We start from the raw sequence: 72,089 nt of genomic DNA, 5'->3' as shown, positions 1-72,089 counted from the left end.
TCGACGAAGTGATGATGCCGAAAAAGTGCATCAAGAGTATGATAAATAAGAACACCAGTCTCACCAACGTGATTCAGGTGATGCTCTTCCGCCCGATCCTCCCATGGCCTCTCCGCATGTGGGTGTTTAATCCAGAGGGCCCCCGGACCCTACAGCGCTTCTTCGGCACAACGCACATAGAGATCTGGAAACTTCTTTTCAAGGCCCATAAGATGTGGCTGGAGAAGACCGAAGACATCGGTCTCGACAGCGTGAATCTGGCTACTAAGGTAAGCATTTTAATTCCAAACATAATTTCGGTCCATAAGTCAAAGGGTATACTGAGCTACCCATTCCTCATTCAGGGCTAGACAGCAAAGGCGAAGCGGATCAGGTGTCCGGTGCCGCTACCAGGAAACCCAGCCACTCCTCTGTTAATGAGGATGCTGATCCCGACGCCTTATTAGGCGCCGGAGAAAAAGGCCAAGAAGAAGGGCAAGGAGTCCAAAGGTAGCCTCCACCGTGAAGGCGCTTCAGACGCTGTGTCCGGAGATACCGAAGCTCTCTCCTCCCACGAGGGAGATGAAGACGAAGAGGAGGAACAAGAGGGAAATTATCCCCTTAAGGGGAGGAGGAAGAAAAGGGCGACCTCCGTAGACCCAGAGGCAGAGTCGTCCAAGAGGGGGAAGATATCCCTCTCGGATGGCTCGGATTCGGATGCCAAAGCCATCCCCGAGTGGCGCCCCAGGACGAAGCCCCTGGCCGATTCGTAAGTATCCAAAGATGCCTTACATTTATCCGGTATTTACGATTGTAATTCTAACACATTATATTGTGTGCTTTAGTGCGGCCTGCGATCTCCCCCAACTATCATCATCTTCGGGGAACTCGCTGGAGCCAGGCATGGTGGAGAGCGAGACGCCTCCGCAGGCCTCTCCGCCAGCCGCCATAGAAGACACCAAAGTGTTGTCCTAAAGGGCCTCTTCAGGCCACGGAGAGGTGTGGGAGGCCGCCAAGACGGCACCAGAGGGTAATGCCTCGGCTGCCGAGAACATGGGGGAAGCAATCCCCATGGAGATGGATGATGGGGGTCATGACCAATCCGGCCCCCAGCCGAACATCATTACAGAGAACCACACAGCTCCGGAATCGAGCGAGCAACCCCCTTTAAAGGAGGGTGGAGCATCGACTCCACCGGCGACCTCTATCAATCCATAGGCGTGGGACACTTTGGTGGAAGCACTTCGACGTGCTTCCATCATGGAGGATCGCCGTACCATAATGGGTACGGCGGTTGAGAAGGTTCAGTCTGCCAAAAGCGGGCTAAACGAAGCCTTCACCAGCCTATTAACAAGCTTTGAGGTATGTGATGTAATACTCTTAGCCGTTTTGCATATGCAAAAAATATGCCTGTGTATAGATAGTAGCCCCTGAGACTCTTGTTCTTTTTTTGGAAAAGAAGGCCGAACAGAGGATCAAGTAATATTCGCAGGAGATAACATACTTTGTCTATTTTGATAAACATGCTTAACTGTTAGCGGCGACTGCCCAGGCCGGTGAAATATCCGAACTCAAGCGAAAGCTGGGGCTGATGGATGAGGAGCTCGTCCGTATCAACAAATGGCTTGATGAGGCGCAGGGTATGGTTTGAAAAAGTGTTTACACACATGAAGCGATATGCCAATGTGGAGTCTACTCTCCTATGTTGTCCTGATCATATTTGCAGGTAGTGCGGCCGCGATCGAGACCCTAAAGACCGCCCTAGCCCAAGCCAAGGACCCGGTACGGGTGAGCTAAATGGCCGCTGACAAAGTGGCTGCGAATTTAAAGGCCGAGCAGGTCACCCGCCGCAAGTATGAGGAGCAAGTGACTGAAGTGGAGCAGGAGCTGAAGGATGCCTCCAGCAAGTGTGAGGCCATGGAGGAGAAGAATAACACCCAAGTGGTCAATCTCACCAAGGCTCTTCAGGAGGCCAAGGAGGCGTGGACCGAGTCCCGAGCGGCTCGCGAGGAAATCAAGCAGGCCGAACAGATAGCGGCCGGTAAGCCCTTTCTTTTACAGAGTATATTTGGCGGTCGGTGATATGCCTTGCTTAATTGATTATGGAGTCCTCCAGATGCCTTTGCGGATCTTCCAAGGAGTGCGGCTGACGCCACGTAATTCTTTCAGGCCCATGAGGGAAACACCACAAAGAAGCTCTTCTGGTGGTAGTACCTGGCGCCAAAAAGGCCAGCGCTGCTGAACAACCAAATGACATAGCTGGCGGTGCTGCATAGGATGTCTAGTTTAGCCATGAAGGACATCATAGTCCGGCTGTTGCCAGTCGGACCCATTCCTAGCAGCTACTTCAGCCTGGTCAAGCGACTCAGCGACGCCCTGCCCCGAGTTAAAGCTGTGAAGTGATCAGCATGCATACAGGGTGCATGGATGGCCTTTGCCCATGTCAAGATGCACTGGGCGAAGATGAAGGCCCTGTCGTGGCAGTAGAGGGCCCGCCCGAAGGCAAGGACCACCGCAAGCTGAGCGATATTTTGAAGACATCCTGGAAGGTGCCCATTTAATAGTGAGTCAGTGCTCGAAGATGTCATGTTCGAATGAATGTATCCAGGCTGCCTAGACTTTGTTTAATGAACCAAGGCTTTTGTAATATATTTGTGCCTTTATCTGGAATTATGTTCCTCCTTTGCGGTCGTTTTTATTTCTGAAAGTTTGCTAGTCGTCGTCTTCAGCCCCCGTGTAGATACTATGAGGGTGCTCTGAATACCACATGACCACACTTGACACAACATCTTGGCCCGTAAAGGAGGTGTCTGTGCCGCGAACCACACAAGCAGATTATGTGGCTTTATCACTCTCACTTAGCCATAGGAGTTTGACAATGGGACTATAAGTTATCCCCTAGTGCGTATGCGGCTATCTGAGCTTGTATGCCTTAGGCGCATGACTGGGTGGAGGCCAGTCCTTCATACAATACGGAAAGAAAATCGCAAATGATTTAGTAAGTCGCTGAACCACTGACTAGCTCTCGCTATGTCATGACAGTCAGTTTTCGGCTTTCTCTACTGAGGTGTTTGACCGGACGAACCAGAAACACAATTGCACTTGTTCTCCCGTTACTACCTTGGCTGAACAAGCGAAACAGAAGTTGGTAACCACAGGAGCCGGGCAACCCAACTGTTGACCAAAGACATGATCCGGAGCCGACACAATAATGTAGTATCCGGGACGCTGAAGTGTACTATAAAAGTGTTCAGATTTTTTTTGTTTTTGAAAAATCTATGTGGTCGAATAGAGCCCCTCACAACTTATGCCGAGGTGTATTATGTCAATCTGACGTGAAGAGGGAATACAAATTATGAAATAAGCCAATACTGAATAGGGTTGGACAAAACTATTTCCACTATAGTCTGATTGATACGTCAAAACGTGCTCTTATAGAGAATGCCATAAGCGTCAAGGTTATTTACATGCCAAGAATTTGTCAGCAAGGGAAATCTGTATACTGGTCCTAAAAAAAGGTGGTCTTGAAGATCCTTTGGACACCCTGCCGCACGTCTGCACCGCTTTTCACCTTGGTGAAGGATCCTTTGAGAGGATCAACGATCGTATATATAGAGGGGCCTCGGAAAGGGCCCTTGTGCCACCAAAAAGTGATCTAGGTTTTTAAAGAACCTGAAATAAGAGAGAAAGGAGAAAAATGGAGAATAAGAAGATTAAGGTCCGAATAGGGTCGAGCCGTATTGTGGACCTTGTCCTTAGTATGCCTCCATCCCTGCCCATGGTATTTTTAGTGCATAGTTATGCACGCGCGGGACGTATGCCGCGATTCTGTGGGGGTTTTGACGGAGGCCGAATTGCTAGTCCAGCTCTTGATGAACCAAACTGTCGTTTTGTAAGGTAGACCGGATTCGTTTGACAGTGTCTGGGGGGCTTGATAGCCGATGAAGTATTTGGCTTGATAAGGCCACCCTGTACCTCAGCTGCGAGGGTCGCGGTATGCTCCTCAGTATGGAGGGAGCGCTCCATATTTCCATTGACTATTATAACACCGCGTGGTCCGGGCATCTTGAGATTTAGATAAGCATAGTGCGGGACTGCATTAAAATAGACAAAAGAGGTTGGTCCGAGTAGTGCATGATAACACTACGGAAGGGGACAATGTCGAAGATCAAATCTTCGCTTCAGAAATTATCCGGAGAGCCGAAGACTACTTCCAGCATTACTGACCCTGTGTAGCAGGCCTCCACGCCAGGTATTACTCCTTTAAAGGTTGTTTTAGTAGGCTTGATCCTTGACGGATCGATTCCCATATTACGGACAGTGTCCTGATAAAGCAGGTTAAGACTGATGCCGCCGTCCATGAGGTCTTGCATGAGATGGAATCTGTCGATGATAGGATCGAGGACCAATGCTGCCGAACCTCCATGATGGATACTGGTCGGATGGTCCTTGCAATCAAAAGTGATTAGACAGGCCGGCCATGGGTTGACTTTTGGGGCGACTGGCTCTATCGCATAGACGTCCCTTACTGCGCGCTTGCACTCCTGCTTAGGGATATGAGTGACATAGATTATATTCACTGTTTTTACCATGGGGGGAAATTTCTTTTGCCCCCCTTTCTTCGGTGGGCGAGGCTCATCGTCATCCTTGCTAGGCGGCTCCTTCCCCTTATGTTTGGTGTTTAACTTATTGGCTTGTTTAAAGACCCAACAATTTATGTTGGTATGATTGGCAGGCTTGTTAGAGGTGCCATGAATCTTGCAAGGCCGATCAAGTTTTTTGTCAAAACTAGATGCACCATCTTTGTTTCCTTTGAATGGCTTCTTCCACTTACCGGGTTTAGAGCCACTGAATCTGGCGTTGACTGCCGTGTCTTCAATATCTTCATTGTTCCTTTGATGCTTGTGTTTGTTGCGTCATGGCCTACCGTTGCCATCTCTAGCTTCGGAGGTGCCAGGGTCGCTGGTGTTGTTGCTTCTACGAGCTAGCCAGCTATCTTCTCCCCCGCAAAAGCGGGTCATGAGTGCGGTAAGAGCTGCCATGGACTTCGGTTTTTCCTGGCCGAGGTGTCGGGCGAGCCATTCGTCATGGAAGCTGTGTTTAAAGGCCGCGAGGGCTTCGGCGTCCGGACAATTGAACATGTGGTTCTTTTTAATTAAGAACCTAGTCCAGAGTTTTCGGGTTGACTCTGCGGGTTGCTAGACTATATGAGTAAGGTCATCAGCATCTGGAGGCCGGACATACGTACCTTGGAAGTTGTCTCTAAAGGCATATTCGAAATCTTCCCAGCTACCAATGGAGTTCTTTGGGAGGCTGTTTAACCAGTGCCGCGCTGGCCCTTTCAGTTCTAAGGGGGGATATTTGATGTTATGGAGATCGTCACCGCGATCCTTGTGGATGTGGAGAAGGAAATCTTCAATCCATATCGCGGGATCCGTCGTGCCATCGTATGATTCGATATTTATGGGTTTAAACCCCTTTGGGAACTGGTGCTCCATTACCTTGGTGGCGCCTCTGTATCAGGCAACGTCACGACGGAGTTCAGATGATGTCCATATGTGGTTTTCGGCCCGAGTGAGGTTGTGCCTATCGCGCCAGGCCTGATGGCCATCTTCTCATGTTGGGGCACATCCCCATGATCCATAGATTGATCTGGCTTGGTCTTCTCTATTGTCCAGGTCCTGCCGTATGTCGCAGGTGTATCCTGGACCTGCTGTTTCTCTGCCTCTACGGCGAGGTCGTGCGGGTTAGTGTTCGGCATAGGTGGCTGCTATGTCGCCCACGTGGTGGCCGGTCTGGTTCATCGACGTGGTCAAGTATTGACGATATTGGCTCGAGGGCCTCCATGTCCTCGTTCCTGACCGGATCGTTGGGGTTAACTTGCCCCTCCTCCCAATCATCCTGTTTGGATGCGGGCTCGACAGGGGCTTCAGGGTCTTCTGCGTTCTCTAGAGTGATATTGTCTCCGGTGCTAGTATGACTGTCATTTTGACGACACGATTTTGAGTGGCATCGCTGGCGTCGATGCTTGAGCTTCATCAGGCTTGTCCTCAACTGGATTCTTCCTGTCTTCGCCATCATCCTCTTTGGGTTTATCGACCATGTACATGTCGTATGTGGATGTGGTCATCCAATATCCAACAAATGGCGGGTCTTTGCTTTGTTTATCTCCGGCATCGTCGTCCATGCCGTTCATGTCTTCTAAGGCGTAATATAGCATGTCAGTTAAGTCTTCGATGGTGGCTATCAAGTGGGTGGTGGGTGGGACGTAAAATTCCTTGCTCTCAGCCCCTAATCTGTGCTGGGCGTGGTTCGGAGGGAATCCCTCTGTAATGGCGAGGGATCGTATTAAGTCCAGAGCCTTGTTTAAGAGCAAGGTTTGGATGGGGAAATGAGAGTCCGTGGAGCTAGGAAGGGTAAAATCCTCCTGGCCATGGTCACTTGGCGTGGACTTCGAGAGTTTGGAGCTAGAGTCTCGGGGCGAGTATGACCTTCCAATGAAAGGGGGAACCCAGTCTGACTCTGGGCTTGCCGAGGACACAATCCCCTCCGGATATCCGGTAGTGAGCTTCATAGCAGAGAGTCTGGCGGGCTCCAAACTCCCTTCTTCAGACCCGACAGTTTGCTCTAGATCTAAGGCTAGAGTGGTGGTCGAGGCCGCGAACCCTTCGAAGATCATGTCTCCTCGGATATCAGTGACATAATTCAGTTTCCCAAAACTGATCTGGTGACCGGGGGTGTAGCTGTCGATCTGTTCGAGGTGGCCAATTGAATTGGCACGCAGAGCGAAGCGGTAGAACACAAAAATTTGACCAGGGGGGATTATCTCCAGAAACATCATCATTGTTGATGATCGAGCGATCCATCGAACCTTCTCTTGACGGCATAGTGGAACTCTCAATGACAGCACCAATGTCGGTGTCAAAACCGGCCGATCTCGGGTAGGGGGTCCCGAACTGTGTGTTTGATTATCGAAGGTAACAAGAGACAAGGGGGCACGATGTTTACCCAGGTTCGGGCCCTCTTGATGGAGGTAATACACTACTTCCTGCTTGATTGACTTTGATGAGTATTGGGGTTACAAGAGTTGATCTACCTCTTGATTGTAATGGCTAAAGCCTGGCCGTCTAGCCTATGTAAATTCTGATAGCCTCTACAGACCAAACCCTCCGGTTTATATAGACACTGGAGGGTCCTAGGGTTGTACATAGTCGGTTTACAGAGAAAGGAAACTAGACATCCGGACGTCAAGCTTGCCATCCACGCAAAGGAGAGACCCATTCGGATACGGGGGAAGACCTCCTGCCTTTTATCTTCACGGCCCCCCAGTCCGGTTCATGTTACATAGATCGAACACTCTTAATCTAGGACTCCCTCAGTGATGTCGGTGCAACACACCCTGGGTCTGTTGCCCAAACTTTGCACATGCACGGGAGCAAGAGTACAACACCAACCCAAGTTAGAGTGCAAGAGACTAAGGGCTTCGAGAAGCCAACATGCAAATCAAGAGGACCAAGATCAAACCAAAGAAGCAAGATGCCATTAGGAGAAAAGCCTCCCTTGTCGGGCGGGTGAGCTCGGCAAGGATGGGGCCAGCACCGGAAGAAGATGTCCCGGCAGGTCCTCCCAGGACTCGCGAAGGCTGAACCTCCCCACCCAACCACTCCTCCACGACCGACATCTTCCATCAGTGCGGTGTCAAGCTGCAAGGTGACTAAATGGCAGCCATTCGCCACACGGCAGCCTCTTTCTACCGGGAATACTTACAGATGACACCCGTCGTGCGACGTGTCAAGCAAGCAGGTGTGGAGCTGGCGAGATAGCCCGCCAAGGCTTGCGGCGCACCCAATGACGTGACATTGAGCGGTGCATTAAATGTGCCCTGTCAGCCAGCAGGGTTAGGTATGGTAGCACTGTTTGCTATCTTATCAGTTCATAATGACTACTTTGCCATTGTGGTGACCCCTTAATCTATAAAAGGAGGCCCATGGAAACCATAGAAATGGCTAAAGAGGGTTGGATAACTCACAACCCCATACGCACGTATCCAGTGTCGCCCCTGCCGGGCAAGCGTACTACGCTCCACCACCACCATTCCACCATCAATCCACCAAAGCAGGAGTATGGTTTTATGCCTCACGGCGGCCTGAGCCTGGGTAAATTGCATGTGTGATCCCCGCGGTGCTGCCCCACGCTCGTCTGCTCTTTGTGCAATGCGACGTCCTCCTACCGAACCAGCAAGGGGCCCTCTGGTCCCATAGGTGGCTGTGGTTTCCCATGACATCTTTGGCACGCCACGCAGGGGTACCGCCTACGCGAACCTGAAGGAGTGAGCAACACGTCATCTTTATCACCGTCTTCATATTCAACGGCGCCATCAACTATGGCGCCCAAGAAGAAACCCGGTGCTTCGGATCATCCATCCACCTCGAAGGCTCTGCCGCCCACGGCCTTTATTGCTGCGGCGGATGCGGAGGCGCACGAGGACACGGATGTTGCTGGGGACGTGGTCGGTGCAGGAGGCATCGTCAAAACTTCCTCCTCGGCCAAGGAAGGAGCAGGAGACATTGGAGGAGAGCAGCATCAGCGATGCCCCGACGGCCACGCTACACAAGGTACATGTGAGGGGGTTACTCTGTCCGCACCCCCTCCTCTCACTGACGGGCACAGCCGCAGCAATGGCACTCGGTCCAGGGGGAATAGCCACCCTCCGGCCGCCGCCTCCACGGGAGTGGCTGTGGCACGCATGCCTCCCCCGGGACGGGTCGACCAAGCTGTTGTGCCTGACGGAACCGCTGGCCCTCGGGCGCCTTCACCGCACTCCCACGCCATCTGAATGCCCGCTCCACAATAGTTAGGCTGCGGTGCCGCCGCCCCTAGCACCGTCAGGGGCCGAGCGACAGTGCGATCTACTTCATCATCACCCATGCCCAGCATAGCCACAGAGGCCATGGCGCGGGCTCAGTTGCTGCCGAGATTCCCGCCACCGGCTGAGTAGATGGACGAATGGTGTGCCACCATCCGAAGTCATCTTTGTTTCGCCAAAGCTGGGGGCTCGCAGCGAGCTAGCCCGCCACGGCCTGGCCGTATGGAAGGAGCCACCCCATGGTGCAGTCCCCGCCACAGCAGCCAGCGCGAGCGCAACAGATCAAGCCCCTGATGACATCTCAACGGCCTCTTCTGACCCTCGGGCACGTCCAGACCAACGACGAGCTCCGAAGGATGGGCAGAGGGAAGACACGCGCGTCGTTGTTGAACAATGCCGTGATGACCCCCGCCGGACCGATGGGTGCGACGTCCCCGATGTCGACGAGCTAGCGCTCTATGTCGGTGGGTGCCGACCTTTGGCCGTCCGTTCGCACGTTCAAACTCGAGATACCCGAGAAGTACGACGGGAGGCTGAACTCAGCAGAGTTTCCGAGCCTCTACACCATCGCTTTTCAGGCTGCCGGGGGAAGATATGAGAAGGTGTTTGCCAACTACTTCCCTTTGGCTCTCAAGTCCAATGTGAGGTCTTGGCTGATTCACCTGTCGGAGAATTCCATTTCGTCGTGGGCTGACCTCTGCCATAAGTTCATTAGTGCCTTCACCGGCAGCAACCAAGAACCAGACAGGCCCAGCAATTTGCAGCTTCTACAATAGAAGGAAGGAGAAACCCTCCATAAGTATTTAAAGAGATTCAACAAAGTTCGTAGAAACATCCCAAATATCCATCTGGCAGCTGTGATAGCCTCCTTCTAAGACAATGTGCGCAACCACCGGATTCGTTCTAAGATGAACGTGCGGTTGCCCATGACTGTGAAGGAGCTTTACACACTGGTGGATAAGTGTGCTCAGATGGAGGAGGGAAGAAAGTTTCCTGGAGAGGAAGATTGCACCAATGTTAATGCAGAGGATGATGATGAATCAACCAGGGAGAAGAAGAGCAAGAAGCGGAGCAAGAAGTGGAAGGACAAGGCAGTGATGACCGTTGAAGGATTGGGTACACCTAGTACCGGTAGGAAGGTTAAAGCTGAGGCCCCGACAAGGAAGCAGCCGTGTGCCTTAACTGCCAAGAAGCCGCGGCTTCCGAGAAACTAGGAAAGGTGATGGGCCATACTGCAAGATCCATCGGACCAAATGCCGTGACCTTCAAGAGTGTTATCAAGTTGAACAACTTATCAAGAGGCTTTTCGATTCAGGGTTCCGTAGACCCTTGAGAGGTTCAAACACTTGGGTGCGTGCGAAGAATTCACCCTTCCCAGTCTGCGTGCTCAACGATTCCACTGCCTAGCCCGACGAACCCAAGGGACAAGGGACGCAACAGTTTATCCTGGTTCGGGCCACCTTGCGGTGTAATTCCCTACTCCAGCTTTGTGGTGGATTGCCTCGAGGGACTGAGGATGAACTAGTATAGTGGTTGAACAGCCTTAGGAGGTGAGGTGTTCTTGAGCTTGATGAGCTAGTCGGTGAGAGGATGACCTAGATGATCCGTCCCCCTTCTATGGTGGTGGAGTAGTCCTATTTATAGTGGCTTTCGTCCTCTTCCCAAATGTAGGTGGGAAGGGATCCCACAACGGCCAAATTTGCAGGGGGACAACTAGTACTAGTTATCTTGACAAAAGTAGTCATCGCCTGTGAAAACCTCTAGTGGTGATGCCAAGGTGGGCTCCGCGATGACCTCCATTCTGCCGTCCTGGCGGTCTTGGTCTTGTCGCACTGATATGGAAACTTGTTCTTGATTCCTCGGGACTACGCACCTACGCTTGCCCCGTTGGCACCAAAGGGGGAAACTGGTACACTGCGCCTGCTGGCACCCGCCAGACCTTGGTCATCACGGCTCATGTCATGTGAACCTCACGAGGTGCACCTTGCCTTGATATCTCTGCTCCTTAGGAGCCAGCCTAGTGAGGCCACCGCCAGGGAGGTCTTGGTGTCGTCCGCCTCGCGGGTCTTGGGTTGTTGTTGCTGAAGCTGGGCCTTACCGGTCCGTCGGTGGAGCCACGTCGCGGGACGTAGGCAGGCAAGCCTGGGTACCCCCGCTCCCAGGACACGGACAGTACCCACTGGGCCCATGGCACACTCTTACTTGGCTTCGAGGCGAAGCCAAATGGCAAGTGCGGAGCACTGCGAGGCCCAACCGCATGCATCCTGGATTGACGCATGGCAATTGATGGGTCGTGGGCGCCCCCACTTCCCCACGGTACTCCGCGATGTTGTTGGAGACCTTCTCGCCATGCGGGAAGCAGAGCTGCACGGTGTAGTAGAGCTTGTCCTGGGTGGGCGAGATGAGCACAACGCCAGCCCCCATGCCCCGACGAGCGAAGGCATCATCGAAGTACATGTCCCAGTCGTCTGGTGCCTCGCTCCCTGGTGAGAGGGATCGGTCCTTTCCTACTTCGGGGCCGGGGATGTCGGTCCATTCCGCCACGAAGTCGGCGAGTGTGGCGCCCTTGATGACTCTAGTGGTGCTGAACTCCAACTGGAATGCCTGCAATTCGATGTTCCATTCTTCCACCCTTCCTGCCGCATTAGGGCTCCTGAGCACCCTCTCCAATGGGTAAGCTGAGATGAACTTGATGGGGTGGCATTGAAAGTAGTGGCGCAACTTGCGTGAGGCAACGAGAAGCGTAAGCAAGAGATTTTGCGGCATGCGGCAGCGCACCCGCTCATCGTGCAGCACCGTGCTGACGAAGTAAACTGGGTGCTCGACGAGGCCGGAAGTGTGGGTGACACCATGTGCTCCTTCCCACCCTTCTTGGGGACGACAACCGGATTCGCCAGCCATTCCGGGTACCACACCTCCCGAATGACACCGATGTTTTGTAGTTTGCGAGTTCCTAGATGATGAACGACTGCTTTTCTATGGACTACCGTCGCGCCTTTTGCTTGACTGGGCGCACATTAGGGCATATCCTTAGGTGATGCTCGATTATCCCCCTCGGAATCCCGACCAGATCCTTAGGCTCCCATGCGAACACAACCTTGTTCTTGCGCAAGAATCTAACCAACGCCCCCTCTTGATCTGAAGGGAGGCCGGCACCTATGGTGAAGGCAGTGCCCAATGCCCCGTCCTCATCAACTGATACTTGCTTCGTCTCGGCACGATCTTGGGAGAACAGCTGCTTCTTCTTTGCTGGCGCAGACCTCGGAGCCTCCGGGGCTCCTTCCTCACCTGGTCGCGCAGCAGCCGTGGCCCTGAAGGCGAGCTTGAGGGCCGACAAGGCTTCCTTGGTGTCCCCGGCCATAGTGAGGATGCCGCTGCTCCCCGGCATCTTCATGAGATTGTAGGCGGAGTGGGTCACTTCCATGAAGTGGGCCAAGGCCGTGCACCCGAGGATGGTGTTGTAAGGGAGCCCAATGCGGGCGATGTCGAAGTCGATGAGCTCGGTGCGGTATTTGTCGCGGGTGTCGAAGGTGACGGGGAGGCGGATCTGCCCAGGGGGCTGGTGGAGCTGTCGACGACCCTGGAGAAGGGTTTGGTGGGACGGAGCCGGCCATGAGGTACATGAAGCAAGCTGAATGCCTCCATAGAGGACCACACTGAGGTCGGATCCACTGTCAATGAGGTTCTTGGTGACCGCCACATTGCAGATGGTGGGGGTGCAGAGCATCGGGAGCGTGCCGACTCCCGTGGTGCTCGCGGGATGGTCCCTCGAGTCGAAGGTGAAGTCTGCCTTGGGTGCTGCCTAGCCCGGCGAAGGCCCCCATCGCTCGCGGGCGGCACCCACTTGGCGAAGGAACTGCTTGACGTGGCGGTCCAAGGGCGGTACCCGCGAACCATCAAGGAGGGCCGCGACTGCGTGGGGTGCCGGAGCCGCGAAGCGCGCGGCGAAGAGGCTGCACATTTCTTCCCAGGAGGCCAAAAAGACCCCGGTAGGTTGAGCAGCCAGTCGCATGGCGCGCTTGCGCGGGCCATATGAAGCCAATTGGCCATGGGCTTGTCATTGCCACACCATCGAGGGTGACTCCATAGCAGCAATATAGTCGGTCAAATCGTCGGACATTTTCGGTCTCTGGAAACAGTTGTCAGGCTGCACTCCTTCCCTCTCATCACAGCCCAACCTCCTCTGCATAGCCCACTAGCCCCACCTAGGCCGAACTACCCTCCTCCTCTGCCCGGAGCCGTCCGATTCGATCGGAGGGTCCAAAATCACCCCCTAGACCCAAACCCTAGTCTCCCTGCTATATAAGGAAGGCCTAAACCACCAGATTTGGAAATCTCCCTCTCCTTCCTCGTTCTCAGCGCCGATCAAACACACCTCCACCACTTGGCGCACCACCACTCACCAGCGCCGCCATCCTCCACCTCGCCCCTGCCACTTGGCAGCGAACCAGTGGTTGGCCGCTTCCCGCGCACCCGCTCCAACCAACCGCGTTGTGCCACATGCCCCTCCCCATCTCCCCAGCGTCGAGGCCTGCCGGGCCCGACCGTCGCCCGCCCGAGGACGATCTGGCCCCGACCAAGACTAAGCTCCTCCCGAGCGCCCCTTCCCGCAAGCGCCTCGCGCCGCTGCACCCTTGCCTCCGCTGCGTCGCCGCCTGCCTCTGCCTGCGCTAGTAGCGCGCCCCGCCGGCAACCCCTCCGCTGCTAGAGCTCTCTCTCGCTCGCGTCGCCCTGCAGAAGACCCGCCAGCCCCGCCAGGTCCCACCGTCGCCGACCTTGCCGGCCCCGCCAGGCCCCACCGTTGGCATCCATCTTCGCCGGATGCCACCGCACCCATCGCCACGCCGGATCCCTCGATCCCTTTGGATCGAGTACGACGAGGACCAGCACCTCGTCCCTCTGCTTTCATTGACCACGACATGTCCACGCGCATGGGCAACATCCCCTTCGCCCGTTGACCGTGGCCCAGTTCCCACCTCCACAGACCTGGGCCGAGCCCAGCTAGGTGAGCAGCCCAGCTGCCCAGTGCACTATTCAGATTCGGCCCATGTCATATTTTTTCGGCTATGTGATTTTTAGCAATTTTTACAGGATTTACCAGTTTTGCAGAACCCCCCCCCTAAGATTCATGCATTTAATAACTCACAAACCGTGCATCATATGTAACAACTCTATATATGTAACTTGCTTAGAATTTCATCTAATTTCATAATCTGCATCATTCGTCCATGTTAAAAATGTTGTTTGATTAAATTTGCTCATATGTCATGTTAAAATGTTTTATTTCTTAACTAAGTAACCATAGCTCCAAACTTAATAAACTTTATATGTAAATGGGGTAGAAACATGCATAAATTAACATGGTGTACTTACTTTGCATGTTTAGCAAATCTAAAATTATGTTTAGGGCAGAACAATACCAAATTCATAATATGCACATGAGGATTTTCCAGACTTGTTGCTTGTTGTTCCAGCCTCATGTAAACTTGCCTAGATAGGTAGTTTTATTATGTTTCACCTCTTTCCTTGTTTAACAACATTTAATATTGATGAGTACATAACCGAGAGAGAACAAAATAAGTCATGTGGTGTTTCGTCAATATGCAACTCATTGCATATTGAGCTTCGCTTAACTTGTAGTGTTGTTTGTGCACTTTGCCATGCCATGCATATTTAAACCGGACAAGCATCATGCTTGATTGTGCATTATGCCATCTTTATGCTTTTCGGTTTACTATGTTGTTTGCTCCTTTTTGGTGTTGCTTCTTCTTGTTAGTTCCGGTAATGTTGCGTTTGTGAGGATCCGTTTGACTACGTCTGTTTGTCTACTTCATGGACTCGTTCTTCTTCCTTGCGGGATTTCAGGCAAGATGACCATACCCTCAAAATCACTTCTATCTTTGCTTGCTAGTTGTTCGTTCTATCGCTATGTCGCATTACCTACCACTTGTTATATCATGCCTCCCATATTGCCATGTCAAGCCTCTAACCCACCTTCCTAGCAAACCGTTGTTTGGCTATGTTACCACTTTTGCTCAGCCCCTCTTATAGCGTTGCTAGTTGCAGGTGAAGTTGAAGTTTGTTCCATGTTGGAACATGGATATGTTGGGATATCACAATATCTCTTATTTAATTAATGTATCTATATACTTGGTAAAGGGTGGAAGGCTCGGCCTTATGCATGGTGTTTTGTTCCACTCTTGGCGTCCTAGTTTCTGTCATACCGGTGTTATGTTCCTTGATTTTGTTGTCCTTATGCGGTTGGGGTTATGGCACCCCCTCGACAGTTTGCTTTGGATAAAACTCCTCCAGCAAGGCCCAACCTTGGTTTTACATTTGACAACGTAAGCCTTTTCCCTTGGGTTCCGTGGACCCGAGGGTCTTCTTTATTTTACCCACCCCACCCCCGGGCCAGTGCTCCTCTAAGTGTTGGTCCAAACTAGAGCCCTTTGGAGCGCCACCTCGGGGAAACTTGATGGCTGGTTCTAGTTGTACGGATTGCTCATCCGGTGTACCCTGAGAACGAGATATGTGCAGCTCCTATCGGGCTCGGCACATTCGGGCGGCTTTGCTGGTCTTGATTTACCATTGTCGAAATGTCTTGTAACCGGGATTCCAAGACTGACCAGGTCTTTCTGGGATAAGGAATATCCTTCGTTGATCGTGAGAGCTTGTGTTGGGCTAAGTTGGGACACCCCTGCATGGTTTAAACTTTCGGGAGCCGTGCCCGTGGTTATGTGGCAGATGGGAATTTGTTAATATCTGATTGTAGATAATTTGACACTTGATTTAATTAAAATGCATCAAATGCGTGTGTAGCCGTGATGATCTCTTTTCAGCAGAGTCCGGGAAGCGAACACAGCCTTGTGTTATGCTTGAACATAAGTAGTTTCGGGATCACTTCTTGATCACTTCTAGCTTCTCGACCGTTGTGTTGCTTCTCTTCTCGCTCTTATTTACGTATGTTAGCCACCATATATGCTTAGTGCCTGCTGCAGCTCCACCTCATTACCTTACCCTACCCATAAGCTTATATAGTCTTGATCTCGCGGGTGTGAGATTGCTGAGTCCTTGTGACTCACGGATACTTCCAAACAGTTCCAGGTGCCGATGATACTAGTGCAGGTGATGCTACAGAACTCAAGTGGGAGTTCGACGAGGATCTGGGTCGCTACTATGTTTCGTTTCCTGATGATCAGTAGTGGAGCCTAGTTGGGAAGATCGGGGATCTAGCATTTGGGGTTTATCTTCCTTTTTGTTGGATTTGATCGTATTCGGTCTTTGAGTGTATTTGGATGATGTATGCATTATTTATGTATTGTGTGAAGTGGAGATTGTAAGCCAACTCTTTATCCCTTTCTTATTTAGTACATGGGATTGTGAGAAGATTACCCCGCTTGCGACTAAACCACCATGCGGTTATGCCTCTAAGTCGTGCCTCGACACCTGGGAGATATAGCTGCATCGTGGGTGTTACAAGTTGGTAACCAGAGCCATCCCCGACATAGGAGCCCCCCTGCTTGATCAAATCGCTGCGTTGTTGAGTCTAGATCTAAAATGTTTTGAGTCCTAGGATTATATATATCGGAGAGTAGGATTCTTTTTACTCCTCAGTCCCTTCGTCGCTCTGGTGAGGCCTCCTGATGTAGAAGTTTTGACTTTCCTCTCTTCCATTTTCACTAAATAATTTTAGGGTCACACGGGTATCTTGGGATCATTCTGATATTCTTGTGACGAGAACATTGTTCTTGGTTCCTCCTGACATTTAGGGGTTGTGGCAGTGTCCCGGGGAGTTGAGCTCCGAGGTGTTGTCATCACAATTTTATCATTGCAGTTCTAGAATACCTGAGTTTGCCGACATCGAAAATCTCTTTTATGCAATTGTTGGTGAATAACCTCGACGCCACCTAGTACTGGGGCGGGAGTTCGGGAGTATTGCCATAACTCGTATAACAGATGCTGTTTGAAGGTTGAGGTACATGATTTCCGAAGGTTTCTTGGTTATGTGTTGACGGATGGATACAACTGGATGTAGGGATTGTCAGTTTGGGTGAGATATTATGCTTCCCCTGTATCCCCAATACCAGATTGCATAACCAGAAAGTTTTGGGAGTTTATAGGTGAGAATTTAAGTATCACATAGGAATTCTTTCCAACAGACACATGATACGATATGGGATCTATCATATGTTTGTTTTCGTCTTATTCTACAAGCCAAATCCATGTTTTGTTTTTGTTGTGGTATTTGAGTTGCTTCAATGTCAATTGTTGATTCCATACCTTTTCCAAGCGGTGTTCTCATATTCCTATGTGAATACTAATCCTTTTTGATCATCGAGGTTGTCATATTAATTCTTTTCTAACCAGTGTGCTTCTCTTCATGTGGATCCGACCATTTCAACTTTCGCCAGTCAATTCTAAGTTTTCTCAAAGGTGTTTGTTTCATCCGTCCCAAGTTGTCTTTGTTTTTCCTGCCCTCCCACCCTTTTTATTCAAGGACTCAGATTTCTTAATCAAGTATCCATTTTATTGATGGGAAGTCTCTCCATTTTTTTCCGTCAATGTTCTTATCCGGTGATTCTTAGGGAGATAGTAATGGAGCTTCAAGTTTATTATTCTTTGTTCTTTTTTTCTTCTCCGGTGGATTCAACCCAAGCTTTGTCGATCATATCCTTTCCTCATTTCAAATGCTTTCTCATCCCGGTGCACCAATTAATCGTTCACCTCTCGCTATTCTTTTGTTCCAGAATGTTGAAGATATCTTAGAAGATTCGCGTTTCCATTCTTGATCCATTCAATTTATTTCGAGGTTGTTATCTCATGCAAGCAACTTAATTCAACCGGGGCAATCTTCCTTTCCAGTAATCATTCCAACGGTGTTTATCTAGAGTGGGCCCTAACCCACAGGTCTTTTCCCATAATCTTACCTGACTCTTCTATTTTCCCCAGAGTTCCTCTCAAATTCTTCTCCATGTTTGACGTAAGAATGAATTATCATCAGCCATATGTATTTCTCCAAGATCTTTCAATTTCTTCCCATCGTTGGCTCAACCTCTTTGCTTTTGATTCTCTCATAGTTGTTTTCCATTGTGAGAATTCTTTTCACCCATACAGAGCAATTCATGAGTCTTTTCAGTTTGATTCTCTGAAGGCCATCATTTCAGGATTACTCATTCTAGCTTTCAGCTCTCGTTCTCCAAATCTTACCAGCGCATCGTTCAAATATCCTATAATTAGCTCATGATCTATTCGGTCTCATGTATTTATATTCTCTCAAGTATCTTTGTTTTTTTATAATTCTTCCTAGTGTTTCTTTATTTTTTCTTCGTTCATTTTCAATTCTTATGGTGGTTTGTTCAAGATTCCTCTTCCTATATTCTCATACTAATTTATTCATTGTTTCAATCCTACCGGTGGTTCGTTGAAGACCTTCCAAAGTTGAGCAATATCTCTCTTCAATCCTTTTTCAACGAGAATAAGTAGTATGTCAAATCCGTTGCTTGTCATCAATTTAAATTGGTGAAGGATACGCATAATGTAATTCTTATTCTTCTTTAACCCAAGTGATTAATTCCTTCCTTCGGAGTTTGTTCCTAATGAATAAATTCTCGGTTCAAGTGCTTCATACTTTTCCCGGAGTAACAAGCTCTCTCAATTATATCGTCTCGAAGCTCCATCTGAATCATTGCAAGGCTTCACCTTGTGTTTTCAACTTCTCTTCCTTTTATCATCCTTTTATTACCGGAGTTCTTCATGGAGGCTCTACATGGTGGTTCTTGAAGGATTCTTTTAATTCGTCATTTGTTCTTCAAGATTTCTCTCAAAGTTATGATCCGACAAGCTGTACTCAAAAGATAACATGCTGCTCAACACATGTTTTGTTTTGAGGAGTTCAAGTATTCTTCTTGCATTTCGAAGCGCAATTCTTTTAACTTATCAATTGAGGTGGCGTTATGTCATTCTTGGAAATTTGAGTTCGTGTTTCATGATTCACAAGATGTTAAGAATGAGATATTTAAACCCATCATTTTCAATTCATTCATGACAGCCTTTGCAACCCATCAATCTCTTCGTTGGAGTTATCTTGGGTTATATTTCACCTAAAGTTTTCCCTAAGGATTGTTGCTATTCATAGTGCTTATAAATGACCCAAGTTCTTCATTTATCCTCCTAGTGATATAAGTTTCTAGTCTTCTTGTTGATATCAATCCAATCTATTGTTTCCATTAGTGGCAGAATTTCACCTCATAATTTTGAGAAGTTTTCCATCACCCCACTACAAGCTAATTCGTTTCATTGTTGGTCTTCCAACAATTCCGTTATAACCTTCTCGGAAGGGTGCTTTCCAAGCTCATTTGTGGCAGAAGTTGGCATTTTCTTTTCTTATATTCTTTCTTCCGGCGTCATTGTGTTGTTTCTCTCTTCACTCATCATCTCGAATTGTGAGGATACATTTAACCTGGGTGTCGTGCCCTCTTTTCAAGTTCTTCCCATTTTGTCAAGTTTTACCTCCATTCTCAACCGGAGTGCTGTCTGAAATCTTTCTTACCCACCGTGCCATTCTTTCAATAGTTCTGGAGGCAGTGTGTTGTTGATTTCGTCAAGTGTCATCCAATCTTCCCAAGTACATGTTAAATTCCTTCCATTTATAGTCGGAGTGTTGTCCAAATTAAATCATTCTTATTCCTTCTCTATCTTGTTTTTACCGGAGTGGTTTCAATATCTATCTTGTCACTTAACCTCTTGGTTCTCATCATATCCCATGTTCCTCGTTTATAAGAGAGTGTTTTCAACTTCGTTCATCTCCGTTGTATTGTTTTCTCGAGATTGTTTAACCTCTCAAGGTTCATTGGTTTCACTCCTTTGTAAAACAAGCAACTTAGTTTTACCTCTTCTATTCCTCTTACGTTTCTCTCCGGTGCCATCCTTAGATCCCGGGACGAGATCCTCCTGTAGTGGTGGAGTGTTATAACGTCCCGAGACCGTTGTGCCAGGTGTCTTCTAGTTATTCTATGTCTTTGCCATGTCTTTTTCTTGCGTGTTGCATTTTTCATTGTCATCATCTGCATTGCATCTTCATGTTTTGAAAACTTGCATTCGTCCAGGTCTCCCAGTTCTTTCCGTCGTCCGTTCTGAGCGCAGATACACTTGTAGCGCCCGCGGCGCCTCCGAAATATTATTTTATAAGTGGCCGAAAATTGTTCTCGGAATGGGCTGAAAGTTGGCGTGCGGTCTTATTATAGTGTAGATACACCGTTTGTCAAGTTTCATCGCATTCGGAGTTTGTTTGATGCCCCAATGGATAACTATAGTGAAAATATAGTGGATCAAATTGTCGCACGTTTTCGGTATCTGGAAACAGTTGCCGGGCTGCACTCCTTCCCTCTCATCTCAGCCCAACCTCCTCTGCACAGCCCACTAGCCCCACCTAGGCCCAACTACCCTCCTCCTCCGCCCGGAGCCGTCCGATTCAATCGGACGGTCCAAAATCACCCCTAGACCCAAACCCTAGTCTCCCTGCTATATAAGGAAGGCCGAAACCACCATATTTGGAAATCTCCCTCTCCTTCCTCGTTCTCAGCACCGACCGAACCTACCTCCGCCACTTGGCACCCTACCACTCATCGGCGCCGCCATCCTCCACCTAGCCCCCGCCACTTGGCAGCGAACCAGTGGCCGGCCGCCTCCCGCGCAGCACCTCAGCTCCCCAGCGCCGCAGCCCGTCGGGCCTGACTGCTGCCCGCCTGAGTTCGATCTAGGCCCGAGCTCCACCCCTGAGCGTCCCTGCCTGCAAGCACCTCGCGCCTCCACACCCTTGCCTCCGCTGCGCCGCCGCCTGCCTCTGCCTGCGCCTGTAGCGCCCCCCACCAACGACCCCTCAGCTCGCAGCTCCTCTAGCAAACCCCGCCGGAATTCCCTCGCTCTTGCCGCCTTGCAGAAGACCCGCCAGAGCGTGCCGCTAGGTACGGCCGGATTTGGCCTTTCCATCCTCGGCCCGAGCTCCTCTTCCCCGTGGTTGACCTCGTCGGCCCCGCCGCCGGGACCCATCTTCGCCGGATGCTGCCGCACCCTTCGCCGCGCCGGATCCCTCGATCCCCTCTGGATCGAGGGCGATGAGGACCAGCACCTCGTCCCGCTGCTCGCTGCTACCTCTTGAGCACTGCGTTCGTTTTCCCTTGAAGAGGAAAGGGTGATGCAGTAAAGCAGTGTAAGTATTTCCCTCAGTTTTTGAGAACCAAGGTATCAATCTAGTAGGAGATCACCCTCAAGTCCCACGCACCTACACAAACAAATAAGAACCTCACAACCAACGCGATAAAGGGGATGTCATGCCCTTCTCGGTCTCTTACGAGAGTGAGATCTGATAGATATGATAAGATAATGTTTTTGGTATTTTTATGATAAAGATGCAAAGTAAAATAAAAGGCAAAAGAAATAACTAAGTATTGGAAGATTAATATGATGGAAGATAGACCCGGGGGCCATAGGTTTCACTAGTGGCTTCCCTCAAGAGCATAAGTATTACGGTGGGTAAACGAATTACTGTCGAGCAATTGATAGAATTGAGCATAGTTATGAGAATATCAAGGCATGATCATGTATATAGGCATCACGTCCAAGACAAGTAGACCGACTCCTGCCTGCATGTACTACTATTACTCTACACATCGACTACTATCCAGCATGCATCTAGAGTATTAAGTTCAAGAGAACAGAGTAATGCTTTAAGGAAGATGACATGATGTAGAGGGATAAACTCATGCAATATGATATAAACCCCATCTTTTTATCCTCGATGGCAACAATACAATACGTATCGGTTCCCTTTCTGTCACTGGGATCGAATACCACAAGATTGAACCCAAAGCTAAGCACTTCTCCCATTGCAAGAAAGGTCAATCTAGTAGGCCAAACCAAACTGATAATTCAAAGAGACTTGCAAAGATAAACAAATCATACATAGAAGAATTAAGAGGAGAATCAAATATTGTTCATAGATAATCTAGATCATAAACCCACAATTCACCGGATCTCGACAAACACACCGCAAAATAAGATTACATTGAATAGATCTCCAAGAAAATCGAGGAGAACTTTGTATTGAGATCCAAAGAGAGAGAAGAAGCCATCTAGCTAATAACTATGGACCCGTAGGTCTGAAGTAAACTACTCACACATCACCGGAGAGGCCATGGAGTTGATGTAGAGGCCCTCCGTGATCAATGCCCCTCCGGTGGAGCTCCGGAAAAGGCCCTGAGATGGGATCTCTCGAGTACAGAAGGTTGCGGCAGTGGAATTAGGTTTTCGTGGTGCTCCAGGATGTTTGGGGGTACGTCGACTTATATAGGAGGAAGAAGTACGTCGGTGGAGCAACAGAGGGCCCACGAGGGTGGAGGGCGCGCCCCCTGCCCGTGCCTTCCTCCCTTGTTTCTTGACGGCCATTTCAAATCTCCTAGATCACGTTTGTTGAGAAAATCACGTTCCTGAAGGTTTCATTCCGTTTGGACTCCATTCGCTATTCCTTTTCTTTGAAACCCTAAAATAGGCAAAAAAACAGCAATTTGGGCTGGGCCTCCGATTAGTAGGTTGGTCCCAAAAATGATATAAAAGTGTAAAATAAAGCCCATTAACATCCATAATAGATAATATAATAGCATGGAGCAATGAAAAATTATAGATACGTTGGAGATGTATCAAGCATCCCCAAGCTTAATTCCTGCTCGTCCTCGAGTAGGTAAATGATAAAAGAAGAATTTTTGATGTGGAATGCTTTCTAACATATTTCTCTATGTAATTTTTCTTTATTGTGGCATGAATGTTCAGATCCATAAGATTAAAGGTGAAAGTTTAATATTGACATAAAAATAATAATACTTCAAGCATACTAACTAAGCAATCATGTCTTCTCGAAATAACATGGCCAAAGAAAGTTATCCCTACAAAATCATATAGTCTGGCTATGCTCTATCTTCAGCACACAAAATATTTAAATCGTGCACAACCCCGATGACAAGCCAAGCAATTGTTTCATACTTTTGATGTTCTCAATCTTCTTCAATATTCACACAATATATGAGCGTGAGCCATGGATATAGCACTATGGTGGAATAGAATGGTTGTTGTGGAGAAGACAAAAAGGAGAAGATAGTCTCACATCGACTAGGCGTATCAATGGGCTATGGAGATGCCCATCAATAGATATCAATGTGAGTGAGTAGGGATTGCCATGCAACGGATGCACTAGAGCTATAAGTATATGAAAGCTCAACAAAATAAACTAAGTGGGTGTGCATCCAACTTGCTTGCTCACGAAGACCTAGGGCATTTTTGAGGAAGCCCATCATTGGAATATACAAGCCAAGTTCTATAATGAAAAATTCCCACTAGTATATGAAAGTGATATCATAGGAGACTCTCTATATGAAGAACATGGTGCTACTTTGAAGCACAAGTGTGCAAAAAGCATACTAACATTGTCCCTTGTCTCTTTTTCTGTCATTTTTTTATTTGGGCCTTCTTTCTTTTTTTTCCTTTGGCCTCTTTTTTGCTTTTTTATTTATTTTTCGTCCGGAGACTCATCCCGACTTGTGGGGGAATCATAGTCTCCATCATCCTTTCCGCACTTGGGACAATGATCTAATAATGATGATCATCACACTTTATTTACTTACATCTCAAGAATTACAACTCAATACTTAGAACAAAATATGACTCTATGTGAATGCCTCCGGCAGTGTACCGGGATGTGCAATGATGCATGAGTGATATGTACGAAAGAATTATGAACGGTGGCGTTGCCACAAATATGATGTCAACTACATGATCAAGCAAGCAATACGACAATGATGAAGCATGTCATAGTAACGGAACGGTGGAAAGTTGCATGGCAATATATATCGGAATGGATATGGAAATGCCATAATAGGTAGGTATGGTGGCTGTTTTGCGGAAGGTATATGGTGGGTTTATTGTACCGGCGAAAGTTGCGCAATACTAGAGAGGCTAGCAATGGTGGAAGGGTGAGAGTGCGTATAATCCATGGACTCAACATTAGTCATAAAGAACTCACATACTTATTGCAAAAATCTACAAGTTATCAAAGAAAATTATTAGGCGCATGCTCCTAGGGAGATAGATTGGTAGGAAAAGACCATCGCTCATCCCCGACCACCACTCATAAGGAAGACAATCAACAAATAAATCATGCTCCGGCTTCATCACATTACGGTTCACCACACGTGCATGATACGGGAATCACAAACTTCAACACAAGTATTTATCAAATTCACAACTACTCATCTAGCATGACTCAAATATCACCATCTCCATATCTCAAAACAATTATCAAGTATCAAACTTCTCATAGTATTCAATGCACTTATAAGAAAGTTTTTATTATTGCGATGTTGTTCTAAAGGACTCTCAAAATAATATAAGTGAAGCATGAGAGAACAATAGTTTCTATAAAACAAATCCACTACCGTGCTCTAAAATATATAAGTGAAGCACTATAGCAAAAACTATATAGCTCAAAAGATAATAGTGAAGCACATAGAGCAAAAACTATATAGCTCAAAAGATATAAGTGAAGCGCATAGAGTATACTAATAAATTTCAAATCATGTGAGTCTCTCTCAAAAGGTGTGTACAGAAAGGATGATTGTGGTAAACTAAAAATCAAAGACTCAAATCATACAAGACGCTCCAAGCAAAACACATATCATGTGGTGAATAAAAATATAGCTCCAACTAAAGTTATCGATAAACGAAGACGAAAGAGGGGATGCCTTCCGGGGCATCCCCAAGCTTAGGCTTTTTGGTGTCCTTGAATTTAACTTGGGGTGCCATGGGAATACACAATCTTAGGCTCTTGCCACTCTATGTTCCATTATCCATAAAATCTTTACCCAAAACATGAAAACTTCACAACACAAAACTCAAAATAGAAAATCTCGTGAGCTTTGTTACCGAAAGAAAACAAAACACCACTACAAGGTACTGTAATGAACTCATTATTTATTTATATTGGTGTTAAACCTACTTTATTCCAACTTCTATATGGTTTATAAACTCTTTTACTAGCCATAGATTCATCAAAATAAGCAAACAACACAAGAAGAACAGAATCTGTCAAAAACAGAACAGTCTGTAGTAATCTGTAGCTAACGCAAGTTCTGGAACCGCAAAAATTCTAAAAGAAATTTATGGACGTGAGGAATTTATCTATTAATCATCTTCAAAAATAATTAACTAAATATCACCTTCCAAATAAAAATGGCAGCGATTCTCGTGAGCGCTAAAGTTTCTGTTTTCTATAGCAAGATCGAAAAGACTTTCCCCAAGTCTTTCCAACGGTTCTACTTGGCATAAACACTAATTAAACGCAAAAAACACAACCAAAACAGAGGCTAGGTAAATTATTTATTACTAAACAGGAGCAAAAATAAAGGAATAAAAATAAAATTGGGTTTCCTCCCAACAAGCGATATCGTTTAACGCCCCTAGCTAGGCATAAAAGCGAAGATAGATCTAGGTATTTATTGCCATCTTTGGTAGGCAATCCATAAGTGGCTCTCATAATAGATTCATAAGGTAATTTAATTTTATTTCTAGGGAAGTGTTCGATGCCTTTCCTTAACGGAAATTGGAATCTAATATTCCCTTCCTTCATATCAATAATTGCACCAATCGTTCTAAGGAAAGGTCTACCAAGAATAATAGGACATGAATGATTACAATCTATATCAAGAACAATGAAATATACAGGCACATAGTTCCTATTTGCAACAATAATAACATCATTAATTCTTCCCATAGGTTGCTTAATAGTGGAATTCGGAAGGTGCAAGTTTAAAGAACAATCATCAAAATCACGGAAACCTAGCAAATCACATGAAGTTTTTGGAATCGTGGAAACACTAGCACCCAAATCACACAAAGCATAACACTCATGATCTTTAATTTTTATTTTTATTGTAGGTTCCCACTCATCATAAAGTTTTCTAGGTATAAAAACTTCCAACTCATGTTTTTCTTCATAAGATTGCATCAAAGCATCAACGATATGTTTAGTAAAAGCTTTATTTTGACTATAAGCATGAGGAGAATTTAGCACGGATTGCAACAAGGAAATACAATCTATCAAAGAGCAATTGTCATAATTAAATCCCTGGAAATCCAAGATAGTGGTTTCATTACTATTTCAAGTTTTGACCTCTTCAATCCCTCTTTTAACAGTTTTAGCATCAAGATCTAAAGACTCTGAATTTTTGGAACGCCTTCTAGGTAAAGGTGGCTCATATTCAGCCCAATAATTATCAAGATTCATATTGCTAAACAAAGATGTAGTAGGAGACACATCAATAACTTTTAGATCTTCACCCTTATTATCATGAAAACTAGAAGAACATGCTTTTATAAAGCAATCTTTCTAAGCACACATCCTAGCAGTTCTTTCTTTGCACTCAAAAATGGAAATTCTCATGGATTTGAGAGACTCATTTATATCATGCTTAGGTGGAATAGATCTAAGTTTCAAAGAATCAGCATCAAGAGAAATTCTATCAACTTTCCTAGCCAACTCATCAATCTTAAGCAAATTTTCTTCAATCAAAGCATTGAAACTCTTTTGCAAAGTGATAAGTTCTTTAATATTAGATTCAAAATCAGAGGGCATCTTATTATAATTTCCATAGGGATTGTTGTAGGAATTACCATAATTATTAGAGGAATTACTAGGAAATGTCCTAGAATTAAAATTACCTCTATATGCGTTATAACCAAAATTGTTCCTACCAACAAAATTCACATCCATAGATTCATTATTATTCTCAATCAAGGTAGACAAAGGCATATCATTAGGATCAGTAGAAGCACTCTTATTAGCAAACAATTTTACAAGTTCATCAATCTTTCCACTCAAAACATTAATCTCTTCAATTGCATGCACATTCTTATTAGTAGATCTTTTGGTGTGCCATTGAGAATAATTAACCATAATATTATCTAGGAGTTTGGTAGCTTCTCCTAAAGTGATTTCCATAAAAGTGCCTCCCGCGGCCGAATCTAAAAGATTTCTATAAGAAAAATTCAATTTGGCATAAAAGTTTTGTATAATCATCCAAAGATTCAAACCATGTGATGGGCAATTACGTATCATTGATTTCATTCACTCCCAAGATTGTGCAATATGTTCATGATCAAGTTGCTTAAAATTGATAATATCATTTCTAAGAGAGATGATCTTAGCGGGAGGAAAATACTTAGAGATAAAAGCATCTTTGCACTTATTCATGAATCAATACTATTTTTAGGAAAAGACGAAAACCAAGCTTTAGCACGATCTCTAAGTGAAAATGGAAATAGCTTCAATTTAACAATATCATTATCCACATCTTTTTTCTTTTGCATATCACACAAATCAACAAAGTTGTTTAGATGGGTAGCGGCATCTTCACTAGGAAGGCCAGAAAACGGATCTTTCATGACAAGATTCAGGAAAGCAGTATTAATTTCACAAGATTAAACATCGATAAGAGGAGCAATCGGGGTGCTAATAAAATCATTATTGTTGGTATTGGCAAAGTCACACAATTTAGTGCTATCTTGAGTATCCAGCATGCATCTAGAGTATTAAGTTCAAGAGAACAGAGTAATGCTTTAAGGAAGATGACATGATGTAGAGGGATAAACTCATGCAATATGATATAAACCCCATATTTTTATCCTCGATGGAAACAATACAAGACGTATCGGTTCCCTTTCTGTCACTGGGATCAAACACTGCAAGATTGAACCCAAAGCTATGCACTTCTCCCATTGCAAGAAAGATCAATCTAGTAGGCCAAACCAAACTGATAATTCAAAGAGACTTGCAAAGATAAACCAATCATACATAAAAGAATTCATAGGAAGATCAAATATTGTTCATAGATAATATGGATCATAAACCCACAATTCATCGGATCTCGACAAACACACCGCAAAAGTAGATTACATCAAATAAATCTCCAAGAAAATCGAGGAAAACTTTGTATTGAGATCCAAATAGAGAGAAGAAGCCATCTAGCTAATAACTATGGACCCGTAGGTCTGAAGTAAACTACTCACACATCACTGGAGAGGCCATGGAGTTGATGTAGAGGCCCTCCGTGATCAATGCCCCCTCCGGTGGAGCTCTGGAAAAGGCCCCGAGATGGGATCTCTCGAGTACAGAAGGTTGCGGCGGTGGAATTAGGTTTTCGTGGCGCTCCTGGATGTTTGGGGGGTACATGGATATATATAGGAGGAAGAAGTACGTTGGCGGAGCAACGGAGGGCCCACGAGGGTGGAGGGCGGCCCAGGGGGGTAGGCGCGCCCCCTGCCTCGTGCCTTCCTCCCTTGTTTCTTGACGACCACTCCAAGTCTCCTGGATCATGTTTGTTGAGAGAATCACGTTCCCGAAGGTTTCATTCCGTTTGGACTCCGTTTCATATTCCTTTTCTTCGAAACCCTAAAATAGGCAAAAAAAACAGCAATTTGGGTTGGGCCTCCGATTAATAGGTTAGTCCCAAAAATGATATAAAAGTGTAAAATAAAGCCCATTAATATCCATAATAGATAATATAATAGCATGGAGCAATGAAAAATTATAGATGCATTGGAGACGTATCACTCGCGTTGACCGCGACCTGTCCACGCACCTGGGCCACCTCCCCTTCGCCTGTTGACCGTGGCCCAGTTCCCACCTCCACTGACCTGGGCCGAGCCCAGCTAGGTGAGCAGCCCAGCCGCCCAGTGCACTATTCAGATTCGGCCCATGTCATATTTTTTCGCCTCTGTGATTTTTAGCAATTATTCCAGGATTTACCTGTTTTGCAGAAAACCCCCCGAAGATTCATGCATTTAATAACTCACAAACCATGCATCATATGTAAAAACTTTATAGATGTAACTTGCTTAGAATTTCATCTAGTTTCATAATCTGCATCATTCATCCATGTTAAAAATGTTACAAATGTTGTTTGATTAAATTTGCTCATATGCCATGTTACAAATGTTTTATTTCATAACTAAATAACCGTAGCTCCAAACTTAATAAACTTTATATGTAAATGGGGTAGAAAAATGCATAGATTAACATGATATACTTACTTTGCATGTTTAACAACTCTAAAATTATGTTTAGGGAAGAACAGTACCAAATTCATAATATGCCTATGAGGATTTTCCGGAATTGTTGCTTGTTGTTCCGGCCTCATTTGAGCTTGCCTAGATAGGTAGTTTTATTATGTTTCACCTCTTGCCTTGTTTAACAACATTTAATATTGATGAGTACATAACCGAGAGAGAATTAAATAAGTCATGTGGTGTTTCGTCAATATGCAACTCGTTGTATATTGAGCTCCACTTAACTTGTAGTGTTGTTTGTGCACTTTGCCATGCCATGCATATTTAAACCGGACATGCATAATACTTGATTGTGCATTATGCCATGTTTATTCTTGTTGGTTTACTATGTTGTTTGCTCCTTTTTGGTGTTGCTTCTTCTTGCTAGTTCCGGTAACGTCGTGTTTGTGAGGAAACGTTCGACTACGTCCGTTTGTCTTCTTCATGGACTCGTTCTTCTTCCTTGCGGGATGTCAGGCAAGATGACCATACCCTCAAAATCACTTCTATCTTTGCCTGCTAGTTGTTCATTCTATCGCTATGTCACGTTACCTACCACTTGTTATATCATGCCTCCCATATTGCCATGTCAAGCCTCTAACCCACCTTCCTAGCAAACTGTTGTTTGGCTATGTTACCGCTTTTGCTCAGCCCCTCTTATAGCATTGCTAGTTGCTGGTGAAGTTGAAGTTTGTTCCATGTTGGAACATGGATATGTTGGGATATCACAATATCTCTTATTTAATTAATGTATCTATATACTTGGTAAAGGGTGGAAGGCTCGGCCTTATGCCTGGTGTTTTGTTCCAATCTTGGCGCCCTAGTTTCCATCATACTGGTGTTATGTTCCTTGATTTTGCGTTCCTTACACGGTTGGGGTTATGGGATCCCCTCGACAGTTTGCTTTGAATAAAACTCCTCCAGCAAGGCCAACCTTGGTTTTACATTTGACAACCTAAGCCTTTTCCCTTGGGTTCCGCGGACCCAAGGGTCGTCTTTATTTTACCCCCACCCCCCGACTAATGCTCCTCTGAGTGTTGGTCCAAACTAGAGCCCTTTGCAGCGCCACCTCAGGGAAACTTGAGGGCTGGTTTTAGTTGTATGGATTGCTCATCCAGTGTGCCCTAAGAACAAGATATGTGTAGCTCCTATCGGGATTTTTCGGCACATTCGTGCGGCTTTGCTGGTCTTGTTTTACCATTGTCGAAATGTCTTGTAACCGGGATTCCGAGACTGATCGGTTTTTCCGGGAGAAGGAATATCCTTCGTTGACCGTGAGAGCTTGTGATGGGCTAAGTTGGGACATCCCTGCAGGGTTTAAACTTTTGAGAGCCGTGCCCGCGGTTATGTGGCAGATGGGAATTTGTTAATATTCGGTTGTAGATAATTTGACACTTGACTTAATTAAAATGCATCAACCACGTGTGTAGCCGTGATGGTCTCTTTTCGGCGGAGTCCGGGAAGTGAACACGGCCTTGTGTTATGCTTGAACATAAGTAGTTTCAGGATCACTTCTTGATCACTTCTATATTCTCGACCGTTGCATTGCTTCTCTTCTCGCTCTTATTTGCGTATGTTAGCCACCATATATGCTTAGTGCCTCCTGCAGCTCCACCTAATTACCTTACCCTACCCATTAGCTTAAATAGTCTTGATCTCGCGGGTGTGAGATTGATACCAGTGTAGGTGATGCTACCGAACTCAAGTGGGAGTTTGACGAGGATCTGGGTCGTTACTATGTTTCGTTTCCTGATGATCAATAGTGGAGCCCAGTTGGGACAATCGGGGATCTAGAATTTGGGGTTTATCTTCCTTTTCTGTTGGATTTGACCGTACTTGGTCTTTGAGTGTATTTGGATGATGTATGCATTATTTATGTATTGTCTGAAGTGGCGATTGTAAGCCAACTCTTTGTCCCTTTCTTATTCATTACATGCGATTGTGTGAAGATTACCCCACTTGCGACTAAACCGCCATGTGGTTATGCCTCTAAGTCGTGCCTCAACACGTAGGAGATTTAGCCGCATCATGGGTGTTATAGACATAGATAGCTATTCTCGGCAAGGAATCCCCCCAAGAATGGATTATGTCTTTCGATGGTGCCTTTTCCCTGCAATGTGGAGGAGCTGGCGTGCTTCTTGTTGCCCCCTCTAGGAAGCACCTAAAGTACGTCGTCCAGATGCATTTTGCCAGGGAATAGGCAACCAACAATACAACGGAGTAAGAAGGGCTCCTTGCCGGGCTCAGGATTGCAGCTGAATTAGGTATTAAGAAACTGAGCATTAGAGGAGATTCACACCAGGTGGTGAGACAAGTCAACAAGGTTTACCAAAGTCCATTGATGGAGGCATATGTCAAGGAATTGAGGAGATTGGAGGAATGCTTTGACAGATTGCAAACAGAGCACGTACCCTATGCGGAAAACAACATAGCTGATTATCTGTCAAAGTGTGTTGCGCAGAAGCTTCATGTGGAACCAGGGACATTTGTTCTCCATCTCACTCAGCCCTTCGTATCCCCAACAACAATGGCCCGAAAAAGAAGGAAATTGGACTCCACTAAGCCTCTCCAGGTAGAGCCATCCACTCCTGGCAGAGACCCTGCCGACAACATCTCCTCGCCACTTGCCGAACCACACCCTCCAGCCGGGCCCATGGACCCCGCGAATGAGGCATGTGCTCCTGCAGTAGAGGAGGTGCCACTATTCCATGTTGCCGAGCCTCAAGCTCCCACTTGGGCAAGGCACATAGTCCACTTCCTCCAAACCAGAGAGCTTCCCGGCGACCAAGATAAAGCTGAAAGAGTAGCACGAAGGGCCAGTATGTATCAGTTTCTCAATGACACTCTATACAGAAGAGGGCCCAGCGGCGTGAAATTGAAGTGCATCTGCCGGGAAGAAGGAAAGGAACTGCTGGCTGAGATACACAAAGGCATGTGCGACTCCCACATTGGATCAAGGGCATTAGTTAGGAAAGCATTTCGGCAAAGGATTCTATTGGCCCACAGCCCTCCAAGATGCGGTTGAGCTAGTCACTAAGTGTGAAGCCTGCAAGTTCCATTCCAAGAAAACCCGCCTGCTTGCCGAAGCTCTTCAGACAATCCCTCTATCATGGACATTGTTGGTCTAGGGGCTTGATATCCTCTGCCCCTTCCCTGAGAAATCGGGGGCTTTGAATTCTTGTTCATTGCTATCGGCAAGTTTACAAAGTGGCCGAAAGTGACTGCCGTGAGAAAGGTGACCACTCAGTCATCTATCAAGTTCTTGAAAGAATTGGTGTGTCGTTTTGGAGTTCCGTCAAGGATCATTACTGACAACGGCACCCAATTCATGAGTCATGCCTTCATGCAATATGTTCATGCGCTCGGATGCAAGATCTCATTTGCCTCTATGGCCCACCCCCGAAGCAATGGATAAGCTGAGAGGGCAAACGCTAAAGTGCTGTGGAGACTCAAGATAAGAACCTTTGATACGCTGCAGAAGCGCGGCAGGCGGTTGATAGAGGAGCTGTCGGTAGTTCTCTGGTCCCTCAGAACGACACCAAACCGAGCTACTTGGCAGACTCGCTTCTCCATAATCTATGGGGAAGAAGCAGTTATCCCCACAGAACTCATTTACGGGTTCCCTCAAGTGCTTGCCTATGATGAAGTAGCTCAAGATCAGCACCGACATGACGACGCCGTGTTACTCGAGGAAAACCGTCTCCGGGCTGCTACGCGTCTTGCACGCTATCAGCAAGCCCTGCATCACTATCATAGCTACAGGGTTCACGCGCGGTGTTTTGAGGAAGGCGACCTTGTCCTTAGGCGCGTTCAGTCCGCCAAGGGTACAAACAAGTTATCGCCGAAGTGGGAAGGCCCTTACTGGGTAGTACGAGTCAGCAGACCTACCGCAGTCCATCTGGAGACCGGAGATGGCATTCAATTGCAAAGCTCATGGAATATTGAGGATCTCCGCAAGTTCTACCCATAAGGCACGGCAGTCGGGCCCTACCCAGCAGCCACCCTTTTGTACATGCATTGCCTCAGTTGCATGTAAACCATTGTACAAAGCTAGGGTGATGACCCTGAGCAAGAGAAAATAAACGAAGCGCTGTGGGGGCCCACCGACCAAGTTGCATGCATGCATGAGCATTCCAGGAGCACTGCATAAGCATCTCATAAGCATTTGCATATGCATATAGATAGTATCACATCTTGCATTCATCCTCATATGCATGAATCTGTAGGTTCCTGCCATGAACTTGGCTTCGACAAGGAGTTGATGAGACAGCCCGGCACTACGATCCCCGGCAAGCCTAAAATAGATAAATTCTACCTCTTGTCCATTAGTGTTTTGTAAGCTATAACTTGTGCATGAGAAAACCTCGCCTCTCTTTTGAGACTTAGGTGCTCCCATCCCTGAATTGAATATTTCTTCAGTCAGAATGGTCAAAGTGGCCTCTGGTAAAAAGGAAGTTGGCTGGGCTGGTCCCTTTGTATTTTGTCCGGCAGAGATAGTTCTCCAGCAAACAAACGGTTACCGGCGGGATAGCTTGATAGTTCTCCGGCAAACAAAAGGGTACCGGCAGGATAGCTTGCCGGGAAAACTCGTTTATTTAACTAAGGAGGCATCCCACCTCTGCATGGACGTATACATGCACAAGTTTCCGACAAGGTTCATTTTTTTCATTAATATGCTAGTAATACAAGTACGAGCATTACAGAATACAAATATGGACTCGAGAGATTACATTATTTGAAATAAAATTTGGCAAGTTCCTACAGATTTAAGATTGAAAAGAGATAAGTGCCCTGTAATCCCCTCTTTTCATTTTCCCTCCTTCAGGCACTATGGCGGAAGGAGGAAAAGACAAGAAAAGGGCACCCGAACAGGAGCCCATCCCGGTCCCGTTGCGACCCCCCCCCCCCCCGCAGCGCGGACTCACAAGACCAGGAGTGGCAAGGCTGCGAAGGAGGGGCACAGAGGACGGGGCGGCACCCTCTAGTCGCCACCTCCAGAGCAAGCATGAAGCCCCCGCTTGAGCACCGGTGGAGTCATCCACCAAATCTCAGCTAGAAGACTGCTGGAGGGGAGGCGAAGGCGCCAAGAGAACATCCCTCCCCGACCATGACCGTACGAGGCTAGTGATGATGATGCTAGGGAGGGAGGGGAAGAACGGAAAGACGAGGGGCAGGTCACCGGTCGGAGGCGAAGGCAGCCATGCCATCGTACTCCGACCTGACCTCCCGCCACCCGCCTTCTCCATCTTCCCTCGTTTTCTCCTCACGGCCGATGCTCCCGAGAAGCTCCGACCTCGCGGTCCGGCACCCTCTGCGGGGTGTCGGCGAGCAACCAAGATGGCCAGGGGGCTCGAAGCACACTGCCTCCCACCATGGCAGGCAGGAAGGCGCGCCTCTCATCGACATCAACACCAAGACCTCTGGGAGGGGCAGTGCTGGGATTAACAATGATCTCCATCCTGGCCTCCTGGGCAAGCCCCGAAGATGCCGAGAGATCCACCACGGCAAGGACCAGGCTCACTCCTCGAGCACCAGCACTAGCATTTGGCAACACCAGCCTCGACCAAGAGCTCGGGGCCTGGCCCTAGGCTCTTCTCTTCAGCATAACCAACGAGGAACGGAAGGCAGAGGAAGGAGACGCGCATGGATGGATGACTCCGCCCTCCCTTCGCCCCTCCTTTTATAGGCGGTGCGGCGAGGGGCGCAGCTCCCGTAACGGGCGGCCACCAGCCTCCTCCGCCAATTCAAGAAGATCGGGCCCTCGCGTTGATAATCTCCCATGCCACGCGCCTCCGTTACCTACCCCACGTGATGCATGCCGCTTACGTGGCTAAGGATAAGGGCGTGATGGGAAGAGTGAATTGGTAGTTTCCACCCCGTGCGTTAAAGTCATTCACGGGACATTACCAGGGCGGCCCCACCACTATTGGCTTTACTCGATGCGCTGGGAAACCAGAAACTGGCCTAGGCCCAAGTTTAATGAAGAAGCAAAGAAGACCTCAAGAGGCCAGCCCCTTCCAACACCCTCGCATGTGCACTTATTAGGCCCTACCCCAGTGACGCTCGGCAGCGCGTCTGGGGCAGGACCGAGGGCTTTTGTCGGGGCAACAAACCCTGGGTCTGTTGCCCAGACTGTGCACAGGCATGGGAGCAAGAGTACAACACCAACCAAAGTTAGAGTGCAAGAGACCAAGGGCTTCAAGAAGCCAACATGTAGATCAAGAGGACCAAGATCAAACCAGAGAAGCAAGATGCCATCGGAAGAAAAGCCTCCCTTGCCGGGCAGGCGAGCCCGGCAAGGACGGGGCCACCAGCAGAAGAAGACGTCGAAGATGTCCCGGCAGGTCCTGCCGGGACTCGCGAAGGCTAAACCACCTCACCCAACCACTCTACCACGATCCACGTCGTCAATCAGTGCGGTGTCAAGCCGCAAGGTGACTAAGTGGCAGCCATTCGCCACATGGCAGCCTCTTTATATAGGGAATACGTACAGATGACACCGTCCTGTGACGTGTTAAGAAAGTTGGCCTGGAGCTGGCGTGATAGCCTGGCAAGGCTTGCTGGGCACCCAATGACGTGACATTGAGCGATGCATTTGATGATCCCTGTCAGCCAACAAAGTTAGGTATGATAGCACAGTTTGCCATCTTATCAGTGCATAATGACTACTTTGCCATTGTGGTGACCCCTTAATCTATAAAAGGAGGCCCATGGCAACCTTAGAACGTGTTAGAGGGTTGGATATCTCACACCCCCATTCGCGCGTAGCCACAGCCGCCCTTCCCGGGCAAGTGTCCTACGCTCCACCACCACCATTCCGCCATCAATCAAACAAAGAAGGAGTTGGGTTTTATGCCTCACGGCGGGCCAAACCTGGGTAAATTACCTATGTGATCCCTGTCGCACTACCCCATGCTTGTTTGCTCTTTGTGCAACGCGACGTCCCCTCTGCCGAACCAGCGAATACTTCGATATTTGGCTTACACCCCAACGCTAGGATTCTAGTATCCAAAGGGCTTTGAGTTTGATCTAGTTGGATTCTAAGATGTTGATTATGCTGGTGACAAGGTGGATTGCAAGTGTACATCAGGCACATGCAATTTGCTTGGAATATCTCCTATTTGTTGGTTTTCAAAGAGGCAGAACTATGTGTCACTCTCCACTATAGAAGCTGAATATATTGCTGCTGGATCTTATTGCCCTCAACTTCATTTGATAAATAAAACTCTCAAGGACTATGGCATCAACAACAAGATGGTGCCCATGTACTACGACAACAAAAGAGCCATCAATATTGCTCACAATCCAGTTCAGCACTCGAAGACAAAGCATATTCAGATCCGTCATCATTTTCTTAGACACCAAGTGTTGAAGGAAGACATTGATATCATTTACGACAACACTAACGAGCAATTGGCATGTATCTTCACAAAGCCCTTGGATGCGAAAAGATTTTGCAACCTGCGGTGTGGACTAAATATCTTAGAATACTCAAATGTCTTGTGAATGGAGACACATCCTAATGCTTATGCATGTTGATGACTTTGGTGCGCAACACAGGAAGTAACATATGTCTTCAATTCATGAAGACATACACTCTAAGCGTGAAGACATTAATGTGGAAATTGACATCGGAGTGCCACGATAATTGTGCATCTTGTTTGGGTCTAATACTTCCTATACGGTGGGAAATGCCACCACCAATCTTTCTTGAAGATTTTAGTTTGGCGTCACAATACATTCTTCATAATTGATTTTTCTTCTACATTTGATTTGTCCTATGATTTATCTTCACACACACACACACACACATATATATATATATTCACTTATAGCTATGTCTTCAAGTTGCCTTTTCTGAAATAAGTGAATGTGATCGGACCCTTACCCCATCTCTTCTTACCTCTCCTACTCTCTCTAAATCTTCATATGCATTCTATTTGACACGTGTCGATTGTCTTCATTGTGTCCTTGTCAGTCAAAGGTTTTGAGAGAAACATTTAAAACACATTTATTATTCTTATACTTTATGCCGGAATCCGGAGAAGTTGGAACGATCGCCCACCTTACTAGCTATGTGTGGCGTCCTGGCACAGTTTTTTAAACTGTGCATTCATGCCATGTGTCACATAGATGCGTACCGCCAGGGGCAACTGAGTAAATTCATAGTGCCGCACCTCTCCTTATAAATACAAAGCACCCACGATCATGAAATCTCCTACTCCCATAGCTGTCTCTGTCGCGCCCAAGATGCGATTCTATCACGTGATGAACTCATGATTGGGGCACAACCACATTTCGAGCGCATAGCAAGGTGGATATCATTACAACATACCATGTAGTAAATATATGAGAATACAAGATAAACGCTTACACTCCACACAAGTTAAAACATTCAAACAACATTACATCAATACTTAACAATCATCATATAGAAGAGCAGGATCCGACTATGGATGAAATCAAACAAAAAGAAGAACGTCATAAACCCTACTAGTCCTAGGCTTCCCCGACCTAGAACCTATCCCTTGATCGAAGAAGAAGAAGAAATCCAAAAGAAATCAAGCATCGCTCTCACGTTAGATCATCGCATTACATGTACTTGCAGCTGTTGTTGTAGTAATCTGTTAGCCACAAGGACTCAGCAATCCCATTACCATGGGTATCAAGACTAGCAAAGCTTAATGGGTATGGGATGGATTGGTGAGGTTGCAGCAGCACCTAAGCATGGTATGGTGGCTAACTTACGATTACAAGAGTGAGGGAGTCCTGGATTAGGGGGTGTCCGGATGGCCGGACTATACCTTCAGCCGGACTCCTGGACTATGAAGATACAAGATTGAAGACTCCGTCCCGTGTCCGGAAGGGACTTTCCATGGTGTGGAAGGCAATCTTGGCGATACGGATATTTACATCCCCTACCATTGTAACCGACTTTGTGTAACCCTAACCCTCTCCGGTGTCTATATAAACCGGAGGGTTTTAGTCTGTAGGACAACATACACAACAACAATCATACCATAAGCTAGCTTCTAGGGTTTAGCCTCTCCGATCTCGTGGTAGATCTATTCTTGTACTACCCATATCATCAATATTAATCAAGCAGGACGTAGGGTTTTACCTCCATCGAGAGGGCCAGAACCTGGGTAAAACTTCGTGTCCCTTGCCTCCTCTTACCATCCGGCCTAGACGCACAGTTCGGGACCCCCTACCCGAGATCCTCCGGTTTTGACACCGACATTGGTGCTTTCATTGAGAGTTCCTCTGTGTCGTCACCATCAGGAAGGATGCCTCACCCCGTCTTTAAAGACGGCACCATTGCTAAGGGAGCTTTGGCTGTCGGCCAAACCCTCCGGCTAGGTGGTTTTCTTATGGCCGCCTGTTCGGCTTCTGCACCGACGATGACCTCTCGAGCCATCGAAAACAATATTCATGTCAACTCGGAACTCGCCGAGCAGTTAGATCCAATGGAGCTCTCCTCCATAAACGAGTTCTTGGATCGCTTCGCCGCCTTGGGAGTCGCTATGGATTACGACCAGATTGGGCCTAAACCGATCTGAGAGAGATTAACTCTCCCCAAGTCACCCATCGCGTTGCCGTGGTAGAGGGACAATGCGGCGACCCTTCATCTATCTTAAGGACTCGCTACGTCCGGATTCTCGATCCCTCCAAGCCGGATACCCGCGGAGGGGAGATCACTCAAGACCTGAACTTAGAGTCAGTCGACGGGCTGGATTCATTGGACAACATCCAGGAATCCAAATTTTCGAGTTCGGAAATTCCTCGACCTCTGAGCCTCAGATGGGGTGAGGCTTCGGATTTAACTCCACCCACCCACCCCAACATAAGCGATCTATCCAAAATTAGGCAAGAGCTCGATGAAACAGTACATCATTATTGGGCGAGATTCCTCCTGGTTAAGAACAGGCTAAGGGACTGCCGCGAGGAAGACGCAATCTCAATCGTCTACAATAATAGCAAGGACAACTGAATACTCAACGCCATAAGTCGCCGTGATATTACACACTTCGCTGACTTGGCATCCATTGAACGAAAGTACTGTGCGATGGAAAGCGCCTGGAAAACTGAAATCAAATTTTGGGACAATCCGGCCCTGAATACAAACCCAGTCCGAAATAAAAGGGTGCATCATCACCAGACACCCGGGTCAAGCACTAAAAAGCAAAAACCCTCTACAGGGCATGGAACCGTACTGGAAGGATGGCTCAATGGACCCTGTAAAATTCATAGTACAGAGGACGCCACACCAACTCACAGCCTCAGAGCATGTTGGATACTCCGGCAGGTGGCAAAAATTGGCGAAAATCTCCTAATTCCGGAGGCCACAAAAAGCCACCCCAGAGACACCAATACGGTATTAACAGTCTTCGAGACTTTCGCATCAAATAATATGCGAAAAAAGGACACTCCGTAGCCTTGCCGAAGTCTCCCAAGTAGCAACAATAAACCCATGGAGTGACACGGCTATTACCTTTAACGCCAGTGATGAACCTAAATTCCGAACAGCCCGAGCACCAGCCGCATTGGTCCTTAGTCCAATAGTGGACGGCTTCGTCTTACCAAGGTACTCATGGACGGCGGCAGCGGATTGAACCTCATTTATGAGGAAACCCTTCAAAAAATGGAAATAGACTGGAACCGCATTGAGCGAAGCAGCACAACCTTTAGAGGAATAATCCCCAGTCGGGAAGCGCGCTGTATAGGAAAAATCACACTAGATGTAGTGTTCGGCACACCGGATAATTACAGGTCCGAAGAGGTCACGTTCCATGTGGCTCCGTTCAGCAGCGGTTATCACGCTCTGCTAGGGCGGGAAATGTTTACAGTCTTCCAAGCAATACCCCATTACGGGTACATGAAGCTCAAGATGCCTGGGCGTAACGGGATCATCGATCTCGCTAGTGATCCAGACATAGCACTCCGTGCCGAAAACAAGACAGCCGCACTGGCCCTCGAGGCACTATCCGAAGCCCTAGCGGCTGAGGAACTGACTGTGCTGCGCTCTACGGTGAATAGGGACGATGTGGTACTCGACAAAAGATCCAAGTCCACCTGCTTTGAACCGGCGGACGAAATAGTCAAATTCCAAGTCCATCCAACGGACCCCAATAAAACAGCTTCCATCGGGGCACAGTTAAACCCTGATGTAGACGCCGCACTGCGAGAGTTCCTACGAGAGAACTGGGACATTTTCGCCTGGCACCCTTCAGACATGCCAGGAATCCCATGCAGGCTGGCCGAGCACAGCTTAAATATCCAAACAGGATTCAAACCTGTCAAACAGGCTCTTCGGCGTTTTTCCGAACCTAAGAGACAGGCCATGGGAGAGGAGCTAGCAAAGCTATTGGAGGCCGGATTCAGCAGAGATATAAAACATCCGGACTGGTTAGCAAACCTGGTGATGGTACCAAAGAAGGACAAATCCTGGCGCCTGTGTGTTGATTTTAAAGACCTTAACAAGGCTTGCCCAAAGGATCCCTTCCCCCTCCCCCGCATCGATCAAATTATCGACGCTACCACAGGACACGATTCGTTGTGTTTCCTCGATGCATATTCCGGCTGCCATCAAATCAAGATGGCAGAACCAGACCAAGCCGCAACGGCATTTATCACACCAGACGGCTCATTGTGCTTCAACACGATGCCCTTCGGGCTAAAAAACGCCGGCACAACATATCAGCACATGATTCAGACATGTCTGGCAAGCCAGATCAGAAAAACAGTGGAGGCATATGTAGATGATGTGGTCGTCAAAACAAGACATGTTGAGTCTCTAGTAGACGACTTGAGGCTCACATTTGATAACCTCCGAACATACGACATCAAGCTCAACCCGGAAAAATGCGTTTTCGGTGTTCCAGTCAGAAAGCTCTTGGGCTTCATTGTATCTGGTAGAGGAATTGAAGCAAATCCAGCCAAGATCCGAGCTCTGTCGCAACTGGATATCCCAAAGGACCTCAAACAAATACAAAAGTTAACCTGATGCGTGGCGGCTCTAAGCCGCTTTATCTCCCGCTTGGGAGAAAAGGCCCTACCCCTTTACCTCCTCCTTAGGCGCACCAAACACTTCAAATGGACGGATGCAGCCACGACCGGACTCGATGAAATAAAAGCCATACTAGCAACAAACCCAGTCCTGGCCGCGCCAAACATTGGCGAACCAATGCTATTATACATTGCAGCAACACATCAGGTTGTAAGCGTAGTGCTCGTCGTCGAACGTGAAGCGGACGGACACAAATCCCCCCTTAAAAAGCCGGTCTATTATGTGTCCACTGTCCTCACTCCCTGCAAATCACGGTACCTGCATTATCAAAAGATTGCGTATGCGGTATTCATGGCATCCCGGAAGCTACGACACTACTTTCAAGAGTGTTCAATAACAGTAGCCTCGGAAGTACCACTTAACGATATTATAAACAACCGTGGTGCAACGGGCCGGATTGCAAAATGGGCCATTGAGCTCCTCCCTTTCGACATAACTTATAAGCCACGGCAAGCCATCAAGTCACAAATCTTGGCCAACTTTGTCGCAGAATGGACGGAGGCCGAACTCCCTAAAGAGTACGGCACATATTCAAATTGGATCATGTATTTCGACGGCTCCAAGATGTTGGCCGTACTGGGGGCCGGCGTCGTTTTAACGTCCCCCACAGGAGACACAGTTCAATACGTACTCCAGAGTATGGGAAGGGGAGCCAAACAATAACAGCCCGGACCCAACCGCACTGCCCGACAACGAGCATCCTGACACAATCGGAGGCTCTGCCAAAGAAATAACACATTCATCCCACGTAATAATGGCCATCATCGCCCCGTGGACAGAACCATTCCTCTCCTACCTTACTAGGCAGGAACTCCCCGAGGACCAAAATGAGGCACGCTGCATAGTGCGGCGATCCAAAGCCTACAGAGTCCATGAGGGAGAGCTTTATAAGAAAAGCACTACCGGAGTCCTTTAAAGGTGCATCTCCGAAGAGGAGGGGCGGAACCTCCTGGCTAAAATTCATGCCAGACTCGGCGGTCATCACGCTGCAGCTCAGTCCCTTGTAAGCAAGGCCTTCCGTACGGGCTTTTATTGGCCGACGGCCCGGGCAGACGCTCAGGACTTAGTCCAACGATGCACCGGTTGCCAGCTCTTTGCAAACCAAAGCCATATGCCACCCACCGCCCTTCAAACTATCCCCATTACTTGGCCCTTCGCGGTCTGGAGGCTTGACATGGTTGAACCACTTAAAGGCGGAACCCACAAGCAAAAATACGTACTGGTCATGGTGGATAAGTTCACCAAATGGATAGAAGCCAAGCCTGTTAAGACGGCCGAATCCGGACCGGTGATAGACTTTGTATCCGGGGTTGTACACCGTTACGGCGTCCCCCACAGCATCATCACCGATAACGGCACGAACTTCACAGCCGATGAGGTAAAACTCTCGTGCAAAAACATGGGCATCAAGCTCAATTATTATTCCGTCTATCACCCACAAACTAACGGCCAGGTCGAACGTGCAAATGGTCTTATCATGAGCGGCATCAAACCCAGATTAGTGCGGTCCCTCAAGGAATCTAACATGCACTAGGTAGAGGAGCTCGACTCCGTACTCTGGGGGCTACGGACCACACCGAATTGTACCACCGGATACACACCATTCTTTATGGTGTACGGCGCAGAGGCAGTTTTGCCTTGCGACATAATCCATGACTCACCTCGAGTGCCCATGTACGAAGAAAGAGAAGTCGAGCTCGATCGGTAGGACAGCTTGGACGCATTGGAGGAGGAGCGTGACATGGCAAAAGACCGTTCCGCATTCTATCAACAGCAGGCTCGAAGATACCAAAGCAGAGAAGTACGGGCCAAAAATTACAATGTTGGCGAATTAGTTCTACGACTACCGGACAAGAAAAAGGACAAACTCAAGCCCAAGTGGGAAGGTCCCTTCATAATTGACCAAGTCCTGACTGGTGGAGCGTACCGCCTGCGGGATGCATCGGATAACCGACTCGAGCCGAACCCATGGAACATAGCCGGACTCCAAAGATTCTATGCCTAGCGCCGGACTCTGTGTTCGTCTCCTTCCACTGTCCATTTTTTATATATTTTCTGTCTTACATTTCTCTTCCTCTCCCTCTCTCTTATAGCCTTTAAAGACTCATAAAGTGACGCACTATCCGCGCTCATTAAACCTGGGGGCTTCTTTAAACAGAAGTTTATTCATACGGGCTTCATGCCCAACACATGTGTCACACTTACCCATGTACCTTTTATTCACCATTATATGCATCGATATGACTTAAGTTTTGGCCAAGCTGGGTTGCCTGGCTCCTGTGCTTACCCCTTCGTCCCCGATTGTTCGGCTAGGTGGTAAAGGGAGCACCTCTGCGATTGTTACTGCCGGGTCAGCCGGACGTGTACCTCAGACTGGGTGAAGCCGAAAGCTAGCATTCTTAAGGGAATATTCGGTCGGTGAACTAAAGATGATCTTTTTTCATTTTTATCTACATGCCCACAGATGTTTTTCCTACGTTTCTTTTCGCAGCATGGACATGCACCTTAGGGCATGCCTCCCAGGGAAAGGAACCCCTAATGGAACTATTCTCCCTGGAAGATGTTTCTTACTAACCACGTAATATAACATAACTAGTCGGGCACTTGTCTGTTCACGCACTAATGGCCCCTACGCCTGGTCTCCATGCATTCCCGGTTCCTATATAACCGCATGGGAATTTGAACACACTCCGGACCGTCAGGTCCCGAGGCTGAATCGAAAAGGTCGGCCATGACAAATGATCTACAATCCGGCTAGAAGGCGTTATAAATGCCAATTAAATTACATAGTCATTTTGACTAATTGTATTCCTCTTCAATACCATCTAACAGGCTGTCTAATTTACAGTCCTGCTGGGAATACTTTGGGGCCAACTCTACTTGGCCATATACTAAGCTTACAGGGATCTCCTTCCCATCGGGCCCTACAGGACTGACCTCGGCCATGTGGTTGGGGTCAGCCTTTGCGTATCGCGTCTTCACCATGGCCCAGGCCTCCCTAGCGCCTTGATGGCAGGCTGATATCTTCCACAATCGGAAGTGCCGCCGTGCTCCCTTTAGCTTCTCCGCAAGCTCTCCAAGACCTTTGGGCATGGAAACGGATGGCCACAGGGCCTGGGCGACGCCTTGCATTGCCTGCCGAACTCGATCGAGCAGTTGCGACAGCTCGGGAAGAAGGTCACCCGTAGAACCAGGCATCTCCTCTGCAGGACGACCTGTTGGCACACCTACAGACATTGCTCTGTTAGTTGACTTCCCTGCCGAACTTTCTTTCAAAGGTTCGTTCAAGCACTTACTAAATATGCCGCGCCGAAGCCGACGATTCTCCTTCACGGAGTCTGACAGCTGGCACGAACATCTTTCAGCTCGACGCCCAGCTTGGTGTTGGCATCTTGGAGGTCGTTCTTCTCCCGCCTCACCTTTGTCAGCACCTTGTCACCAGCCTTTAGCTGGCGTAGGAGGTGTTGCCTTTCCGGATTCAATCCGACGCCATCTGCAATTCATTTGTCAGATTCGCACCCATGCCGTGCTTGGCAAAATACTTATCTTTCGAAGTGTATATTACGAGAGGGGGTCTCCTTGGGCTCCCCTTCCGCGGCTAGTGCGGCCTCAAGTTTGGCTTTGCACTCTTCCAGCTCCTTGGACAGTAGGGAATTCTTTTCTGTAAGAACCTGCATAACAAATGATCCTTAAATCAGTTATTCTAACTGTTTCAAGTCTCGGGGGCTACTGGTATATATATATATATATAATTACCAAAATTTTCTTACCCGTATGTCTTTTACATATTGCTCCGTGGCTCTGGGTAGACCATTTTGAGCGACACGGAGGTACGCATCTCCCGAGTTGACGGCATCTAACGCCCCTTGGGAGAAACAAGCGTCGTGAAGAATTGTCCGGCGACGCATGTGGTTCATGGCACTCTCCACCTCAGAGTTGGTGGCAGACAACCCGTCCACATCCTCCGTCGGAGGAGCGTCCGGCGCGCGCCTTGCGTTCGCCTCCGCCTCTGGACCAGGCTTTGGAGCCTGGCTGGTGGAGGCGGGATTGGCAGCCTCTCCGGATATAGTCCGACGAGGTCTCTTTGTCCTGAAGAAAGCACGAGTGCAATGTGCCTCGAAGGTATAATACCTGCGATAAGGGGGCGCGTCATACCTTTGCGCTGACGCCTCGGTTCAGACTGCACTTCTTTTCTGCCAACGGGGCCATGCGGCCCCTCGTTGGCTTGTCGCCACAGGTTCGGTCTTCCGCCTTAAAAACCTCCCCTGCAAAGTTCGGTTGTAATCAGGAAACTGAAAACACGAGAGGGCGGACACCTATTCGGGGTACTGGGACTTCGATCTCAGTTACCTAGGAGGCCGGGATTAGCCCTGCGTAATCGGCCGTAATGGCCACCAAGGCGCCGTCCTTGCTCAATTGATGGAACACTCCATCAATCAGCTCCATAGATATGTCCGGATCCTTCGATATAAATAAGGGACGAGGCACACCCGCTCTCCTTTGGAGGGATTAGGGGCACTCTCCGCTTGCTCTCCGCCATCATAGATGGCAAGGCCTGCTCGAACCGGGACCATATATGCCGGGGGGAGAAATCCCTTGGTTTGGAGCGTCACTAGCTCGCTATGCGGGATGGAGCATCTCTCCCAATATCCAGGCTGAGGGCTGGAAGGGCGAGAGGAGGAGTCGCGACGGCTGGCCACGATGGAATGGACCTTTGTCGGATGCGCTCTGATGAACACTCGCAAAGGGGGGAAGATGTGGTTTGAATCTAAATCCTTGTCCCCTTAAATAGGTCAGCTCATTTACGCAGCTAGGGGTGTGAATGTAAAACACTCAGAAGTTTCATATTCGTTTGACACGTGGGAAGCGGCCATTATTGGGCGTAGAAGCCAAGGAGCGCAACATCTACAAGAAACCAGACTTTATTCAACATGTACACGGAATTTGGAGGAGAACCCGCCTTGCAATGCCGAAGACAATCTACGCGCCGGACTCATCGTCATTGAAGCCTGGTTCGGGGGCTACTGAGGGAGTCCTGGATTAGGAGGTGTCCGGATGGCCGGACTATACCTTCAGCCGGACTCCTGGACTATGAAGATACAAGATTGAAGACTCCGTCCCATGTCCGGAAGGGACTTTCCTTGGCGTGGAAGCCAAGCTTGGCGATACGGATATGTAGATCTCCTACCATTGTAACCGACTTTGTGTAACCCTAACCCTCTCCGGTGTCTATATAAACTGGAGGGTTTTAGTCCGTAGGACAACATACACAACAACAATTATACCATTGGCTAGCTTCTAGGGTTTAGCCTCTCCGATCTCGTGGTAGATCTACTCTTGTACTACCCATACCATCAATATTAATCAAGCAGGACGTAGGGTTTTACCTCCATCGAGAGGTCTCGAACCTGGGTAAAACTTCGTGTCCCTTGCCTCCTGTTACCATCCGGCCTAGATGCACAGTTCGGGACCCCCTACCTCAGATCCGCCGGTTTTGACACCGACAAAGAGTAAGATGAGAATCTACGCAAATGGTCGCAAACTAGTAATGATCAAGAAGTGATCCTAAACTACTTACGTTCAAAGATAACCCAACCTTGTTCTCTTCTCGAACGCACCCGAAAAGAGATAATCATGGTTAGGCACGCGGTTGGTGTATTTTCATTGAGTTTACTTCAAGTCCTCTACAACCGGATATTAACAAATTCGCATCTTCCACATAACCGCGGGCACAGATCTCGAAAGTTTAAACCTAGCAGGGGTGTCCCAACTTAGCCCATGACAAGCTCACGATCCGAGGAGACAATCCTCCATCGCAGGACACCCGATCAGACTCAGAATCCCGGTGCACAAGGCATTTCAACAATGGTAAAACAAGTCTAGCAAGACCTCCTGACGTGCCGACACCTTGATAGTAGCCGTGCGTATGTCGTCTCAGGCCACGATCAGATGGTCCAAACTTCCGGTAGGCCAATCATAGAGTTGCCCCTGGCAGCCACTGGCAGTTGACAGGTTGGACCAACGCTCATGAGGAGCACTAGCCCTGGGGGGTTGATTAAGAGACCTCGGGTGCTAGCCGGTCCCTAAGCAAGTTTTAGGTATTATGAGGCAAATGGTAAGACCAAGGTTGGGCCTTGCTGGAAGAGTTTTATTTATAGCGAACTATCAAGAGGGGCCCACAAACTCTTATCGTGTTAGGGACGAAAAATCAAGGAACATAACACCGGTATGAGGAAACTAGGGCGGCAAGAGTGGAAAAAAACACCAAGAAAAAGGCCAAGCCTTCCACCCTTTACCAAGTATATAGATGCATTAATTAAAGTGAGAGATATTGTGATATCCCATGATATCCATGATATCCATGTCCCAACATGGAACAACCTGCAACTAGCAAAGGTAAAAGAGGGACTGAGCAAAGCGGTAACATAGCCAAACAACGGTTTGCTAGGAAGGGTGAAAAGGTTAGAGGCTATCATGGTAATTTGGGAGGCTTGAACAACAAGTGGTAGGTAGTGTGACATAATGATAGCATCGAGACAACTAGCATAGCAAAGATATTAGTGAGATCCAAGGTGACAGTCATCTTGCCTGAAATCCCGCTAGGAAGAAGACCGAGTCCATGAAGAACCTAAACCAACGTAGTCGAACGGATCCTCACAATCGCAACATAACCGGAACTATCAAGGAGAAGCGCAACCAGAAAGAAGCAAACAACATAGTAAATGAACAAGCATAAACATGGCTTGAGGCACAACCAAGTATGATGCATGTCCGGTTTAATGAATCATGGCATGGCAAGGTAAAGTGCAACAAACAATACTACAAGTTAAGTGGAGCTCAATATGCAATGAGTTGCATATTGAAGAAACACCACATGCAAGTATTTAGTTCGCTCTCGTTTATGTACCCAACAATATTAAACGTTATTAAACATGGAAATGGGTGAAGCATAATAAAACCACCTATCTAGGCAACTTTAAATGAGGCCGGAAATAACAAACAACAATCACGGAAAATCCCCACGTGCATATTTTGAAGTTGGTACTCTTCTGCCCTATACACAATTTCAGATTTGTTAAACATGCAAACTAAGTGCACCATGTTAAACTATGCATTTTTCCACCCCATTTACATATAAATTACATTTAATTTGGAGCTACGGTTAATTAGTTATTAAATAAATCATTTTAACATGTCATTATGCAAAATAAATGGAAAACATTTTTAACATTTTTAACATAGATGAAAGTGGCATATTATGAAACTAGACAAAATTTTAAGCATTTTACATATATAAAACATTTTAAACCGATGCACGGTTGTTGAGTTTTTATATGCATGAAGTGCAAGGGCTTTTCTGTAAAACAAGTTTTTCTGGGAAAAAGAGAAATTTGTCAGACGGGAAAAAACAAGCGGGCCAAATATGAGGTGGACTGGGCCACACCAGACGGGCTCCGCCCGGTGGAGAGGAAGGCTGGCAGGGGGTGCGCTGGGCCGAAGCCAGGCTAGTTGGTCCTGATCTGGAGACGCGCTGCAAGGGCACGCCTTGTGGTCCACGAGATGGAGCAGGGGAGGTCGATGCGGTCAACAAGCGAGCGAGCGGGAAGCAGAGGAGGCCAAGGCGCCATGGCAGGGGAACGACAGCGACGGCGGGCCTTGGGGGTGCTGGCGACGGGGACGGGGCCCTGACGGCGGGATCCAGCCGAGAACGGGCAAGGGCGCTGGAGGAAGGCGACGGCTTGGTGGTAGCAAGCGTGGGGATGCGGCGACGAGGTGAGCCGAGTCGATGGGCATCGGCCTTGGCACCATGACGACGAGGCAGGCAGCAACTGGGAAATCCTGGCACGGACGAGCTGAAAATGGTGGCCGGCGAGGATGGCCAGGGAACGAGGCAAAGCTTCGGCGCGGTTGTGGTGTCTCCGACGGCAGCGGTGGTGGCTTGAAGTCTGCATCCACAGCGGGGTTCCTGTGAGAGCGGAATAGAAAGAGCTTCAGGGACTAGAGAAGGGGATGGAGGGAGGAAGGAGAAGGAGGGGCACGGCAGATGGACCGACAGAAGGTGGTCCCCGGCGACGCAGCTGGTCGCAAGGACGAGCATGGTGTTCGGGCGCGCGAGGCTGTGGTCGAGGAGCTTAGGGCTTTCCTAGTCCATATCGAGCAAGGGTGGAGAGCAACACGAGATCAAGGGAAACAGGAGCAGTGCTCCTTTGCTGGTTCGATCCCGAGGAAGGAGGATGCTGGTCGGTGGATCGGGAGGGGAGCTAGTGGTTGGCTGGATCAGTGAGGATCCCGAGGAAGGAGAGGGAGTGGCTGGCCTGCGGCAGCGAGATGATGGAATGGATGGGACAAGCTAGGGGCTAGGGTTACCCTGATTTATATCAGATGCATTTAGGTTAGGGGATATCACGTCCCTCCGATCATAATCGGATGGCTGAGAAAATATACGTTAGGAAGTCCAATAAAGAAAACGGAGATCATTTAGGAATGTTTGGGGATGATCCCGACCCATCGATAACAACAGCCCTAGTCGGGTTTGGGACAACTTTCGGACGTGGGCGAGGGGCCGATGCACTCTCCAAAGAGGGGTTAGGCAGATGTGGTCAAGGTGTGGTTGGACTGAGAATGGTCAACGAAGACAAAGCGGTCTAACAACATTGCCACAGAGAAGACAAGAGAGAGGAGAACGGTCTGGCAGAGACAAGGAAGAAGTGGCAACCACGAACGGATGCAAGTTTTAAAACAAAGACGGCAACGAGTGCTGATGCAATGTGAATGATGCGATGATAAAATGCAACAAACAATAAAACACATGACAGCAATGAATTACATGGAAGGCTTCTGAAGCGTCGGTCTCGGGGCGTCACAGTCTCGCTCGCAACCCTAGTGCCGACGCTAGCTCTCCTCGTCGCTGGAGAAGAAACACTTTGCTGCCGTGTCCTCTCCATCGTCGTACTCATGCCGGTTGCGGTCATCTTCAACCCATCGTCGCCATAGCTGTCTTCCGCCGCCATGTTAGGGCGCGGGGGATCGAACTGCTCGGCATCCTCTCCCAACTCATCTAGCAGTTCTTCCTCTGTTCTTGAGCGGTAAATAAACACTTATTTTTTACCGTGTGTTTGATCTGATAGACTTTCTAGATCCTTAGAAAGTTGCTTTGTCACTACAACATATGTATCTTCAATCTTCTACATCTCATGATTTGCATGTATGTCGGGACCCCGATCCTAAGTCACGCCGATCTAGCGTGTAACACATCATATCACTTTGTGGCCTCACGCACGGTATTCCCACGGGTGCCACCTTACCTGGCCCGGGACCGTTTGCGCCTTTTGGCTCACGTATATGATAGTGTCGCTAGCGTCCATATGACAGAGAACCCGGGCCAACATGACTAGTCGTGAACCCAAAGTGGCACTAACTTACAGGGACAGGCATACATGAATCAATCTCGAGCATGTCGGTCAACAGCGTATGAATCCGGGCTGTAGCAACTGGGCTAACAGGACTCCGGGAACCCAGGCTGTAGCAGGCTAACAGGACTCCGGATGTCTCCGCATGACATTTCCCCAAAGGGACAGACACAGGAACAAAGTGACTCACATGCCGTCCAGTCTAAGTGTTCCGGAGTAGTAGTACTGGGCTACCAGGACTCCGGTAAACCGGACTATAGCGGACTACCAAGGCTCAGTGGAAGCACTAGACTACATTTCCCCATAAGAGAGGCTACCAAGGGTAAACAACTAGATTGTCGGATCCCACACATAGCAATACACGTTACACGTACGCATAACATGCAAGTATGTGCTGTACAACATGGCATCACAACATAACTCAAACTCATATATATATATATATATATAGAGAGAGAGAGAGAGAGAGAGGCCCGGAAGAGCCACATAGCATTCAATACAAACAGGTGTCTCATGACCCATCATTTAAAGCATACAAACAATGGAAGCATTACATGTCTGAGTACAAACAACTTCAAAAGGAAAAGACTAAGAATCCTGACTAAACATGACCCTCCCAAGGGTACAAGATCGTAGCTGGGTGTGACGCCCGGATAATCAAGCTACAGTAAACCTCTGCTAATGGTGCCACGTCACCTCGGTTACTGTCGATGATCTCGTGTTAGTTCGAAATGGATTCAAATTCAAAAATTTGAATTAAAGTTAAAACAATTAAAGTTTTAAAAGTCAAAACTAAAGTGTTCGATGGGTTGAAAATATTCCCTAACTATTTATCATGTAGGAGCCAGCTTCATTTGAATATTTAAAGTGGCCCTAACCTATTTAAAACTAAATCACAAGTAATTATTTGAACCATTTCAACTTAAACAAATAGTTAAACTATTCAAAATTATTCGGAACTTCGGGTGCTGCTTCAAACCTTGCCTTGTATTTATGTGCTAAGTGGCAGATTTAACAATACTCATTTATTAGGTCAACCAAATTACAAAATTGTAAAAGAATAAAAAAAAGGGCAAAGGCCACCCCTCTTTCCCCATTGGGCCCCTTGGCCCATTCGGCTTCGTCGACCAGGCCGGCCCAGCCAGCCACCACCCACTCCCCTTATCTCCACCCCGACGGAAACCCTAACCCACTACCACCAAGCACCTCCCACTCGCTCTCTCCCCCACTCCCCCGATCCAGATCGGGATCGGGGCGACCATGCCCCCTGACACCGCCCCACCGCGCCTCCGACCTCCTTCACGACGCTACCTCGCCGGCGCCGCCCCTCCCGGCCTTCTTCCTCACCCTCTTGCACGTCGCCCGTCTTCCCCGAGCTCCGCAGGACGCCGTGCTCGCCACCTCGACGCCCCGACCGCGTCGCCGATTCTCACCGACTGGATCTCGCTGGAGCTACCACGCCGGCCTGCCTCCTTGACTCATCCCCGCTGGACTGCTTCCCCGTCTACACGCGTCGTCTCCATCCACCTCCCCGTCGGACCACAACGAGCCTCGCCGCCCCTCTCCCCTTCAACGCTGGTGAGGCCCCGGGCCTCCCCCCTCTCCTCCTCCCCCTACTACTGCGCTACCGCTAGTTGCTGCGCCGCCTCGCCAACCACTGTTGCCGCTCGCTTGGCCTCGCCCTCGCCGCGGCCACGCCTGGGTGCGCCCCACCGCATGCCCCTACTCCCCTCGCCCTGCTCGCCGACCCCGCAGTCGCCATCCAAGCCATGCTCGCGCCGTCCGCCGTCCCACTCCGCCCCTGCCCCTTGCCCTGGTCGGCGCCCTCCTCTGCCCCAGCCGGCGCCAGGGACCAGTCTGGCTGCGCGCGCGCTATCGCCCTGGTGGCCTCGCCCTGCTGCGCCGCATGGAGGCCCCCGCGCCATGCCTAGCTCACCGTGGCCACCGGCCTCTCCCTGCTCCGGCGCCCTGCCGGGCTTGCGCGCCCGCTCGGGCTGCGCCCCACGCCCGTGCCCGCTAAGGCCACAGGGGCCTTTTGACAGCTGGGCCCCGAACCCCCTCTGTGTCTATGACGAAGGGGGCCCCCACCCCCTAGAACGATTTAAAAAAAAGGAATTTAAAAAATAATTAAAAATAATTAATTAATTAAATAAATAATTAATTAAATTAATTAATTTTGATTAATTAAAGTAATCAATTAACTAAACTAATTAAACTGTTAGTTAACTAATTAATTAGTATGACAGTGGGGCCCACCCCTAATTAATCCTGATTAGGTTAATAGATATGATTAATTAAAATGTGTCACTGACCAGTGGGACCTACTGGTCAGGTTGACCAGTCAACCTTGTTGACTGCTGACGTCAGCATGACCTCATGCTGATGTCATAAATCCATTTTCGAATTAAATTATATAATTAATTAAATTCCAAAAATTAATAAAATCTTTAGAAAATCATATCTTTTAATCCGTAACTCGAATTAAATTATTTTCAACATGAGAGTTGCTAAGAACGACGAGACGAACCTGGATACGCAGCCCCCTCGTCCGCCACACACCCCTAACATATCAAACACGCAACTTTCCCCCTCCAGTTCATCTGTCCGAAAACGCGAAACACCGGGAATACTTTCCCGGATGTTTCCCCCTTCACCGGTACCACCTCGTACCGCGTTAGGGCACACCTAGCATCACGCTTTGCCATGTCATGCATCACCATGCATTTGTTTGCATTATATTTATTGTTTCTTCCACCTCTTCTCTCGCTAGACACCTAGACCGACTACGGAGTTGACGACCCCCCTCTCTTGCCAGAGCAACCAGGCAAGCCCCCCTTTTGATCACCAGATATCGCCTACTCTTCTCTCTACTTCTTGCATTAGAGTAGTGTAGCATGTTACTGCTTTCCGTTAATCCTATTCCAATGCATAGCCTGTCATTGTTGCTCCATCTGTTGATACCTTACCTGCAATCCTAAATGCTTAGTATAGGATGCTAGTTTATCATCAATGGCCCTACATTCTTGTCTGTCTGCCATGCTATACTATCGGGCCGTGATCACTTGGGAGGTGATCACGGATATATAATTATACATAATATATGATACTTGTGGTGATTAAAGTCGGGTCGGCTCGTAGGAGTACCCGCGAGTGATTTCGATGTTGGGGACTGAAGGGGCAGGTGGCTCCATCCCGGTAGAGGAGGGCCTGAGTTCCCGAAGGCCCCCGACGGTTACTTTGTGGCGGAGCGACAGGGCAGGTTGAGACCACCTAGGAGAGAGGTGGGCCTGGCCCTGGTCGGCGTCCGTGGTTATTTCAGAGTAACACACTTATCGAGATTTTGGTATTTGATCTGAGTCTGGCTACTGGCCTATACGCACTAACCATCTACGCGGGGACAGTTATGGGCACTCGACGTCGTGGTATCAGCCGAAGCCTTCGTGACGTCAGCGACTGAGCGGCGCGCGCCGGGTTGGACCACGTAACGCAACTTCCTTTGTAATGGAGGTTGCTAGGTCTGCTCTCCGGCCGCGTACACAACGTGCAGGTGTGCAATGGGCGATGGGCCCAGACCCATGTGCCATAGGATTTAGACCGGTGTGCTGACCTCTCTGTTGTGCCTAGGTAGGGCTGTGACGTGTTGATCTTCCGAGGCCGGGCATGACCCAAGAAAGTGTGTCCGGCCAAATGGGATCGAGCGTGTTGGGTTATGTGGTGCACCCCTGTAGGGAAGTTGATCTATTCGAATAGCCGTGTCCCTCGGTAAAAGGACGACCCGGAGTTGTACCTTGACCTTATGACAACTAGAACCGGATACTTAATAAAACACACCCTTCCAAGTGCCAGATACAACCAGTGATCGCTCTCTCACAGGGCGACGAGGGGAGGATCATCGGTTAGGATTATGCTATGCGATGCTACTTGGTGAACATACCATCTACTCTCTTCTCCTGCTGCAAGATGGAGGTTACCAGAAGCGTAGTCTTTGATAGGACTAGCTATCCCCCTCTTATTCCGGCATTCTGCAGTGCAGTCCACATACGATATCCTTATTCCATTTGATACCAATGCATACATATGTAGTGTAGCTCCTTGCTTTTGGATGAGTACTCACGGTTGCTTTGCACCGTCTTTTCCCCCTTTATATACCTGATTGTTGCAACCAGACGATGGAGCCCAGGAGCCAGACGCCACCGTTGATGATGACTACTACTACTCGGGAGGTGCCTACTACTACGTGCAGCCCGCTGACGACGACCAGGAGTAGTTTAGGAGGATCCCAGGTAGGAGGCTTGCTCCACTTTCGATCTGTATCCCAGTTTGTGCTAGCCTTCTTAAGGCAAACTTGTTTAACTTATGTCTGTACTCAGATATTGTTGCTTCCGCTAACTCGTCTATGATCGAGCTCTTGTATTCGAGCCCTCGAGGCCCCTGGCTTGTAATATAATGCTTGTATGACTTATTTTATTTGTAGAGTTGTGTTGTGATATCTTCCCGTGAGTCCCTGATCTTGATCGTACACGGTTGCGTGTATGATTAGTGTACGATTGAATCGGGGGCATCACAAGTTGGTATCAGAGCCGACTGCCTGTAGGAATCCCCTGCAACCCCTAGATGCGACTATATCTCCCACGTGTCGAGGCACGTCTTAGAGGCATAATCGCATTGAAGGCATATGTCGCAAGTGAGGTAATCTTCACACAACCCATGTAATATAATAGGGAAAAAATTACATGGTTGGCTTACAATCGCCACTTCACACAATTACATGAATAAAACATTACATCATCCAAATACACTCATGGTCCGACTACGGAACCAAAATGAAAGAAGAACCCCAAATGCGAAAAAGGTCCCCGATCTACCCCAACTGGGCTCCACTACTGATCAACTAGAACGAAACAACACAAAGGACAAGATCTTCGTCGAGCTCCTCCTGAGCTTGGTTGCGCCATCTTCACGGTCTCATTGACACCTGCAAGCTGGTTTTGGAAGTAATCTGTGAGCCACAGGGACTCAGCAATCTCGCACCCTCGCGATCAAGACTATTTAAGCTTATGGGTAAGGTAAAGGTATGAGGTGGAGCTACAGCAAGAGACTAGCATATATGGTGGCTAACATACGCAAATGAGAGCGAGAAGAGAAGCCAAAGCACGTTCGAGAAAGTATGATCAAGAAGTGATCCTAAACAACCTACGTCAAGCATAACTCCAACACCGTGTTCACTTCCCGGACTCCGCCGGAAAGAGACCATCACGGTTACACACGCGGTTGATTCATTTTAATTACGGTCAACTTCAGGTTTTCTACAACCGGACATTAACAAATTCCCATCTGCCCATAACCGCGGGCACGGATTTTGAAAGTTCGAATCCCTGCAAAGGTGTCCCAACTTAGCCCATCACAAGCTCTCACGGTCAACGAAGGAATAGACCTCCTCCCGAGACGTTCCGATCAGACTCGGTATCCCGGTTCTTCAAGACACTTCGACAACTTAAAACAAAACCAGCACACCGCCCGAATGTGCCGAAAAATCCCGATAGGAGCTGCACATATCTCTTTCTCAGGGCACACTCAGATGAGACTAGCTACGAGTAAAACCAACCCTCAAGTTTCCCCGAGGTGGCCCCGCAGGCAGCTCAGTTCGGACCAACACTGGGGGGGGCCACGGGCCGGGGGGGGGGGGGTTTAGAATAAAGATGACCCTTGAGTCTGCAGAACCCAAGGGAAGATGGTACGTTGTCAGTGCAAATGGTAAAACCAAGGTTGGGCATTGCTGGAGGAGTTTTATTCAAGGCGAACTGTCAAGGGGTTCCCATTATTACCCAACCGCGTAAGGAACGCAAAATCCGGGAACATAACACCGATATGACGGAAACTAGGGCGGCAAGAGTGGAACAAAACACCAGGCATAAGGCCGAGCCTTCCACCATTTACCAAGTATATAGATGCATTAATTAAATAAGATATATAGTGATATCCCAACAAGTAAACATGTTCCAACAAGGAACAACATCTCCATATTCCAACAAGGAACAAACTTCAATCTTTAGCTGCAACTAACAATGCTATAAGAGGGGCTGAGCAAAGCGATAACATAGCCAAACAACGGTTTGCTGGGACAAGGTGGGTTAGAGGCTTGGTTCAACAATATAGGAGGCACGATAAGCAAGTGGTAGGTATCGCAGCATAGGCATAGCAAAAGAGCGAGCAACTAAGCAAGGAAAGATAGTAGTGATTTCGAGGGTATGATCATCTTGCCTAAGATCCCGCAAGGAAGAAGAACGAGTCCATGAAGAAGACAAACGGACGTAGTCGAACGGGTCCTCACAAACGCGACGTTACCGGAACCAACCCGAAGTAGCAACACCGGAAAGAAGCACAGAGACATAGTAAACAACCACCACATCAACATGGCATGATGCACAATCGAGTATGATGCATGTCCGGTTTAATGATACATGACATGGCATGGCAAAGAGCAACAAACCACACTACAAATTAAGTGGAGCTCAATATGCAACGAGTTGCATATTGACGGAGCACCACATCAATTATTTAGTTCGATCTCGTTTATGTACTCAACAATATTAAATGTTGTTAAACATGGCAAGAGGGTGAAGCAAATGAAAACTACCCATCTAGTCAAGTTTAAATGAGGCCGGGAACAACAAACAGCAAGTCCGGAAACTCCTCATGTGCATATATTAGGTTAGGTCCTGTTCTGCCCTAAACCATATTTTAGAGTTGTTAGGCATGCAAAAAAATGACACCATGATAAACTAGACAAAATTCTACCCCATTTACATATAAAGTTTATTAAAATTCGAGTTACGATTATTTAGTTATGAATTAAAACATTTTAACATGGCATAGGAGCAAATTTAATCAAACAGCAATTTAAACATCTCAAACATGGATGAAAGTTGCATATTATGAATCTAGACAAAATTCTAAACAAGTTTCATATATAAGTTGTTTAATTCCAATGCATGGGTGAGAAGTTATTAGATGCGTGGTTCAAGGGGCTAAACTGCAAAACTGGTTTTCCCTGGATAAATGGACAAATCGCAGAATGGAAAAAAAACGTGACATGGGCCGAATCTGGCTGGCCTAGCAGGAACAGGAGCTGGGGGGGCAGCTCACCACGGGCCAAGGCCTAGGTCGATGGAGCCTGCTGGATCGCGGGCTTGGCTGGCCCACATGCGCGCGAGGAAGGTGGCCCAGTAGGGAAGCGCTCGTCCTCCTCTGCTCGAGCAGAGGCAGAAGCATGGTGCGGCGGCTACCGACGATGGGGATGGCGGCGCGACGCGTAGGGAGCCGGAGGACGACGGGGATGGATGGATCCGAGGATGGGTGTTCCAGATCCGGTGACACAGGTGGTCGACGACGCTCGGGGATGCGGGATCCGGCGAGGTGGAGCTCGTCCATGGAGGCGGCGGTGGTTTCCTGTGGCAACAGAGGGAGGGACAGAGCTGGCGAGGAGGGGAAGGAGAACAGGAAGGGAGAGAGAGGGAGGCGAGGGCGACACTGGCCTGCTGTCGAGGTGCTCGCCGGCAGCGAGGCTCCGGTGTCCGGCGAGTGCATGGTGGCGAGGACGGGCGGTGAAGGGGCAGACAGGCGGCGATACAGGGAAGCTCGGGCACGGGGCTCTCGCAGCTCGGGGCGCGGGGGAGTTGCGGGCGTGCAGCGGCGGCTCGGGCCCGCTTCGGCCCAGGGGCTGGCCGCGGATGGGCTAGGGCGGGCCGCGGTGAAGTGGGGGCACTGGGGAGGTGACGTGGCGCACTGGGGTTGGCTGCAGGGCGCCGCGAGGCGACGTGTCGCGCTCGGATTGGTCCGGGACGCGGCGGCGGCGACAACAAGTGGCGGAAGTGGAGTGGGGCGGCACTGAATCAGGGGAGGAGGGGGGGTTGGCTGCGGCAGGAGGAAGGGGAAGGGGTCTAGGTTGCCCAAAATGGACTAGGGGTGTCCATATATAGCAAATTTGCTAGGGTTTGGGGGTTAGGAGGGGTTTTCGAGCCGTACGATCGCGATCATGCGGCTTCGGACAGAGGGGGGACTAGGTGGGCTGTGAAGAGAGGCCTCGGGCTGAGAGGAGAGAAGATAAGTGAGGCCCGGCGACTGTTCCGGAGACCGAAACGTCCGGCGAAAATACCGGCAACGGTGCCGCTATAAATTTAACGGTTGGGCTATCAAACGAACTCCGAATGCGATAAAACATGACAGGCGGTCTATCTACGCTATAATAAGACCGCACGTCAACTCTCGTCCCATCACGAGAACATTTTCCGGCCACTTATAAAACACTATTTCGGACATGCCGCAGGCGCGTGCAAGTGGTCTGGACCCAGAACGGACAACAGAGGGAACTGGGGGAACCCGGACGGATGCAGGTTTTGAAAACATGATGACATGATATGTAATGCATGACACGCAAGCAATGACAAGGCAAAAACAGCGAATAACTCTAGGACACCTGGCACCTCGATCACGGGGTGTTACAACACTCCACCACTACGAGAGGATCTCGTCCCGAGATCTAGAATGGCACCGGAGGGAAAAGGAAGAGGAACAGAAAAGGTAAAACTAAGTTGCTTCTTTGACAAACGAGTGAAACCAAAGAACCTTGAAAAGGTTGAGCACATTGAAAGAAAGAAAGCAACGGAGAAGAACAAAGTTGAAAGCACTCTGTTAAGAAAGAGGAATAAGAAAGAACCGATTCGGGTAGCACTTCGGTTGAAAAGAGATGAAGACTTGATAAAATGAAAGAGCTTGAGCAAAAGGGGCACAACACTCCGGTTAAATGGATAAACCAAGAAAATTACATGATCCTGACAAAACGAAAAGATGAAACATCACAATGTCTTAGGAAGAAAAGAATAGAAGTTAGATCATTGAAATAGGAGAATGGAGAAGAAAATGCCAAAATCTGCCACAAAAGAGCTCGACAAGGCATCTTTAGGAGAAGGGTCGAACGGAGTTGTTGGGAATCCAACAACGAAAAGAATAAGCTTGATATGGTCTTATGGGATACATCTCAAATTATGAGGTGACAACCTGCCACTCACGGGAAAAAGAATTGGATTGGTATGACCAAGGAGACGAGAACGTATTTCACCGGGAGGATAAAGAAGAACTTGGGTCCTTTATAAGCACCATAAATAGCAACAATCCTTAGGGAAGGTTTTAGGTGAAATATAACCCAAGATAACTCCAATGAAGAGATTGATGGATTTAAAATACCTCATTCTAAACAATGTGTGAATCATGAAGCATGAACTCAAATTATCAAGAATGACGTAAAACCACCTCCAATGATACGGTAGACAGAAATGCACTCCGGATTGCAAGATGAAGAAATACTTGAGTTCCTCTGAAAAGAATCTCAATGAAAACTTCGAGAAGGAATTAAATCCTCTATGAACCCTCATGTAGAGCCTCCGTGAAGAACTCCGGTTAAAAGAATGATCACAAAGAAGTGAAGGATGAAAAGAATAAGGTTGAAACCTTGCAATGATTAGATGAAGCTTGCGGCGAGATAAAAGAGAGATCTTGAAACTCCGGGAAAAGAAAAAGTTGAACACAATTGGAATCAAGAAGTTGATGCACCTCCGGAATAAGTAATTAACCACTTGGATGAACAAGTATAAGAATTACGTTGTGCTTATCCTTCACCAATTTAAATTGATGACAAGCAGTGGATTTGACATACTACTTATTCTCGTAGAAAGGATTAAGATAGATATAGCGCAAACATGAGAAGGTTTTCAACGAACCACCAATAGAATTGAAACCACGAATGAATTGATATAGTAACAAGGTAAGAAGAATCTTGAACGAACCACCGTAAGCATTGAAAAGAGCGTATAAAACATGAAGACACACCGGGAAGGATTAACAAATGAAAGAAGATGCTTGAGAGAATTTAGAGACAAGAGAACAAAAGGGTCAAGAACTGATTAGAGATCACTTGAATGAAGCACCGGTAAAATTTGGAGAATGATAGCTGAAAGCTGGGAATGAATAAATCTTAGATGATGGGCTTCGGATAAACAAACTGAGAAGACTCTTGAGTTACTCCGGATGGGTGAAAAGAATTCTCACGATCGAAAATAATTATAAGAGGATGGCAACAAACTAGAGGCACGAATCTTGAAGAGAATGAAGCAAGATATGGCGGAAAAACTCTTCTTCGGTCTTCAAAATCAGAGAATGATGATGAGAAACACCACCATGAATTATTTAGACACTCCGGAAGAATCAAAACAAAGAGGTTGAGCCAACGATGAAAAGATTTTGACAGATCTTGAGAAGACATTTGACTGATGATAAATCATTCTTACGTCAAACTTCGAAAAGAAATTTCATGGTAGCTCCGGGAAAATAAGAAGAGTCAGGTAAGATCCAGGGAAAAGACCTGTGGGTTAGGGCCCACTCAAAAGAAACACCGTTGAATGATTTGAATGAGAGGTTGCACCGGTTGAATTAAAGGACTTGAATGAGATAACAACCTCGAAAGATCTTGAATGAATGCAGAGTGGAAAACACAAATCTTCTGAGTTATCTTCAGCACTCCCGAACAAATGAATAGCGAGAAGCGAATGATTATGAGGTGCACCGGCATGAGAAGGTATTAGAACGGAGAAAAAGGTTATGATCAACAACAAAACTTGAATTGAATCCGCCGGAGAAGAAAAGAATGGAGAAAGAAGAACGAGTAGAGCATCTTCATGAGAAACACCGGGTAAAAACATGAAGGAAAAAGAATGGAGAGACTTCCATCAATAAAATGGATACTTGAATAAGAAATCTGGTTCCTTGAAGAAAAAGGGTGGGAGGGAGGGAAAACAAAGGCAATTTGGGATGCATGAAATGAACACCGTTGAGAGGACTTGAGTTGATCTTGCAGATGTTGACAAAGATTGGATCCACTTGAAGAGAACCATGCCGGTGGAACAAGATTGACATGACAATCTCGATGATCGAGAAGGATTGCATTCACGTAGGAGCATGAGAACACCGCTTAGGAACAGGTATGGAATCAACATTTGACTTCGAAGCAACTCGAATACCACAACTCAAAACAAAACAGAGGTTTGGCTTGCAGAATAAGCCGGAACAAACATATGATAGAGATTTCGTCCGAAGTTTTCGTGGTGGGGCCTACACGGGCTCGATCATACAGCACCATCATGTACAAGGCAGTGCACATGACATACCAAGCGTCCCCGAGTCGGCATAGCCAAGGACTCTTTAAGACACAACAAGACCACTATAAAACCAATCGTGGATAGGCGGACCACTAGACGTCGAACCCCAATTTCATATCATAGATCTGACGGAAAGATATCCTAAGAGCTACTTGAATTCCCACTTATAAACTCCCGAAATTTTCCCAGTTATGCAATCAGGTGTTGGGGATATAGGGGAAGCATAATATCTCACCCAAAACTAGTAAATCCTACATCCATCTATATCCATCCTTCAACACATAACCAAGAAACCTTCGGAAATCATCTACCTCAACCTTCGAAAAGCGTCTGTTATACAAGTTATGGCAATACTCCCGAACTCCCGCCCCAGTACTGGGTGGCGTCGAGGTTATCTCACCAACGAACTACATAAAAGAGATTTTCGATGTCGGCGTACTAAACTCAGGTATTCCAGAACTCCAACGATAAAATTATGATGACAACACCTCAGAGCTCAACTCCCCGGGACACTTCCACTAAACCCCTGACAGGAGGCACCAAGACAATGTTCTCATAATAAAACCATCGGAACGATTCCAAGATACCCGCGTGATCCTAAATTTTTTTTAGTGAAATTTGAGAAGAGAAGAGTCAAAACTCTACGTTAGCATGCCTTACCAGAGCGATGAGGAGACTGGGAAGTAAAAAGAATTCCTAAACTCTCCGATATATAATTCCTAAATGACTCAAAACATTTTTCTAGACACAACTCGGCCGCTAAAAACAATCAAGCAATGGGGCTCCTAAGGTCGGGGAAGGCTCTGATTACCAACTTGTAACCCCCTAGATGCGACTATATCTCCAACGTGTCGAGGCACGTCTTAGAGGCATAATCGCATTGAAGGCATATGTCGCAAGTGAGGTAATCTTCACACAACCCATGTAATATAATAGGGAAAAAAATTACATAGTTGGCTTGCAATCGCCACTTCACACAATTACATGAATAAAACATTACATCATCCAAATACACTCATGGTCCGACTACGGAACCAAAATGAAAGAAGAATCCCAAATGCGACAAAGGTCCTCGATCGACCCCAACTGGGCTCCACTACTGTTCAACTAGAACGAAACAACACAAAGGACAAGATCTTCGTCAAGCTCCTCCTGAGCTTGGTTGCGTCATCTGCACGGTCTCATTGGCACCTGCAAGCTGGTTTTGGAAGTAATCTATGAGCCACAGGGACTCAGCAATCTCGCACCCTCGCGATCAAGACTATTTAAGCTTATGGGTAAGGTAAAGGTATGAGGTGGAGCTGCATCAAGCGACTAGCATATATGGTGGCTAACATACGCAAATGAGAGCGAGAAGAGAAGGCAAAGCACGTTCGAGAAAGTATGATCAAGAAGTGATCCTAAACAACCTACGTCAAGCATAACTCCAACACCGTGTTCACTTCCCGGACTCCGTCGGAAAGAGACCATCACGGTTACACACGCGGTTGATTCATTTTAATTACGGTCAACTTCAGGTTTTCTACAACCGGACGTTAACAAATTCCCATCTGCCCATAACCGCGGGCACGGCTTTCGAAAGTTCGAATCCCTACAGGGGTGTCCCAACTTAGCCCATCACAAGCTCTCACGGTCAACGAAGGAATAGACCTCCTCCCGAGACGTTCCGATCAGACTCGGTATCCCGGTTCTTCAAGACACTTCGACAACTTAAAACAAAACCAGCACACCGCCCGAATGTGCCGAAAAATCCCGATAGGAGCTGCACATATCTCTTTCTCAGGGCACACTCAGATGAGACTAGCTACGAGTAAAACCAACCCTCAAGTTTCCCCGAGGTGGCCCCGCAGGCAGCTCAGTTCGGACCAACACTCAGAGGAGCACTGGCCCGGGGGGGGGGGTTAGAATAAAGATGACCCTTGAGTCTGCAGAACCCAAGGGAAGGTGGTAGGTTGTTAGTGCAAATGGTAAAACCAAGGTTGGGCATTGCTGGAGGAGTTTTATTCAAGGCGAACTGTCAAGGGGTTCCCATTATTACCCAACCGCGTAAGGAACGCAAAATCCGGGAACATAACACCGATATGACGGAAACTAGGGTGGCAAGAGTGGAACAAAACACCAGGCATAAGGCCGAGCCTTCCACCCTTTACCAAGTATATAGATGCATTAATTAAATAAGATATATAGTGATATCCCAACAAGTAAACATGTTCCAACAAGGAACAACATCTCCATGTTCCAACAAGGCACAAACTTCAATCTTTACCTGCAACTAACAATGCTATAAGAGGGGCTGAGCAAAGTGGTAACATAGCCAAACAACGGTTTGCTGGGACAAGGTGGGTTAGAGGCTTGGTTCAACAATATAGGAGGCACGATAAGCAAGTGGTAGGTATCGCAGCATAGGCATAGCAAAAGAGCGAGCAACTAAGAAAGCAAAGATAGTAGTGATTTCGAGGGTATGATCATCTTGCCTGAGATCCCGCAAGGAAGAAGAACGAGTCCATGAAGAAGACAAACGCACATAGTCGAACGGGTCCTCACAAACGCGACGTTACCGGAACCAACCCAAAGAAGCAACACCGGAAAGAAGCAAACAAACATAGTAAACAACCACCACATCAACATGGCATGATGCACAATCGAGTATGATGCATGTCCGATTTAATGATACATGGCATGGCATGGCAAAGAGCAACAAACCACACTACAAATTAAGTGGAGCTCAATATGCAACGAGTTGCATATTGACGGAGCACCACATCAATTATTTAGTTCGATCTCGTTTATGTACTCAACAATATTAAATGTTGTTAAACATGGCAAGAGGGTGAAGCAAATGAAAACTACCCATCTAGTCAAGTTTAAATGAGGCCGGGAACAACAAACAACATGTCTGGGAACTCCTCATGTGCGTATATTAGGTTAGGCCCTGTTCTGCCCTAAACTATATTTTAGAGTTGTTAGGCATGCAAAACAATGACACCATGATAAACTAGACAAAATTCTACCCCATTTACATATAAAGTTTATTAAAATCCGAGTTACGATTATTTAGTTATGAATTAAAACATTTTAACATGGCATAGGAGCAAATTTAATCAAACAGCAATTTAAACATCTCAAACATGGATGAAGTTTCATATATAAGCTGTTTAATTCCAATGCATGGGTGAGAAGTTATTAGATGCATGGTTCAAGGGGCTAAACTGCAAAACTGGTTTTCCCTGGATAAATGGACAAATCGCAGAATGGAAAAAAACGTGACATGGGCCGAATCTGGCTGGCCTAGCAGGAACAGGAGCTGGGGGGCAGCTCACCACGGGCCAAGGCCCAGGTCGATGGAGCCTGCTGGATCGCGGGCTTGGCTGGCCCACATGCGCGCGAGGAAGGTGGCCCAGTAGGGAAGCGCTCATCCTCCTCTGCTCGAGCAGAGGCAGAAGCATGGTGCGGCGGCTGCCGACGATGGGGACAGCGGTGCGACGTGTAGGGAGCCGGAGGACGACGGGGATGGATGGATCCGAGGATGGGTGTTCTAGATCCGGTGACACAGGTGGTCGACGATGCTCGGGGATGCGGGATGCGGCGAGGTGGAGCTCGTCCATGGAGGCGGCGATGGTTTCCTGTGGCAACAGAGGGAGGGACAGAGCTGGCGAGGAGGGGAAGGAGAACAGGAAGGGAGAGAGAGGGAGGCGAGGGAGGCACTGGTCTGCTGTCGAGGTGCTCGCCAACGGCGAGGCTCCGGTGGCTGACGAGTGCATGGTGGCGAGGACGGGCGGTGAAGGGGCAGAGAGGCGGCGACGCAGGGAAGCTCGGGCACGGGGCTCTCGCAGCTCGGGGCACGAGGGAGTTGCGGGCGTGCAGTGGCGGCTCGGGCCCACTTCAGCCCAGGGGCGGGCCGCGGATGGGCCAGGGCGGGACTCGGCGAAGTGGGGGCACTGGGGAGGCGACGTGGCGCGCTGGGGTTGGCTGCAGGGCGCCGAGAGGGGACGTGTCACGCCCGGATTGGTCCGGGACACAGCGGCGGCGGCGACAAGTGGCGGAAGTGGCGTGGGGCCGCGCTGAATCCGAGGAGGAGGGGGGGTTGGCTGCGGTAGGAGGTAGGGGAAGGGGTCTAGGTTGCCCAAAATGGACTAGGGGTGTCCATATATAGCAAATTTGCTAGGGTTTGGGGGTTAGGAGGGGTTTTCGAGCCGTACGATCGCGATCATGCGGCTTCGGACAGAGGGGGGACTAGGTGGGCTGTGAAGAGAGGCCTCGGGCTGAGAGGAGAGAAGAGAAGTGAGGCCCGGCGACTGTTCCAGAGACCGAAATGTCCGGCGAAAATACCGGCAACGGTGCCGCTATAAATTTAACGGTTGGGCTATCGAACGAACTCTGAATGCGATAAAACTTGACAGGCGGTCTATCTACACTATAATAAGACCACACGTCAACTCTCGTCCCATTCCGAGAACATTTTCCAGCCACTTATAAAACACTATTTCGGACATGCCGCGGGCGCGTGCAAGTGGTCTGGACCCAAAACGGACAACAGAGGGAACTGGGGGAACCCGGACGGATGCAGGTTTTGAAAACATGATGACATGATATGCAATGCATGACACGCAAGCAATGACAAGGCAACACCAGCGAATAACTAGAGGACACCTGGCACATCGATCACGGGGTGTTACATCCCCCTTCCACACTGCTTGGCCGAAGTTGAGTCTAGACATTTCAAAAACTTTTACTAACATGGCTGTGTGCCTTACGGGCCACGTCGCCATCTGGGTGGTATTAGGATCTTTTACTCCTCGTATATACTCTGGGACTCTGATCTCTTTTCTATTCAGGTTAAATAATTTTACTAAATCTGACTCTAGGTTCTCGTAACTACTTTATCCCGGAGAGCCCCTTCGGTCCAGATGGTCGCCTGTTACACCAGAAGATTTCGAAGATACTATCCGATATTCTCTCAAGACTCTATGCCCATTGCTTTTGCAATTCACTACCATCGAAAAATCCCTATGGATAAATACTTACACCTGTTGTTCATACTTCTATTCCCAGTCGATCTTGTTATTACAAGATACCCCGAGAATACTTTGTGCCCACTGCCTTGCAGTTTCTGACCACATGAATACCCCTACGAATAATTTCTCACACTTATCGAGTGTCCACTCATCCCAGTTGATTCAAGTAATTCAAAAAAAGTCTTTGAAATACTATTTGAACTTCCAAAAATCCTGAGCAGCCTATTGCTCTTGAAATTCTTGCTGGCTTGCATTATGGTTAGTCCCAGAAGTCTCGTTACCTTATTGGCATCCCTTGTCATTTATCATGTTGAGTCCATTTATTCAATAAGTGGCGAATGCTCGCAATCATCAATCAGATCCTAGAATTCATCCTTCCGGCTCAGACGTCATTTTAAACGTGAGCTAGTTCTCGCCAATCAAATTGTCGTCGATTGTGCCCCTAAGTATATTGAACTTATCCATCCTTGATCAGAGCGTCTGCTTCTGATCCTTTGCTTGGTAAATCATAATTCATTTGCAATTGATCTCTAAGTTACTAAGTTGTTTCTATAATCCAATGTCTTTGCATTGATTCTTCCTCTGATTGAGTAGCTATACTCACATCAGCCCCGTTGTGGACCGCCATACCCATTGCCGGGTTATTATCTGACAATGTCCTTCACAACCAAAATTCTTGTGAGTTCTTTACCCGATACATAATGCCCTTGGTAAATTGTATCATCTGGTTGGCCAACCATGCTCTGCTTTCGATCTGGTGGTATTTACTATTGAAGCTTGTGGTATATGTTTCCACGATACCCTGACGGGTTGAACCTATGCCTTCCTTTATATGTGTGAACTTGGAAGTTTTCACGAGTCATACTCATCTGGTATTTCACTAGGTAAGACTTTCAACACTAATGCCTTTATCAAAGCGAAAAGTGAATGGAAGGTTATACATTGAAGAAGTGGGAGTCGACCTTGAACCTTGCATTCATGCCCAGGGACACGATGTATAACTTATCATGGAAGCTTCTCTTAAAATAATTATCCCCTTGTTATAAGTTCATCTTGTATCTATGGACATGGTTCCGACCATGTTCTCCTTTAAATACCATTTCGTGTGCAAGTTTAAGTTCTTGTCTTCTGTAGAGCAATACCCTAGTCCAACCTCTACTTTGATCTGTCATCGAGTATTACCCCCTCTGGTATCTCGAGATTATCACGGAACTGCATAACTTCTTATGAGTTCTTCTTCAAGTACTATTTGACTTTCGCTGCATCATCATTTGACTTGATGTCATCGCCGACCGATTACATCTTCATGAAATCTCTCGACAAATGTGTCGAGGTCATCAGCAACATCCTGAGCTCTTCCAAGATATCGATTGAATTCATGATGATAAGTACCCTCCTTGCCCTCGATGATTTGTGTTATCATCGACCACTTTATTGCCTTCCGTTCAACACAAACTTGTTCATGTCTATAGCACCCTATTGCTTTCAAGTTAATGGTCGATATTTCATTCTTGGACTATTGGTTGTTGAATCACCTTTCTAACATTGATCATGCTACCTAAGGCCATACTTTGGGCACCCTTTTCAACTAATGTTTAATTGTGTATGTTTTTTTCTTGAGCATACATCATAATATCATTTGATCAGACATATGTTATCTCCTTGTTCACGTGATTATGGAAATCCATCTTTTGGAAATCTCGATGAATTGTCGCTGAGTCCTTCTGACATTTTCTCACCCTCTCCTTGGTTTAGTGATGAACCCTTGTTTCGGAACTTGCTTCCATGGTTCATTTCCTGAGAATCTTAAAATGTCTTTGCGTCAACTATGTTGCACCTTTCTTCTCAGGCATCCCGAGTCTGAGTTATCCTAACACCAATCAGACTTGAATCTCGGTCAGATATGATGGTTGGAACATATTTCCAAGAGTTATAACATTGTTCTTTATGTGACCCGGTAAGGTGATGTCGTGCCTAGCACACCTGGCTGGAGGCCCTATTATTATTGATTCCTTTTCAACAAGGTTATCCATTCTTCCATGAGGAAATTGTAAGACTTATTCTACAAGTTATTCCTGCTGGATCCTTTGTGTTTTCAATGTCTGATCTTCACCTGTTGACCATGTCAATGCCATCTCAAAGCATGTCCATGGTACTCTAATTTTCAAAAAGAACATTTGAAGCCCAGATGCTAAATGTTTCCTGCTCAAATATCAAAACACCGCTGTATGGGTAAATTCATGAAAATTCTCTCCCTTACCTAAAGAGTTTTCTACATTATATCCTGTCATGGATATCGTGCTCTGCTTGTCCTTGGGAAGGATATACCCTTGCAATATGTGTTTAAACACATTTTCCTTTCCATTGTTCTGTTTAATCTGATAATCTTATTTTTCTTTCCATTGTTTGGTTTAACCTTTCTTGTGATCTATATGATCTAAGCAGTAATATTCTCCTGCTTATGTAAACACCTCGGTGTACGATTCTGTCAGCAAGACTCTGTTACTATTGTTGACAAGAACCTTGCCTATTGGTCCGCCTCGTTTCAACGAGCAGGGAAATGGTTCTCTTCGTCCCTCACCCTTGGTACCAATGTTGACGCCGACATAACTGATAGGCTATCCTCTGACATGCCTTACTTACACGATCGTGCAAGAAGTCACCGCCCTTTCCACCTTTATATCACATGGTGGACCCATAACCCACAGTTCTGCAGGATCGAAACTTGACTCTCCTGTACACCTCCCTCGTTCCCGAAGTTATTCCTCGCGCGTGACCTCATATGTAATTCACGAGCCACCTTCTGAGAGATCATCAAATCTGGTATTAGACACAATACTTATTCTCGTTGCTCTGGACCCCTTTCACACTTGGTTTCAGGCATCGAATGATTGCCTACCCGCTCGAAACTTCTCATGGTACCTATTTACTTTGCTCTCGATATTGTCTTAAGTTTCCATTTGAGAGTTACTTTTCGCCACCATCCCCGATGTTATCAACTAGATAGTCGACCTTTTAGAGGTCCCTTCTTCCGAAGTTACCCCTTGTCCTTCATACGTACAATGAAGACTCTGAAGAAAGGATGACGACTTCATCATGATGACCTGAAGCTGAGGAATGAAGACATCAATGAAATGGATCAATCTCTTCGAGAAGAGCAACCAAGACCGAGAAGATCCGTTAGAATTTCATAACCAGAACATTCCCCCTTACTCCACCTTTTAAATCTCGGTACGAGATTTCTTGTAGTGGAGGAGAATTGTGACGTCCGGATAATCAAGCTACAGTAAACCTCTGCTAATGGTGCCACGTCACCTCAGTTACTGTCGATAATCTTGCGTTAGTTCGAAATGGATTCAAATTCAAAAATTTGTATTAAAGTTAAAACAATTAAAGTTTTCAAAAGTCAAAACTAAAGTGTCCAATGGGTTGAAAGTATTCCCTAACTATTTGTCATGTAGGAGCCAGCTTCATTTGAATATTTAAAGTGGCCCTAACATATTTAAAACTGAATCACAAGTAATTATTTGAACCATTTCAACTTAAACAAATAGTTAAACTATTCAAAATTATTTGGAACTTCGGGTGATGCTTCAAACCTTGCCTAGTATTTATGTGCTAAGTGGCACATTTAACAATACTCATTTATTAGGTCAACAAATTACAAAATTGTAAAAGAATAAAAAAAGGGCAAAGGCCACCCCCCTTTCCCCATTGGGCCCCTTGGCCCATTCGGCTTCGTCGACCAGGCCGGCCCAGCCAGCCACCACCCACTCCCCTTATCCCCACCCCGACGGAAACCCTAACCCACTACCACCACGCACCTCCCACTCACTCTCTCCCCCACTCCCCCGATCCAGATCGGGATCGGGGCGACCATGCCCCCTGACTCCTTCACGACTCTACCTCGCCGGCACCGCCCCTCCCGGCCTTCTTCCACACCCTCTTTGACGTCGCCCGTCTTCCCCGAGCTCCACAGGACACCATGCTCACCACCTCGACGCCCCGACAGCATCGCCGATTCTCGCCGACTGGATCTCACTGGAGCTACCACGCCGGCCTGCCTCCTCGACTCATCCCCGCCGGACTGCTTCCCCATCTACACGCGTCGTCCCCGTCCACCTCCCCGTCGGACCACACCGAGCCTCGCCGCCCCTCTCCCCTTCAACGCTGGTGAGGCCCCGGGCCTCCCCCCTCTCATCCTCTCCCTACTACTACGCTGCCTCTAGTTGCTGCGCCACCTCGCCTCGCTTGCGCTACGGCCATCGCCGTGCGAGCATACCCCGCTGCTCCCGCAACCACTATCGCCGCGTGCTTGGCCTCGCCCTCATCACGGCCACACCTGGGTGCGCCCCACCGCATGCCCCTGCTCCCCTCGCCCTGCTCGCCGGCCCCGCAGTCGCCGTCCACGCCATGCTCACGCCGTCCGCCGTCCCACTCTGCCCCTGCCCCTTGCCCTGGTCAGCGCCCTCCTCCGCCCCAGCCGTTGTCCGTGATGATGCGATTCGGCACCCCGAACCGGCTCACGATGCCCTTGATGAACTTGACCGCGGAACCCACGGGAATGGTGCGGACAGCCTCTACTTTAGCCCACATGGTGAACTTGTCCACGGCGACGTAGAGGTAGCGGTAGCCCCCAGGCGCCCGAGGAAACGGGCCCAAGATATCCAGCCCCCAGACTGTGAATGGCCACGAAAGGGGTATAGTCTGCAAGCCTCCTGTTGGCAGATGGATCTGCTTGGCGTGGAACTGGCAGGCCTCACAACCTTTCACTAGTTCGACGGCGTCATTGAGTGCGGTGGGCCAATAAAACCCACTGCGGAACGCCTTGCCGACGAGGGTCCGTGATGATGAATGATGTCCACAATCTCCGTCATGTATATCTTCCAGCAGTTCCTTCCCTTGCTCCCTAGAGATGTAGCGCCGGGATACATCGTTTGGCCGCTTATGGTAGAGCTCTCCATCCTTGATGCAATATGCTGTGGCCTGGCGTGCCACTCGCTCCGCTTCCTCCTCCTTCTCTGGCAGGGTCCCTTGCGTTAGGTAACTCCGGAGCTCTGTGATCCAACATCCCTCCTAAGGTTCCATCGTTAGGAGCAGACGTGCTCCTGAGGCCAGGCCACAGGCCGGAGCCCCTGAGGCAGGTGGCTGGGGGAGCTCCTCCCGAGGGTGAGCCGTGTTTGATAATGACGGCAGGGATGATGGCTTGAAGAGCCGCTCCTCGAAAACGCCAGGCTCCTGAGGTAACCGCCTGGACGCCCGTTTGGCGATGTCGTCGGCCTCCTGATTGGTGCCACGGGGCACATGCTGCAACTCCAACCCCCAGAACTGCTTCTCCATCTTGCGGACCTCCGCTAGGTAGGCTTCCATGTGCTCATCCTTCGGCTCGTACAC

The sequence above is a fragment of the Triticum urartu genome, chromosome 4 (genome assembly GCF_003073215.2).
Source record: "Triticum urartu cultivar G1812 chromosome 4, Tu2.1, whole genome shotgun sequence".
Lineage (NCBI taxonomy): Eukaryota > Viridiplantae > Streptophyta > Magnoliopsida > Poales > Poaceae > Triticum > Triticum urartu.
This window is presented reverse-complemented; position numbering follows the sequence as displayed.